This window comes from Carica papaya, chromosome 7 (genome assembly GCF_054855325.1).
Source record: "Carica papaya isolate Zhongbai chromosome 7, ASM5485532v1, whole genome shotgun sequence".
Classification (NCBI taxonomy): Eukaryota; Viridiplantae; Streptophyta; class Magnoliopsida; order Brassicales; family Caricaceae; genus Carica; species Carica papaya.
The window spans coordinates 9,571,974-9,644,062 of record NC_142315.1 but is presented as its reverse complement, the minus strand read 5'-3'; the positions used below and the strand labels follow the sequence as shown (position 1 = coordinate 9,644,062).

Sequence of the window (72,089 nt, the reverse complement as noted above, 5' to 3'; positions counted from 1 at the left end):
AAAATATATCACCATAGACTTCGTGATTGGATTACCAAGGACTCAGGCATGTCATAATGCTATCTGGGTGATTGTGGATAGGTTAACCAAGTCCTCCCACTTCATGGTAGTGAAAATGATAGACTCCTTAGACAAGTTAACTAGTACTTATATCCATGAGATTGTAAGACTAAATGGGATTCTGGTTTCAATGGTGTCTAATAGAGATCCTAGATTTACCTCTAGGTTTTGGACAAGCGTTTAGCAAGCCGTGGGCAACCAGGTAACCTTCAACACTGCTTTTTATCTTTAAACAGATGGACAATCAGAGAGAACCATTCGTACATTGGAGGATATGCTACAAGCATGTGGTTTAGACTTTGGCGGATCTTGGAATAATCATTTGCCACTAATAGAATTTGCTTATAACAATAGTTACCAGGCAAATAGAATTTGTTTTATCTGAATTAACAAATTGGTGCAGGATGCCGATAGGACCTTTGACTTTAATTTATAAATTCTTTTAATGTTTTGTTAAAATTATTCTTTATATTTTTTTATGTTTTATCATGCAATGTTCTTACAGTTTTTGTGTATTATTTTATCACTTCATTATATTTTAAATTAAATTAGGAATGAATATTAAAAGGAGATATGTTGAGAAGGAAATAAATTTATAATGTAATTAGAGTTATGAGTAAATATGATAACAAAAGTTAAGTTTGAATTAGGGGATTTAAACATGGTTAGTGAGTAGAGTTAGAAATATTTGAGTAACATAGTAGATTTGAATTAGATTAGAGATATCGAAAATAAAGAAGATCGAGTTAGGAAAGGCAAAAAAACAAGTTAGTAGTAAACCATAGGAGTAAATTGATCCTAGAGTAGCAACCTTAATAAGGAAGTAATAGAAGTGAGAAAGAATCCTAAAAGATTTAAAAATCTATTTAACCAGTATCAGGGAGGGGAGTGTGTGCATGTAGTTAATTTGGCAAGTGAAGTGTGGGGAACCCTACCCATGGATATCCTCATCCATATGTGGTTGGGAAGTCTCGTACATATCTGTCCCGTGTTCAGGTGTATGTGGAAAATGATAAGTGATGCTCAATGCATAACTATTTCGTGTTCAGGTACATTAGGAAAGTGAAAGTGATAAAGTGATGTGATATATCATCATGGTAGAGGAGATCCTTAGTGCCCTCATTGATGCTGGTAGAAATGACATCGCACAATGAAACTATTTGTTAATAAAATAAAAAATGAATAAAAATGAACCTAGAACTAAGTATCAGGAATATGGTATAGAACATAATTGAGATGTAATGTTGAATGAAGTGTTTAGGCCCTTAAAGGGCAAATGATAAGAAAAATTGCAATATGATATAGTGACATGTTGTGTCATAATATGTGAATAATATAAACAAAAAATCAGTGAGGAATTACAATGTGTTGAAACCGTAAGGATAGGGAAAAAATGAATTGGAATTATAATTGTTCGTTGATCGGAGCCGAATCACCAAAACACGAACCTCGCCGGAGAGCCACCGCACCCGAGAGCGCCGCCGCCGGTAAGCTCCGTTTTTCCGTGATTTTTTGGCCCCCCGAGGGCCCTAGGGTTGTTTTCTCGCAGGGACCGATGCGAGTGTGGCCGAATTCGGCCGAAAATGACCGAAAACAGCCAACCCGAGGCGAATTGCCGCCGCCAGCGGCGGCGCCGTCGCCGAAGCACGGCGGAGCCGCCGTGCCGGAGTTGCGATTAGGGCCAAAAGGGGCCCTGGGCCTAATTTGGGATTTTTTTGGAACACGTGCAGGTACCAGTAGTGCGTTTCAGTTCCCCGAAGAAAATTCAGGGAAAATTAGGGACAGCCTGCAAGCGCACTGTGAAGCCGTGTTCGGACCCCGAAACGAGTAAGGACCCCTCACCTTATTTTCTATCACGGTTTTTAAGTTCAATAAATGATAAAACGGTATTTCATGAATCAACGAATGTGTGAAATTGCTTAAGGTCGCTAATGGAGCCCGAGTCTAGTGTGTTTGTCGGTTAATTGTTATTTGGCCTGTTTTACAGTTTTAAACGTAGCATGAGGTTCGATGTTTTCATTTTATAGTTTCGTGTGCATGTTTTACTGTTTTATTGATTATGGATTAAATGACCGGGATATTGATGCTGTATGTTGTCTGCTTAGCATAAATTATCGTTTTGCTTGCTTAATGATGCTGACTGAGGAAAAAGAGAATGAACAATTATGTAAATGGATAATGGTATAATGTGGTCAGCCTGACTAGATATCCTGGGAGATGGTGGACGGACCGGGTCCGTAGGGAACCCTACCGGGATTGTGGTCTCCCATACCGGACGGGGTATGGAGATCTTATGTGTTTTGGCGCCCATACCGGACGGGGTATGGGGACGGCCCTGGAATTTGATTTCAAGTGTTAAGGATTAACGGGTAGCGGGACCCCTATGGATCCCCATGGATACTAGTGGGCTGGTGAATTAGGAAAATATGTTGTGTAACGATTGAATTACGAAAAGTGTGATAGGTATTATGTTATACAGTTCATATATATGTTTCCATGATGATGATGGTGTTATTGCTTTCATATATTGTTTTATGAATTTCACCGAGGTAAGTAAATGGTAAAGGTTTTATTTATCGATAAAGGATTTGTTGTAAATTATGCTCCATTGGTCGTTTTGTGTTTTCTACCCACCTTTACCTCCGTGACGGTGAGATATCGTGATGTCTTTACTGGGCTAGTGTAGCTCATTCCTTATTTAATCATTTCAGATCAAGAGGACATCGTTCCCGAGCCGATTCCGCAGGAGGACGACGAAGGGGACGCCTAAAGACTCCATAGTCACATTCGTAGTTTTTACTTTCAAGTTTCTCCTTTAGGTAGTTTAATCTTTTATATTTTGTGAGCACGTTTCGGTTTCAGTGTAAGGGATGTTATTCAAATTTTGACTTCGCTTCCGCATTTGATATTTATAATATAAATTCAATTACGAATTTTCGGGGCTGGTACATCTACATTTTCAACGACCTATATATAGTTTTCAATCGTATGTCATTTATCCTCCCATCATAATTCAATTATTCTTCAATTAAACTTAGTTTTCTTGACTGGTGCAACAAATAAGTATAGTGAAAAGTTTGTTTTCTCAAGCCTCTTTAACCACTCAAGTTATATATTAGAGATTAAAGTCAAAGATATGAACTAAACCTCCATTCATTCGAAAAAAAATAAGTTTCTTTCCATTCTTTTTAATCTTCAGGCACAAATATAAAATCTAGATATTTGATATTAATATTTTATACAATCTAAATCTCATATCATAAGGTTTAAATAAGGAAGCTTTGGAGAAGATCTGCACCAACAAAATCTTATGGGACCCAAGACCATGTTTCATTCGTTTCCATTCGGTAAGGCTTCTCTTGTGTCATCCATGCCAACATCTTTTTCCATTGTAGATGTGTTTTTCTTGGATGACTTTCTTTATTATAAATTATTAACTACATGGATAAAATTAAAATTATTTATGCAGTTGAATGGCTTCAATTTCCTTCACACATCTCACAAGGAGCTTCACTAGAAGAACGAACTTAGTATGTTTGTTCCTAATCTATACAAGATTAAGTTTAATAATATATCATGTTACAAGTTTGATGAGCATAAAATAGAGTTGGTGAAGTTATATATGAGGAAAACAATCAAATTTGGGATTTGGTTCTTGTAACTCCTAAGAAAAATGCTTTTAAAATTGATTGTAATGTTGTATATGGTTATTGCAAGCTTTTTTATTCCATGAGAGCATTGAGACAGGCTTGAATATTTGTTTATGAGCCTCCAAAAATATTGATCATCTGTTGATTTAAATTTGACAAATAATTATTCATTCATTATTTTTTTAACAAACTATGACAAGTAAATCAATATGCTTAGTTTAAGCATATTAGATTGAATTACTAATGAGATACATTACTTCAATATTAGTCTTCCAATCAAAAGAAATATTTTTTTTAAAAAGTGATAAGATGTTATATAATAGAGATAGTTTTTAGTGATAGATAATATTTTATAGTCACTTCAATAGAATTTTGAGAAAATTTCTTCTTCTTGTTTTACCATTTATATAAGATACACTAAATTTTTAGGCTGAGACGATCTTTGACCACGCACCATTCTTTTGTAGTAGCTTACTACCAATCTATTTAACAATTTTATCTTTTATTAATCCTATTTTTCTAGAACCCAAGAATTTTTGAGTATTAGGAAAAATATCCAATTCTTTCCTATTTTTCAGGAAATAATATCTGCATATATTTAAAAGAAAACCAATAATATATCACTATTTTCTACTAAATCAGATTCTTTATTTTATTTAGAGATTTTAGTAAAATTTTCTTAAATAATAGGATTATGAAAATTTCATCTTATATATATTTATATTTATATACATCCGTTTATACATAATGTGAGGAAAATTTTGATGCTAAAAATAAGCTTTAGGGCTAAAAATTCAGGTAAAAATGAAGAGACAACATAATTTGAGGGAAAAAAATGTTGACTGTGAGCTAAGAGGAAGAGAGAACAAATTAATTACTTGAATAGAAAAGCATTCAAGGAAAATGAATTTTTCATTTTTAACCTTTAATAGACGATATGGTGGAATAATTTTTTTATGTACAATTATCTTTTAAAATTTTGTACGAAGTCAGTAATAAGTTAAAGCTAACTCAAAAAACATACAAATGTATCATATTAATTAAACTTACAAGATTAGTAATAAGTTAAGTTAATATTACCAAATAAAGTTTGTACGAGTATTCAATCATTTTAAAGGCTCACAAGGTGTTAAATGTTGTGACCATGTAAACCTTTAGTTTACAGTTTAAATATTATCATTATCGACTTATATTTTCTATATTACACTGTGTAGGATGTTAAAAGGTATTTTATAATTTTCATTAACAATTAAATTATGTTTATGATATTAAACTTTAATCTTTTTTTATATATTGGTATCTAAATATATGATTTAAACTAAGATATTGCATTAAAATAATGACATTATTGTAAAGTATTGTAAATTTTTTTAAAAAAAACAAACAAATATATCACATTAATTAATAAAAATAACGCAATCAATGAAAAGAAATAAAGAGAATTTACAGATGAAATAAAAATTTAGCATGTTGATCAGCATTCATACTTAACAAAAAAAAAAAGAGTTAATGATCACATTTTTCATGAAGCCAAGACTTTTTTGTATTATAAAAAATATTTAAATGTTTAATAAACTATTGATTCTCAGAAAATAACAAATGCATTTGAAGACAAAAAAAAATAAAGTTGCTTATCACAAATTTCTATCTAATCATAATTTTAATATCTTGTAAGGATTTTGATGAAGTTCTCGTATATAATAGTATTATATCAAAATAAAAAAAATAAATTTTACTTTATCACACATTTTTATACCATATGTGTACATAAAAAATATGATGTATTTGTACCTTTAAATTTAAAAAATTAGATAATTTTTGTTATATATTTTTTATCCTTAAATCACTAATTTTAAATAAAAAAATTATTAAGTGATTGTGATCCTCTAAGTTTTATTTTTATATTTTTTAACAAAAATTTATGTTGTCATACTTGTATGATCGACAAATTTATTTATATTCTAAAGTACTTAACACTTAATTGTCTAATTTTACTAAGGTAATAACTAAACATACATATTTATATACAATATGGTAAAGAAATATGAAGATGATAGACTTGGTTAACTGTTATCATTAAAATAGTGTTCTAAAGATAAAAATTACAAAATTAAAAAATAGTTAGTAGAAAATATTCAAAGCTATTTCCATCTATCTCATTTTCCTTCCTTCACTTTTCCTTTTGAGCTTCATTGTATAGAACTCACCATCTTCACCTAGAATTCTGAATTCTCATAAAACTAATCTTCTAAAAATTGGAAAAAAAATATTGTAAAACTATCTAAATTTTTAACATTATCTCAACAAAATTGTTTCTTACTTTTCAAAGTAAATGGTTAATAAGTTATTCTGCACAAAGATTAAATTCAAAAGTAATTTTATTTGAAATGACTCATTTTGTACTATAATGGCAGGTATAGAACTAATAAAATCAATGTTCGCAAGAATTTGATATAAATTAAGTAAAATATCTAATAAGTATAATAATACCAAGTCCTAAATAGTCAAGGATTCTTTATTTAAGAAATAACGTTTTAAATTACCACAATTCTTTATTTACTTTAAATAGTTTATGATTCTTTATTTAAGTTCAAAGATTTTGTATGTCATAGTATAAAATAAGAATTACGTTTTTCACAGCCTGCACAAAATAATCAACCCTACACATTTATCCCTTCATTGATGCAAAGAATAAATATCGTGAAATGTAACGCCCAAACATGGGTATTTTCGTAATTTTCATATTAATTATTTTTATTAAATTAAAAAAAAAAAGAGAGCGCCACGTCAGCAGCCACGTCAGCAGGCCCAGTCAGCAGTCCTGGCCAACCAGGACCTCCACGTGGCAAGACCACGTCGATCCGGGGACGGGCCACGTTGGCGATCCGCGTACGCACGATCGGACGGCCCAAATCAAGCGTGCGCACGGACGGCCCAGATGCAATCGCACGGACGACCCAGATTCAATAAAAAACGGACGGCCCAGATTAAATCAAAATGGACGGCTAAGATCAAAAGCCAAAAGGGTATAAATAGAACCCCCACACCTGACCACAAAAACCCTAGCCGCTTGCCCTCGCCGGAGAAGACGAACCAGATGCCGGAGAAGCCGACCGCCGCCATCTGCCGCCGCATCGGGGAGATTTTCGACCGTCGATCGAGGTAAATTTCATACCCCTGACTCGTTTTTCTACGTTGATTTCTCCTGTGGCCAAATCGGGGCCAAAATCCCGGCCAAACGGTCGAAAAATACGGCCGAAACCCAGCGACGCCGCCGCGCCCCTCCTCGGTTTTTGCCTCCGATGAGGCCCTTCCCGGCGTCCGTTTGATGCAATTTTTATATCACCATGATCACCATTATTTTCTCTACAGGTTGATCGGAGCCGAATCACCAAAACACGAACCTCACCGGAGAGCCGCTGCACCCGAGAGCACCGCCGCCGGTAAGCTTCGGTTTTTTGTATTTTTTTGGCCCCCCGAGGGCCCTAGGGTTGTTTTATCGCGAGGACCGATGCAAGTGTGGCCAAATTTGACCAGAAACGATCGAAAACGGCCAACCCGAGGCGAATCGCCGCTGCAAGCGGCGGCGCCGTCGCCGGAGCACGGCGGAGCCGCCGTGCCGGAATTGCGATATTGGCCAAAAAGGGGCCCTGGGCCTAATTTGGGATTTTTTTTAGAACACGTGCAGGTACCGGTAGTGCGTTTCAGTTCCCTGGGAAAAATTCAGGGAAAATTAGGGACAGCCTGTAGGCGCACTGTGAAGCCGTGTTCGGACCCCGAAACGAGTAAGGATCCCTCACCCTTTTTCTTATCACTGTTTTAAAGTTCAATAATGATAAAACGGACATTCTTGAATCAACGAATGTGTGAAATTGCTTAAGGTCGCCAATGGAGCCCGAGTCTAGTGTGTTGGTCGGTTAACTGTTATTCGGCATATTTTACAGTTTTAAATGCAGTATGAGGTCTGATGTCTTCATTTCATTGTTTCATGTGCATATTTTACTGTTTTATTGATTATGGGTTGAATGACTGAGAAACCGATGTTGTATGTTGTCTTGTTCGGCATAAATTACTGTTTTGCTTGTTTGTGTGTGAATTGATGATGCTGACTGAGGAAAAGGGGAATGAAAGGTCATGTAAATTGTTAATTGTATAATGCGATCAGCCTGACTAGATATCCTGGGAGATGGTGGACGGACCGGGTCCGTAGGGAACCCTACCGGGATTGTGGTCTCTCATACCGGACGGGGTATGGAGACCCTATGTGTTTTGGCACCCATACCGGACAGGGTATGGGGATGGTCCTGGAATCTGATTACAAGTGTTAAGGGTCCACGGGTAGCGGGACCCCTATGGATCCCCATGGATACTAGTAGGCTGGTAAAAGAGGAAAAATATGTTGTGTAATGATTGAATTACAAAAGGCGTGATAGGTATTATGTTATACAGTTTATATGATTTCATGATGATGATAATGTTACTGCTTTCATATACGGTTTTATGATTTTCACCGAGGTAAGTGGATGGTAAAGGTTTTATTATTGATAAAAGGATTTGTTGTAAATTATGCTCCATTGGTCTTTTTGTGTTTTCTACCCACCTTTACCTCCATGACGGTGAGATATCGTGATGTCTTTACTGGGCTAGTGTAGCTCATTCCTTATTTAATCATTTCAGATCAGGAAGACATTGTTCCCGAGCCCGTTCCGCAGAAAGACGACGAAGGGGACGCCTAAAGACTCCATAGTCATATTCACAGCTTTTACTTTCGAGTTTCTCCTTTAGTTAGTTTAATCTTTTATATTTTGAGCACGTTTTTGGTTTTAGTGTAAGGGATGTTAATCGAAATTTTGACTTCGCTTCCGCATTTGACATTTTTAATACACATATTTCATTTTAAATTTTTGGGGCGTCACATGAAAAGTTGGTTATCTTCGCTATGTATTTTACATTGTTATTGTTACCGACTTATGATTTTACATTATAGTATACTTTGAGTAGGATGTTAAAGGGTATTTCAAAATTTTCATTAACAATTAGATTAAGTTTTTAAGGTTAATTATTAATCAATCTTTACATATTGGTATATAAATACATGATTTAAACTAGAAATATTACATTAAAATAACTAATCACATTATTGTAAAGTACAATCGACCTTTTTGTGTAACATCTCAATAAAATTGCCTTTTTTAACTTTAAAAAAATAAATAACGAAATAAGTTCTTTAGTGCATGGATTAAAATTCAAAAGTTAATTTTAATACAGTTTATGACCATAAAATTAATTAAATCAATCTTTTTAATTATTTTATATATATTAAGTAAGATATCACATAAATATAATAAAATCACATCTCAAATAACGATAAATTATTCATATAAGTTAAAGACTTCAAAAAATGAAACCACTTTCCAAATATACATAGATTTTTTATTCAAATTCAAAGATTTTATAAGTTATAGTATAATAAAATCAATATTTTTTACGGCCTATATAAAATACTCAATCGTATGTCATTTATCCTCCCATCACAATTCAATTATTCTTCAATTAAACTTATTCTTCTTGACTTGTACAACAAAGAAGTATAGCGAAAAGTTGGTTTTCCAAAGCCTATATAACCTCTCAAGTTATTTATTATAGATTAAACTCAAGAGTAAGCACTTAACCTTCATTCATTTGAAGAAAGAAAAAATAAGTTTCTTTCCATTCTTCTTAATCTTTAGGCACAAATATAAAATCTAAATATTCGATGTTAATATTTTCTACAGTCTAAATCTGAGGCCATAATGTTTGAAGGAGGAAGCTTTTGAGAAGATTTGTGCCAGCAAAATCTTACGAGATCCAAGACCATGTTGCACTCGTTCCCACTCGGTAAGGCTTCACGTTTGCCATCCATACAAAAATCATTTTCCATTAATTTTATTGTAAATGTATTTTTCTTGGATGATTTTCTTTATGATAAATATCTAACTATATGGATAAAATTAAAATTATTACTACAATTAAATGGCTTCAATTTCATTCACACATCTCATTGGGAGCTTCACTAGAAGAACGAACTTGATAGGTTTATTCCTTATCCATACAAGATTAAGTTTAACAAGATATCAGGTTACAAGTTTAAGGAGCATGAAATAGAGCTAGTGAAGTTTTTTCTAAGGAAAACAATCAACTTGGAAATTTGGTTCTTGTAACTTCCAAGAAAAATGCTCTTAAAATTGATTGTAATATTGCATATTATTATTGCAAGCTTTTCTATTCCTCGAGAGCATCGAAACAAGCTCGAATATCTATTTATGAGCCTTCTAACAATACTGATCATCTATTGATTTAAATTTTATATATAATTGTCCATTTACTATTTTTTTAACAAAGTATAAGTAATGAATCCAATACTCTTAGTTTAAGCATAGTAGATTGAATTACAAACGAGTAATATTATTCTTCCCATGAAAAGAAAGATTGTGTTTTAAAGAGTGATAAGATTTTATATAACAAAGATAGATTTTAGTGATAGCTAAGACTTTATAGTCACTTCAATAAAACTTTGAGAAAATTTATTCTGCTTGTTTTACCATTTATATAGGATATACTAATTTTTGAGGCTGAGATGATCTATAACGATGTACCATTCTTTGGTGGTGGCTTACTACCAATTTATTTAATAATTTTATCTTTTATCTCTCAAAAAAATTTAATGATCTCATTTTTCTAGAACACAAGAATTTTGATTATTAGGAAAAACATCTAATTCTTTAATAAACCATTATTTTTCATGAAATAATATCTGCATATTTTTTTAAAAAATTCAATAGTATATTACTAATTTCTATTAAATCAGAATCTTTATTTCATTTAGGGATTTTAGTAAAATTCGTTTAAATAATAGGATTATGTTGAATCAAGAAATAAATTCAAGGATACCTCACACCTCTTTTAAATATGTTTTATATGTACATATTTTACAAATGTAAATATGCCTACTTAAATAATATGTAGCATTATTATTAGAGAATTTTTTAGATAGAAAAAGAATATACATATATACACATATATTTATATATATATATATCATCTATTGTCCTTTAGTTCTTCTCTCATTAATTCAAAAGAGTTTTCTTTCTTTTCTTCAAAACCCAAATTCCAAATGCAATTTTCAAGTCTAATAATCACCCATCATGTAACAACAAACACTTTTAATAAAAGCATCCAATGCATTACCACCATAGAACCTAAACAAATGACAACTAGTTAGAGAGCGTTGTCACTTTCCACCTCCAAGCCCAGAGCCTTTGCAGATGCTACCACCAGCAGTCTAAGAATACTATATGGTGGAAGATGGCACGTGTATCCAGATTCTAATTGAAAGTGGTGATAAAGCTCGGGTTGTTAATCAAAAAATATGATCATGTAATTTGGATTTTACATAATGTCGACATAATGTCTGAAAGATGAAACTTTCAATATACGCAATCATGAAGCCAGAGTTATGATTAGGGGAGATTAGAGTTATGCATTCTATATATAATTAATGCAGGTGTGGGACTGACAGTCCTTAAAGCTATACTTTGTAGCAACTAAAGAAGACACAAGCGGTGTATTATAGATTTTGAATGTCTTGTACTCCCTCTACAAATTTTTCAACTTGCCCTTTCTTCATCAAAATCATAGTTTATCTTTTAGAAACACATATATACATTACTCATAATAACATGTAGTGGATTTGCACGTTAATATATATATATATATATATATATATGCAACCAAAATAAGGATAAAGATTTACATCTCATAAGGCTAATCGGAGCACCTTCACCTTTTATTAGTCAAAGCATCATGATAGAGCCAGTAATCCCTAGTAGTGCAGAGGCGAAAAAGTCATTCGTTTTTATAGCTTGTGCAGGTAATGAATTTGCTCTGATAGAACTGTTGTTTTCAGCCCATAAGCCTTGATATTTTTTTAACTTTACAGCAAGTTTACAGTATTTGATTTTGTACTTCTATACAAATAAGAGATCTTATAGGTATTCCTTTTGCCCATAAAAGTAATGGGACAAATGAAAAATTGAATGATTTTTTACTTATATAGAAATAGGAGATCTTGTACATATTCCTTCTGCCAATAAAAGTCATGTGACAAATGATAGATTCTCAAATAAGTAAACTATGTCATAAATTTGTATAAGTAATCAGTATCTTAATACCAATTTATTTTATCACAAGACCTAAAATTTTGGAATAGTACACATTATTGCTAATTACATCTCTACGTACTTAATATTAATTGATAATTCTATCTTTTATTCATTTATATACATTCATTTATACATATCGTGAGGAAATATTGAGGTTAAAAATTAGTTTCAAGGCTAAAAATTAAGGTGAAAATGAAGAGACAACATAATGTGAGGAAAAAAAAAAATTGACTGTGAGCTAAGAGAAAGAGAGAACAAATTGATTACCTGAATAGAAAAGCTTCCAAGGAGGATGAATTTTTCATTTTTAAGCTCTAATAGACCATGTGGGGGAATTCCCATAAAACTCATCTTCTAAAAATTTAAAAAAATAGTGGTAAAACTATATAAATGTGATAGTACCTAAAAACGACATCATTATCACCCACTTTTAGGTTATTGAACTTGATGTGCATTATCTAATTCGAGTTATTTTTTATATTTGGTTGTAGTACAAGATATAAGGATGAATCGAGGAAAAAGATCATGAAAAAGGAAGAGTGCGTGAAAAGAGTCATCAGGCCCTTCTAGCTCTCAAGATCATTAACAAGTTAAATCGTGTGGATGTTCCCAAGACTGCTTAGTAGCGAAGAACCAACTAACGAACATTTCTTAATTGGTTTGGGAACACGAAAGGATTGGTTGTCTGAACGTTTTCGACAACTGTAACTGATTTGCCATATTTTGTGAAACATGTGTACCTTTAAATTTAAAGAATTAGATAATTTTTGTTACGTATTTTTTATTCTTAAACTACAAATTTGAAACAAAAAATTATTAAGTGGCTGTGATCTTCTAAGTTTTGTTTCTATAATTTTTTAACAAAAACTTATTGTGTCATACTTATATGATCAACAAATTTATTTATATTCTAAAGCACTTAACACTTTATCTAATTTTAATAAGGTAATAACTATAAATACATATTTATGTACAGTATGATAAAGAATTATGAAGAGGGTTGTGACATCCCAGGTACCAATTAAGGCAAATGGGTGTCAGATAGAGATTCACAATAATGACTGCATGATAATATTTATGTAGTAGAATCAAACCTTAACAAATTCCTTACAGATACATATATATTGTCCCAAATACATACATCACTAAGGCCAAAAATGGCTATAAAATACAAAACATAACGACCACTTCTTTCACTATGCTACTAGAATTCATCAGAGTGCGGGAAAAGATATCCAGACTTATAGATCCACGGGTGACCCCTACAGATAGTGCGATCTATGATTATGGCTGTACCAACCATAGTGGTCCAAACAAATAGTCTATAGTCACGACATTAGTTAGCCACGGATGACCCTTACAAATAGTGCGATACCACTCTCGTAAGAGGGCACACTGTCATCCACTAAGAGCAGTCCTCTTACGTCTTTCCAGACCAGATAGGATAAGGAAAAATGGATACCCCGAAGGGAAAGGGGAACAGATACCCCTCAGAGATAAAAAGTCTAACTAGACACTTGATGCAATATGCATGTCAATACAGATACATTTCGAACCATACAGGCTTCATTTCACTTTTCTCTATTTCTTTTTCTTTCATTTTACTTTTATTATCATGGACTACATATTACATTTAGTACATGAAAATTCATCAAGTGTTAGTAAATCACACAGCATGCTTGAAAATTAGAACAATTCGACTCATTTGAATACAAAGGCATGCAAAATAGACAAAATAACTATCATATTAGATTTGCTTATCTAAAAATACTCCTTAAGATGTCAAAAGTAATACTAAATTCCTTACTGAAACCTTGATGTTTCTCCTTCACTGTTTTTCCTTTCTTTCTCTTCTTCTCTCACTAATTTACTATCTCTCTCTCTTTCCAAATCCTTTGAAAAATGTAAGAAATGGAAGTATGGAGAGGAAGGGAAGGGGAAGGGGCAACTTATAGAATTTAAGAACTGTTGGATTCGCACCAAGTGGCGTAATCCAGTGAAAATAGAGGAGGAAAAAATTATTGGCACGAAAAATGAGGGAGGAAAATTTCCTCCACCGGCGGTGGCAGTGCATCGCCCAAGGTAGCAGTGGAGCTCTTCCCGAGGTGGCAGAGCCTGGTTGGCATGCTGTAGGATAGCCTGCAAGCACACAGGCCTGCTACTGTGCGCGCAGGCCCCAAGCGTTATAGGGCCTTACTGCGTAGGCCTACTACGCGGATGGTGCATGCACAGTGTGCGATGCCAGTCTGTGGGCAGAGTGACGTAAGGACAGTCTGCCTGCATGTGACAGCACTTGTGCAGGCAAACTATTTTTCTGCAGGATTTTTCTTGCGAGCTTGTTTTCTCCCTTTTTGCCGTTTTTTGATTTTTTTCTAAATTTATCTTTTGAAATAAAATAAAATAATAATAAAATTAATGAAATAAATAAAATATTAAAAATAAAAATGGATTAAAATCACGAATCTCGAGAACAAAGTAAATTAATTTAAACTTAAGGCGGCCAAAGGGCCGAATAAATTAGAGTTTTCAAATCATTTTAGTACAGTGATGGGTGGGGTGTTATATCCTTCCCACTTAAAAAATTTGGTCACCAAATTTGTCTCGTATAAGTCTGGATACGTCTTCTGCATATTGTCCTCTAACTCCCACGTTACTTCTTCTGGGGTGTGATGCTGTCAACATACCTTCACCATAGGAATCGTCTTATTACATAAGATCTTATCAGTCCACTTGAGAATTTCTACAAGAACCTCCTCATAGGTCATATCGGCCTGTATCTGTATCTCATCACAAGGAATAACATAAGAAGGATCAGGGTGGTACTTTTTGAGCATCGAGATATGAAAAAAATTGTGTAAACCCGCAAACTCATGAGATAGAGTGAGGCGGTAAGCCACAGGTCCAATGTGCTTGACAATCGAAAAAGGTCCCACATCTCAAATTGCAATGGATGCTTCATTTAAGATAATTTTAAAAAACTAAACCACTTTCCAAATATCCATAGATTATTTATTTAAGTTCAAAAATTTTATAAGTTATAGTATAAAAAGATCTATTTTTTCCACAACTTATATAAAATACTCAACTATATGTCATTTATCCTCCCATCACAATTCAATTGTTCTTTAATTAAATTTAGTCTTCTTGACTGGTGCTACAAAGAAGTATAGCAAAAAGTTGGATTTCCAAATCCTACAGAGCCTCTCAAGTTATATATTATAGATTATAGTCATGGGTACTCACTTAACCTCCATTCATTTGAAGAAAGAAAAAAAATAAGTTTCTTTCCATTCTTCTTAATCTTCAAGCCCAAATATAAAATTTAGATGTTTGATGTTAATATTTTCTGCAGTCTAATTCTCATGTTAGAAGGTTTAAAGGAGGAAGCTTTGGAGAAGACCTGTACCAATAAAATCTTACGAGACCCAAGACCATGTTGCACTCATTCCCACTCTATAAGGCTTCACTTGTGCCATCCATACCAAAATCCTTTTCCATTAATTTTATTGTAGATATGTTTTCTTAGATGGTTTTCTTTATGATAAATAACTAACTATATAGATAAAATTAAAATTATTATTGCAGCTGAATGGCTTCATTTTCTGTCATATATCTCACTCAGAGCTTCACTAAAAGAACGAACTTGATATGTTTGTTCCCAATCCACAAAAGATTAAGTTTAACAATATATCAGGTTACAAGTTTGAGTAGAATGAAATAGAGTTGGTGAAGTTTTTTCGGAGGAAAACAATGTACTTGAAAATTTTGTTCTTATAACTCCTAAGAAAAGTGTCCTTAAAATTGGTCGTAATGTTGCATATTGTTATTACAAGGTTTTCTATTCCTCGAGAGCATCAATACAAGCTCAAATATCTATTTATGAGCCTTCCAACAATACTGATAATCTATTGATTTAAATTTTACATATAATTGTCCATTTATTATTTTTTTAACGAACTATAATAAATGAATCCAATACGCTTATTTTAAGTATATTAGATTGAATTATTAATGAGATATGTTACTTTAATATTAGTCGTCCCATCAAAAGAAAGATTTTTTTAAAGAATAATAAGATGTTATATAACAGAGACAAGCTTTAGTGATGGTTATGACTTTATAGTCACCTCAATAGAAATTTGGGAAAAAAATTTCTGCTTGTTTTATAATTTTTATAAGATATACTAATTTTTTAGACTGAGACGATCTTTGACCATGCACCATTCATTGGTGGTGGCTTACTACCAATCTAATTAATAATTTTATATTTTATCTCTTAGAAAGAATTTAAGTATATCATTTTTCTAGAACCCAAGAATTTTGAGTATTAGGAAAAACATTCAATTCTTTAATAAAGTATTATTTTTGAGGATATAATATCTGCATATATTTTAAAAAACCTATTATCATATCAATAGTTCCTACTAAATCAAATTATTTATTTCATTTCAGAATTTTAGTAAAATTAACTTAAATAATAAGATTATGATAAATCAGAAAATAAATTCAAGGATACTTCACACTTCTTTTAAGTATACTTTATATGTACATATTTTAAAAATATAAATATGTCTACTTAAACAATATATAGTATTATTGTTAGAGAATTTTTTAGATAAAAAAAAATACATATATACATATATATGTATAATCTATTGTCCTTTAGTTCTTCTCTCATTAATTCCAAAGAGATTTCTTTTTCTTCTCAAAAACTCAAATTCTAAACAAAATTTTCAAGTCTAATCATCACCCATCATACAGCAACAAGCACTTTTGATAAGAGCTTCCAATGTATGGCCACCACAGAACATAAACAAATGACGACTAGATATAGAGCCTTGTTGTCCACCACCTCCATGCCCAGAGCCTTTGTAGATGCTACTGCTAGCACCATAGAGATTTGTGTACTATGCAGTGCAAATGGCACATACATCCAGATACCAATTAAAAGTGGTGATCAAGCTCTTGTCATAAATAAAAAAACATGATCATGCAGTCTAGATTTTACATATAGTCGACATAAAGTTTGAAAGATGAAACTTTCAATCTGTGTAATCTTTAAGTAAGTGGGATGACGAGGAGATTAGGATTGTGCATTTTGTATATAATAAATGCAGGTGTGGTACTAACAGTCTCTAAAGAGACACTTGTAGCAACCAAAGGAGACATAAGAGGCGCATTATGCATTTTGGATCTCTTCTACACCATCTGCAAGTTTTGCAACCTGCCTTTTCTTAATCCGGATCACATTTTATCTTTTAGAAAGAAATATATCTACATTACTCTGCATAACATGTAGTGGATTTGCACATAAATATGCGTATAAACAACCAACAAAATGATAAAGGTTTACCTCTCATGAGGCCAGTCAAGGTACCTCCACCATTTATTAGCCAAAGCATCACGGTAGAGGTTATAATCCTTAGTTGTGTGGATGCAAAAGCATCGGTCATTTTTACACCTTGTGCAGGTAATGAACTTGCCCCTTGATATGTTGTTTAGGTCTATAACAAGTTGTATTATTTTATTTTTTACTTGCATACAAATATGAGATCTTGTACATATTCCTTCAGCCCATACAAGTCATGGGACAAATGAAAAATTAAATGATTTTTTACTTCTATACAAATAGGAGATCTTGTAGGTATTCGTTCTACCTATAAAAGTTGTCTCACAAATGGTAGATACTCAAACAAGTAAACTAAGTCATAAAGTTAAAAAAGTAATCAGTATCATAATGGCAATTTATTTTATCATAAGACTTGACATTTTAGAATAGTTCATATTGAATTGCTAATTGCATCTTTATGCCATCAATCCCATCTACTTAATTGTAATTGATAATTTCATCTTATATATATATATATATTTACATGCATCAATTTATACATAATGTGAGGAAAAACTTGAGGCTAAAAATTGAGGTGAAAATGAAGAGACAACATAATGTGAGGAAAAAAAAGTTGACTTGAGCTAAGAGGAAGAGAGAACAAATTTACTACTTGAATAAAAAAACTTCCAAGGATGATGAATTTTTTATTTTTAAGCTCTAATAGACCATTTGATAGAATAATGTTTTTTGTATAATTATATTTTAAAATTTCGTACAAGATCAATAATAAGTTAAAGCTAACTGGAAAAACTTATAAATGTATCACATTAATTAAACTTATAAGTTTCTTCCACACAAAGATTAAATTCAAATGTAAATGTTATTTGAAGTGACTCATTTTGTACTATAATGGCTGCCATAGAATTAATAAAATCAATGTTTATAAGTATAATAAAATATCTACTAAGTATAAAAATATTAAGTCCCAAAATAACCATGGATTCTTTATTTAAGAAATAATATTTTAAATAGCCACAATTCCTTATTTACTTTAAATAGTTTATGATTCTTTATTTGAGTTCAAAGATTTCATAACTTGTAGTATAAAATAAGGCTTACATTTTTTACTGCCTGCACAAAATAATCAACTGCATATTATTCTCTTCTTACATTGTAATTGTTCTTCAATAATTAGTTAATTCCCTAGATTGATACAAAGAAGAAGTACCATGAAAAGTTGGTTACCTTCTCTATGTATTTTACATTGTTATCGTAATCAACTTATGATTTTATATTACACTATACTTTGAGTAGGATGTTAAAGGGTATTTCAAAATTTTCACTAACAATTAGATCGAATTTTCAAGGTTAATTACTAACCAATCTTTATATTGGTATATAAATATATGATTTAAAGTAGAGATATTGTATTAAACTAATTAATCACATTATTGTAAAGTACAGTCGACGTTTTTATGTAACGTGGCTTTTTACCTTATGCGTGGTGATAAACTTCTGTCATTATCTCAATAAAATTTTCTTTTTTGGAGATCTAAATGAGCCAATTAACAACACATCTATGAGTAGGTTGGAATCTGAGGACTAATTACCATATAAAATTGAGGTTAATCCAAGGAAAAATATAAGTGCTATCATATTGAGAAGTGGTAAGGAACTGCTAGAAAATTCCAATCTTGGGCAAGACTTACGAAAAGACACAGAATCAGAAGCTGCAGTTGATGGCAAAATAGATGGAACAAAGCCAGACTCTAACCAGGCAACATTGTTCAAAATCCCTCAACCATTTCCGTAAAGATTTGCACAATTAAGGAAAGAAAGAAAAAACAAGGAGATCCTATAAACTTTTCACAAAGTCGAGGTAAATATTCCTTTACTCAATATAATTAAACAGATACCTCAATGTACCAAGTTTTTAAAAGAGTTGTGCACCAACAAGAAAAAGCTAAGCTACAATGAAAGAGTAAGCATAGGGGAAAATGATTTAGCTATAATTCAGAGAAAACTACCCCCTAAATGCAAGGACCAAGGTATGTTTGCTATTTCTTGCAAGATAGACACTTTAGAAATAAAGAAAGCCATGTGTGATTTAGGAGCGTCAATAAATGTCATACCTTTGTCTATTTATTCAAGGTTAAATGCTGGTCCATTAAAAGAAACGTGTGTTATACTTCAGCTAGCTGATAGATGAATAGTTTATCCTGAAAGAGTTCTAGAGGATGTTGGTGTCAAAGACAATAGTCTCATTTTTCTTACGATTTTTATGTGTTAGACATGGAAGATGATAAATTATCTAATCCTTTTGATATTTTGCTACGAAGACCTTTCTTTAGTACGGTGAAAATGAAGATAGATGTGCAGGATGGTACACTCATTATGAAACTTGATGGAGAAATTGTAAAATTTAATGTTTATGATTATATGAAGTATCCCAGTGATGTGTCTTGTGTGTATGGTGTTGATACTGCAAATCCTCAAAGTTAAAAATATTTTGATTCAAGCCATAATGAGAAATTGAACATTGTCTTTTCTAATAATTTTGATGTGGATAACTTAAAAGTTTTAGAAGAGGATTTTGTTGCTGAGAAGAATTCACAAGATATTGTGTTTAAATTGGAGTCACTTAAACCTCAAAGTAACAATGTATCGTGTGTTGACCTTTCTATTTTTGACACATAACATCTACCTTCTATTTTACAGGCACCAAAATTGGAGCTCAAACCGCTGCCTAAACATTTAAAATATATTTTCTTAGGAGGATTGGAGACCTTTCTGGTGATAAGTTTTAACCAGCTAAATAGGTTATAAGAAGACAAACTAATTTAAGTGCTTAAAAATTGACAATTTCTAGCCTACGACATTAAACAAGGGCGCTCGATGGGAGGCAATCCATATATTTTTCTTCATTTTTTTTCAATTTTCATTATTTGCATTAGTGTTTTTAATTTATTTACAATATTTTTCTTTGAGTTAACATGAGTTCTATGGCAATTAGAATATAGGGATAAGAAACTAGGTGCTGAAGTAAAAAAAAAAAAGCCAAACTCTGGAACAGCCAAACAAGCCTTGTCCAAGGCTTGTGTCAGGCCCATAAGACAAGGCCATGTGCTCGGGAGATACAATCATGTGTTACCACCAAAGTGTTTCTGTGAGGGAAACACAGTCGTGTGCTTGCCCAACACGGCCATGTGTCAATCTACACATAAGCCTTACCTAAGGCTTGTGCCATACTCTTAAGGCGCGACCGTGTGTTACCACAAAAATGTTTTTGTCAGGGAAACACGGTCATGTGCTTGCTAAACACGGTCGTGACGTGTCTACAACAAGGAAATCAATTGAATCTCAAGAAAAATACGGTTGTGTGCATGCCTAACAGAACCATGTGTCATTCTCCACATAAGCTTTGCCCTAAGACTTATATCATCTAACAACACATTTGTTGGTTCTTAGAATGTGATGTTTCCCAATGTATCCCACCTCCAAGTCAAGAAACCCAGGGAGTTAATCTGTCACTTCATTTTTATTTTTCATTAGTTGCATCACATTGGGGACAATGTGTAGTTTAAGGCTGGGGGAGAGACATTCTGTATTCTGTATCTTAGGTAGCTAGTTTTTCTTTTTCTTTTTAGTTAGTTTGTCACACCACAAAGACACCTCCAATAATTTTTTTTTGGCTCCAATCTTCACAACTATCTCCATTATTTTTAAACAACTCTAATAGGGCATTTCAAAAGTTGATTTGCACTTATAAACATCTCCAAGGAGCTATAGCTTATTTTTTATCTTTTCACACTATAGATGGTTATCTTTGATTACATATTGACAATGACTTGTTTGAGAGTTGCCTATTCAAAAAAAAGATTAATTAATTTTCTTTTATTTTTGGGTGAATATCAATACTCGAAAGAACTCCTCTAAAACTTGTCCAGAATTGTGTGTTTTAAATTAATAAATCAAATTATCTATTATGCCATGAGTAGGATGGAGCATAAAATACACTTAATTTTAAAAATTGTTATAGTAAAAGTGTGAGATGAAGCGTAAAATGCACTCACAATGAAAGGAAAAAAAAAGAGAGCACGAATAATAATTTACTCCTCTAGTCAAATGATTACAAGTAGCGCTAGTAGCCACTAGAAACTAGTGACCAACTAAGTAACCGGGTGTATTCATCACAAATATTTTCCCTTGCATTAAAAGGTTGGTGACGTTTCAAGCAAGCAAAGGTTGCTTGGCAGCGAAGAACCAACTAAAAAATGTTTCTTGGTTGGTTTAGAAATAAGGAAGGATTGGTTCTCGGAACATTCCTGACAACTATAACTGATTTGCCTTATTTTGGGTAAAATGAACCCTTGCTTCTATAATCAATTACGTTACTGGAACTAGTTATTTCTTTGACTAGAAATTCTTCTTACAATTGTTTTAGTTTCTAATTTGCAGCCAAAAGTTTGTTTAATATTATTATGCTCATTGTTTGTTTTATATTTTGCCTATTAGATTCTACAAAACACTTCCCCTTTGTTTACTTATTACTCATTGGTCAAAAGAGAAATTGGTTTCTATTTCCCTATGAATTCGACCCCTCTTACCACTACTACAATATTATATTATTAGTTAATTAGGACTTTAATTTTGGTGGATTCAGCACTTATCAAAATTTTTAACATTATCTCAACAAAATTGTTTCTTACTTTTAAAAGTAAATGACTAATAAGTTCTTCCACACAAAGATTAAATTCAAGGGTAAATTTTACTTGAAGTGACTCATTTTGCATTATGGTGGAAGTCATAGAACTAATAAAATTAATGTTCATAAGAATTTTTTATAAATTAAGTAAAATATCTAATAAGTATAACAAAATTAAGTCCCAAATAGGCATGGATTCTTTATTTAAGAAATCACATTTTAAATAGCCACAATATTTTATTTATTTTAAATAGTTTATGATTCTTTATTTGAGTTCAAAGATTTCATAAGTTATAGTATAAAATAAGACTTATGTTTTTCACAGCCTACACAAAATAATGAACCCTACACAATTATCCTCTTCTCACATTGTAATTGTTATTTAATAATTAGTTAGTTCTCTTAATTGATGTAAAGAAAAAGTATTGTGGAAAGTTGGTTACCTTCTCTATATATTTTATATTATTATCACTATCAACTTATATTTTTATATTACACTATACTTTGAGTAGGATGTAAAATGGTATTTTAAAATTTTTATTAACGATTAGATCATGTTTCTGAGGTTAATTACTCACAAATCTTTATATACTGGTATATAAATATATTATTTAAAGTAGGGATGTTGCATAAAATAACTAATCACATTATTGTAAAGTACAATCGATGTTTTTGTGTAACGTGGCTTTTTACCTTATGCGTGGTTATAAACTTGTATCCTTATTTCAATAGAATTGTATTTTTTACTTTAAAAAAAAATAAATGATGAATAAGTTCTTTAACGCATGGATTAAAATTTAAAAGTTGATTTTAAAATAGTTGGCAACCATAGAATTAATCAAATCAATATTTTTAATTATTTTATATATATTAAGTAAGGTATCACATAAATATAATAAAATCGCATCCTTAAAAAATGATGGATTCTTCATTTAAGTTTTTAAATTTCAAAAAGAAAAACTACTTTCTAAATATCCATATATTCTTTATTTAAGTTCAAAGATTTTATAAGTTATAGTATGAGAGATAAATCTTTATCATTATTTTAGTTGTACATGTATATATTTATGTGCAAATCAACTATATGTTATGCTAAGTAATGTGTATATATATTTTTCTAAAAGATAAATTGTGATGCTGATGAAGAAAGGGCAAGTTGCAAAACTTGCAGAGGGTGTACACGAGATCAATAATGTAGAATGAACCTTTTGTGTCTGCTTTGGTTGCTAGAAGTGTTGTTTTAGGGACTCTCAATGTCACACCTACATTTATTATATGCAGAATGCACAGCTCTAATCTCCCCTAATCATCACTCTGGCTTAATTATTACGTATATTTTAAGTTTTTTCTTTCAAACTTTGTATCGACTATACGTAAACTCCAAAATGCATTATCATATTTTTTAATTAACGACCCGAGCGTAATCACCACTTATAATTGGAATTTTGATGCACTTGCCATCGTCCAATGCAACTACACAAATCCCTACAGTGTTGGCAGTAGCATCTGCAAAGGCTCTGGGTGTGGAGGTGGTGGACGACAAGGCTCTCTAACTAGTTGTCGTTTGTTCAGGTTCTGTGGTGACCATGCATTGGATGCTCTTATCAAAAGAGCTTGTTGTTATATGATGGGTGATGATTAGACTTGAAAATTTACATTTGGAATTTGGGTTTTGGAGAAGAGAAAGAAAACTCTTTGGAATTAATGAGAGAACTAAAGGACAATAATATATATATAGATGCATATATGTATATTCTTTTTTTGAAATTCTCATTGTTTTTTTCCATTGATTGTGTGGTTTTTATTAATTAATGTGATATTTTTGTTCGTTTCTTTTAAAAAATTTACCATACTTAACAATAACGTGATTAGTTATTTAATGTAATATTTTAATTTAAATCATATATTTATATAACAATTTGTAAAAATTGGTTAAAATTTAATATCGAAAATATGATCTAATTATTATTAAAAATTCTAAAATACCTTTTATAACAGTCAACTTTATGTTACCGTATACTTGGTTTAATAAAATATTTCAATCATGTAATTTATTTACTAATGTAAAAAGAAATATATATATATATTCTTTAATTTAACTAAAGAGAAATAAAAATGGACTAATAATTTAAATATAACTTTTCTAAAATAGGAGAATAAACCTATATAAAAAAAAGAATACTCTCAATTAAGGTATTTTGAATGAAATTATAACTTCCTAAAATTGTTATTACTTTAATAAATTAAATAATAATAAGAACTAGAAAAAAATATGCATTTATATAGGTGACAAAAATTAGATTATAAATATGAATAATTAAAGTTAGATATAAATTTATTTAGTTTATATAGCATGCATAAGTAAACATTAAGTATAAATAAATGAACAGAAGTGTGTGTATAAATAATCACGCAAAAATATTATATGTTTAAAAAGATATGAAAGTATAATAAAAATATATAGGAATATATAAATAGGTACATATAGATATGTATATGTAATAAGAAAATAAACACATATATATGTAATTTGTGTGTGTATATATATCGCTAAGAAATATAATGATGTCTAGATAATATATATATATAAACATTTATATTCAACTACTGTATGCATATATATATATATAGGTATATTATATATATGTGTGTAAATAAAATAAATTTTTAAAAAATAAAATTCAAATAAAAAGAATTAATTTGAATAGTTTGGCGTTGGAAATGATCAGCACTCAAGGGCAGATTGGTTGCCCTTGATTTGACACAACTCACGGTTCCAACTTGTGGTCAGGACCAAACCCCGTGGTTAGCTGCTATGATGACCTGCTAGGTGTCATTAAAACTGGCGATCTTTGCCAGTTGTGGTCCGCCATACAATATATCAATGGTTGTGATGCCGTGCATGTGTTTGGACAGTCGGATGATGAGTTAAATTCAGTTAAAAGCTTCCTTCTCTTCACAACTTCGTCTTCATCATCTTCAAACCCAAAATTCCAGTTACACAAATGAGTGAGTGGGGAAGTTCATAGCAAAAAAAAGTATAAAGAGAGGGAGAGAGTGATGCACCAGAATAGAATGCGTGTTTTGTGTGCCTATAAGAGGAGAAATTACTTCTTCTTGATAAGAGGTGAGTCATTTCTTCCTCTTTTAATTTGTTCTTTTTAATTTTTTGGTATCCTAAAACTATTTTTATTTAAAAAATTAGCTCTTAAATTATTGCTGCAAGTCCCACAACTAAGTATAGTAGCTGCTGCACCTAAAAAACAACTCTATTCAAGTAGGTGTCTATTTTCTATTCCAATTTTTTTTTTGTTTCATTTTTATTTTACAAATTCTTAATCAATCATTAGGACAGCATGTTATGAATGGTAAAATTTATTTTCCAGCAGTAAAATAAATCACAAATCCGAATCTAATCTAAAAACATCACTCAACTATGCATGCACAGTCACATTGAGTTAAAGAGAAAAATCTTCAAATTTTCAACAATTCCTTCATGCAATTTAACTTTTGTCTCGTGTAACTTTTATCTCGTGCATTTATTAAGTAAAATGAGTGATATTTTAACAAATCTAAGCACGCTTTTACTAATACTATTTCCATAAAGGATACAAGTTACCAACTAGTTAAAAGTAGAAGCACAATCAATTAATAATAATAAAGACATGAATAAATATATACAATTCACTTAGTACTCTTTAGTCATCATCAATAAGTTATCCCTCTAGTTGTCATCATCTATGTCCTTGAGAGCAATCAATTTAGAGTCTTCACACCACTAAACCTGGTTCCAAACTAGAATTCACTATCACAACCAAAGCCTATTGGCTCCCTTATTAAATTCAATATCCATCCAAGGAAATCAGTGTACCAAATTTAACTGTATATTATTTTATTTATGTTTTAGACCCTTTAATAATTTATTAAATTTAATATATATTTTTTATTTCAATTTATTTTATAAATATGTAAAATTATTATAATTTAATTACTTCATTTGTTATTTAAATTATTTATTTTACTTAGACTTTTATTATAGTTAATTACGTTATTTTATTTACTTAGATTTTTAATTCTATTCTTTTTTATTACTTTAAATATTTTTTTAACTTAATTTAAATTTTAATTAAGTTTTATTTTTATTTTAATACCACCATCACAATTACCTTACCCAATTTCCATCTCATATTACACTTAACCATTTTCCAATTTAACTTTTACAAATTTCCATTTTTCTCCATTTTTATTAATTTTTCTTTCTTGGTTCTTCCCAAAGACACCAACCTTTCCAACTCTCTCGCCTATGGGAAAGTCCCATTGCTGGGTTCGTCACCCAGTGGGATTCTGTGAAGGCGCCTCGGCATGTTTTCATGAATATCGGGCCAGCACGACCCGCTGGTCTGTTGCACAAGCAACTGGCCCAAAGGAAACAAACTTTGTGCAGTTGCACAGTACCAGCTTTCCATCTTTGGCATTCACAAATGCACGGATCATATCTGCATGCTCCGGCTTTGCATATGCATTTCTACACCATGTCAGAGACGTCTCAAACCATTATAGGTGCCCAGAAAAAAGTCTCTTCCGCTAACCAATATTGTAGAGTAATGTTGCATAATCTTAAGGAACTTTGGTCCTCGATTTTCTGAACAAAAATAGATGAGCTTATGTTTTTCGTCCCTTTCTTCCTAGTTTTGCTAATAATTATTCATCATTTAATTGCTACTAAATCAATATAATAATTAAATGTTAAAATTCATAAATTAATAAATAAAAATTACCACAAAAATGCAAATGACACTCATTCACTCTATCCATTTAAAATGTCACTTAATTTTAATTTTTGAAAGAGTTTACCATATGTAAATTAATTCATGAAGGCCATTTTTTTGTATAACTGGAAATATCACCCATATTATCTGATAAATGCAGGAGATAAAAGCTAAATTGCATGAAAGAATTGTTGAAATCTCGAGTGTTCTTCTCTGCAACTAAGTGTGACCGTGGTTGATTGATGTTTTCAGGTTAGATTCGGGTTTATCATTTGTTTTATTGTTTAAAATAAATTCTAATATTCATAATATGTTGTATGAATTTGTAAAAAACAAAGAAACATAAAAAAAATTGGAATAGAAAACAGATGTTTATCTAAACAAAGGTGTCTTTCAATGAACTAACTATTATTTTTCGTTCTGAGATTTGCAGCAATAATTTAAAAATTAATCTTTTAAATAAAAATAGTCTTAGGGCACTAAAAAACGACTCACTTCATCAAGAGAAAGCGATTTCTACTCTAATACACACACAAAACATGCCCTCTCACTCACTTGTTTAACTGGAATTTTGGGTTTGAAGAAGATGAAGACGATCTTGTGAGGAGAAGGAAGCGTTTATCTAAATTTACCCAACATCTCAACCGTCTAAACACATGCACGGCGTCCTAGCCATTGATATGTTGGATGGCCGACCACAACTGGCAAAGGTGGCAAGTTTTCTTGACACCTAGCTGGTCATCATAGGAGCTCACCATATGGCTCGGTCCTGGTCATAGCTTTAAACGGTGAATGGTGTCAAATCAGGGGCAACCAATCTGCCCCTGAGTGCTAATCATTTGCAGCGGGAAGCTACCAAATTAATTTCTTTTATTTGTATTTTATTTCTTGAAGTTTATTTTATTTACGCACACATATATAATATACTTACATATATATATATATATGCATACAATAGTTGAATATAAATTTATGTATATATATTTTATCCAGGCATCACTATATTTATTAGAGATATATATACACACACAAATACACATATATATATATGTTTATTTTTTTATTACATATACATATCTATATGGATAAGAATTTTATATATTTTTACGTATTTATTTATACACAGATATTTGTTCATTTATTTATACTTAATGTTTACTTACATATGCTATATAAACTAAATAAATTTATATGTAGGTTTAATTATTCATACACATATCTATAATTTAATTTTAGTTGTGTATTTTACTCTAGTTCTTATTATTATTTAATTTATTTAATTTTAGAAAGTTATAATTTTTATTAAAATACCTTAATTGAGAATATCTCTTTCTTTGAAATTGTATAGATTTATTTTCCTATTTTAGAACATTTGTATTTAAATTGTTAATCCATTTTTATTTCTCTTTATTTAAATTAAAGAATATATATATATATGTTTATTTATTTTATATTAATAAATAAATCAGATAATTAAAAAATTTTATTAAACCAAATATATAGTAAAATATATAGCAGACTGTTATAAAAGGTTTATATTGTAGCACCCGGAAAGGAGGAGGAAAAAAAAAAAAAAAAAAAAAAAAAAAAAGGGGGGGGCCACGTCAGCAGCCACATCAGCAGCCGCGTCAGCAGCCACGTCAGCAGTCCCGGCCAACCAGGGCCTGCCACGTGGCAAGATCGCGTCACTCCGAAAGGAGCCACATTGGCGATCCGCGTGGGTGCGATCCGACGGCCCAGATCAATCACGCGATCGGACGGCCCAGATTCAAACGCACGGACGGCCCAGATTCAATCAAAAACGAACGGCCCAGATTAAAACGAAATGAACGGCTGTGATCAAAAGGCAAGGGGTTATAAATAGAACCTCCACACCAGACCAAAAACCCTAGCCGCCAGCCGCTCGCCGGAGAAGACGAACCAGAGGCCGACCGCCGCCACCCGCCGCCACTCGCCGCCGCACCGGGGAAATTTCCGACCGCCGATTGAGGTAAATTTCATACCCCCGACTCGTTTTTCCCCGCTGATTCCTCCTATGGCCAAATCGAGGCCGAAATCCCGGCCAAACGGCCGGAATACGCGGCCGAAGCCCAGCGGCGCCGCCGCGCCCCCTCTCGGTTTTTGCCTCCGACGAGGCCCTTCCCGGCCTCCGTTCGATGCAATTTTTATATCACCGTGATCACCATTCTTTTCTCTACAGGTTGACCGGAGCCGAATCACCAAAACACGAACCTCGCCGGAGAGCCGCTGCACCCGAGAGCGCCGCCGCCGGTAAGCTCCGTTTTTCCCGTGATTTTTTGGCCCCCCGAGGGCCCTAGGGTTGTTTTCTGACAAGGACCAATGCGAGTGTGGCCGAATTCGGCCGAAAACGGCCGAAAACAATCAACCCGAGGCGACTCGCCGCCGCCAGCGGCGGCGCCGTCGCCGGAGCACGGCGGAGCCGCCGTGCCGGAGTTGCGATTTGGTCCGAAAGGGGCCCTGGGCCTAATTTGGATTTTTTTTGGAACACGTGCAGGTACTGTTAGTGTGTTTCAGTTCCCCGGGAAAAATTCAGGGAAAATTAGGGACGGCCTGCAGGCGCACTGTGAATCGTATTCGGATCTCGAAAACAAGTAAGGACCCCTCACCCTATTTCCTATCACGGTATTAAAGTTCAAAATGATAAAATGGTATTTCTTGAATTAACGCATGTGTGAAATTGCTTAAGGTTGCTAATGGAGCCCGAGTCTAGTGTGATTGATGATTTACTGTTATTTGGCCTGTTTTACAGCTTTAAATGCATTATGGGGTTTGATGTGTTCATTTTATAGTTTCGAATGCATATATTACTGTTTTATTAATTATGGGTTGAATGACTGAAGAACTGATACGTTATGTTGTCTGTTCGGCATGAATTACGATTTGCTTGTTTAAATGTGAATTGATGATGCTTATTGAGGAAAAAGGGAAATGAAACATTGTATAGATTGATAATTGTATGATGGGGTCAGCCTGACTAGATATCCTGGGAGATGGTGGACGGACCGGGTCCGTAGGGAACCCTACCGGGATTGTGGTCTCACATGCCGGACGGGGTATGGAGATCTTATGGTTTTGGCGCCCATACCGGACGGGGTATGGGGACGGCCCGTTTCACCCTCATACCGGACGGGGTATTGAGGTTTATGGTTTTGGCGCCCATACCGGACGGGGTATGGGGACGGCCCGTTTCACCCTCATACCGGACGGGGTATTGAGGTTTATGGTTTTGGCGCCCATACCGGACGGGGTATGGGGACGGTCCTGGAAACTGATTATGAATGTTAAAGGTTAACGGGTAGCGGAACCCCTATGGACCCCCACGGATACTAGTAGGCTGGTAAATGAGAAAAAGATATGTTGTACAATGATTGAATTACAAGAGGCGTGATAAGTGTTATGTTTTACAGCTTAGATTATTCAATGATTATGATGATGTTATTGTTTTTCTCATATTGTTTTCATAAATTCCACCAAGGTAAGTGGATGGTAAAGGTTTTCATGTTAATAAACGAGTTTATTGTAAATTATGCTCCATTGGTCTTTTTGTGTTTTTCTACCCACCTTTACCTCCGTGACGGTGAGATATCGTGATGTTCTTACTGGGCTAGTGTAGCTCACTCCTTATTTAACCATTTCAGATCAGGAAGACATGGTTCCCGAGCCCGTTCCGCAGGAGGACGACGAAGGGGATACCTAGAGACTCTGTAGTCATACTCATAGTTTTATTTTCGAGTTTCTCTCTTAGTTAGTTTAATCTTTTATATTTTAAGTACGTTTCTGGTTTTTCGTGTAAGGGATGTTAACTGAAATTTTGATCTCGCTTCCGCATTTGATATATTTAAATACTCATTTCATTTTAATATTTCCGGGGCCGTTACATATATGGTCACATCATTTAGCATTTTGTGAGCCTTCCAAATGATTATACACTCGTACAAATTTTACTTAGTAATATTAACTTAACTTATTACTTGTAAGTTTAATTAATTTAATACATTTGTAAGATTTTTAAGTTAGTTTTAACTTATTATTGACCTTGTACAAAATTTTAAAAAATAATTATACATATAAAAAAATTATTCCACCACACGTCTATTAGAGATAAAAATGAAAAATCTATCCTCCTTGGAAGCTTTTCTATTCAAATAATCAATTTGTTCTCTCTTCCTCTTAGCTCACAATCATCTTTTTTTTCTTCACATTATGTTGTCTCTTTATTTTTACCTCAATTTTTATCCTTTAAATTAATTTTTAGCCTCAATTTTGTCCTTATATTATGTATAAATGGATGTAAATATATATATATAAAAGATGGAATTAAGTAGGTGGGACCGGTGGCATAGAGATGCAATTAGCAATTCAATGTGTTTTATTCAAAAATATTAAGTTTTGTGATAAAATAAACTGCTATTAAAATATTAATTATTTATATAACTTTATGACTTAATTTACTTGTTTAAGTATTTATCATTTGTCACATGACTTTTATAGGTAGAAGGAATGCGTACAAGATCTTCTATTTGTATAGAAGTAAAAAATCATTCAAATTTTCATTTATCTCACGATTTTTATAGGCCGAAGGAATACCTATAACATCTCCTATTTGTATTGAAGTACAAAATCAAATAATACAAGCTTGCTGTAATCCTAAACAATAGATCAAGGCTCATTGGTGCAAAATAATAATTCCATCGGGGCAAGTTCATTACCTACACAAGAGCTCCACAAAAAAGGGCAAGTCATGAAATTTGCAGAGGGTGTACGAGAGATCCAAAATGCAGAATACACCTCTTGTGTCTGCTTTAGTTGCTACAAGTGTCGCTTTAGGCACTATCAGTACCGCACAAGCATCAATCATATACAAAATGCACAACCCTAATTTTCCGTAACCATCACTCAGGCTTAATAATTATGCAGATTGGAAGTTTTATCTTTCAGACTTTATGTCGACTATATGTAAAATTCAGAGTGCATGATCATGTTTTTTAATTAAAAACCCTCGTGATCACCATTTTCAATTGGAATCTGGATGCATGTGCCATCTTTCACCGTGTAATACATAAATCCCTACAGTGCTGGCATCAGCATCTATAGTGGCTCTCGGCGTGGAGGTGGTGGATGACAAGGCTCTCTAACTAGTTTTCGTTTGTTCAGGTTATGATTAGACTTAAAAACTCATGTTTGAAATTTAAGTTTTCAAGAAGAGAAAGAAAACTCTTTGTAATTAATAAGAGACTAACTAAAGGACAATAGAGGATATATATATATTCTTTTTCTATCTCAAAAATTCTCTAACAATAATGATATGTATTGTTTAAGTTGGCAATTTATATTTGTAAAATATGTATATATAAAATATATTTATAAGAAGTATGAGGTAATCTTGAATTTATTTTTTGATTTATTATAATCTTATTATTTAAGAGAATTTTACTAAGATTCTTAAATGAAATAAAGAATCTAATTTAGTAAAAACTAGTTATATATTATTGGTTTTTTTAAAAAAATATATAAACATTATTTCTTGAAAAATAATTGTTTATTAAGAATTGGATGTTTTTTTTACTAATCAAAATTCCAGGGTTCTAGAAAAATGTGATCATTAAATTTTTTTGAGAGATAAAAGATAAAATTATTAAATATATTGGTAGTAAGTAATAACTGGTAATAAGCAATAAATTATAAGCCAGAGTGATAATTGATTGATTACGATTGGAGTATACTGAGTAAATTGTATGTATTTATTCACATCTTTATTGTTACTAATTGATTGTGCTTACCTTTAGCTTGTTGGTAACCTTCTCCCTCTAAGGAAATAGTGTTAGTGGCTACATGTATAAGTTTGTAATTAGTGAAACTAAAATTAAGATAACAATTTAGTATTAAAATTGAGTCAGAAAATGTATCCAGTCCTAGGTGCATGTGCGTGAGTTGTGTAAACGCATTGAATACGTTATTGAATGTTATTGATAATTAAATGGTTATTGAACAAATTGAATAGCATGGAAATGACTATTTATTGTTAATTAATTTATCATTGGTTTACTTAACTCTACATTAAGAAACTGTTCTCAAAGCATGTTTGTATGCCTTTCATACTGCCTATCTTATTGAGTATTAGAACTCACCAAAATCCAACTCCCCTCAGATGTAGAGTTGGAAGCGAATATTGAAGAACCCTATTTAGATTCTTTTAGGAGGAATAATTTGGAGCAAACTTGTATTTTATTTTAACTTTAGGCTAGTATTTTGTAATTAAGTTATCTTTTATTTTGTATTTTATAATATAAATAGCCTATTTGGCCTCAGGATACAATCTTTTGTAAATTTTGTATGGAATGTATAGTTCTGCTGCAGTGTAAATATTTATATTATGTCCACTCATTTAGACATTGGTGCCCAGTTTGGCATCGGGATGTAATAGGTGTTATCAGAGAAAATTCTAGGGACATCCCATATAATTGAGACCTAGGGTTAGGTTTCCTTAGAATAAGATAATATCTTATTAGATAATCTAGAACCCTTTATTTGTAAGGAATGTTTTAATTATTTCAGTTCCTAAGTTTTTCTTTCCTTGTGTGCAACATGACATGAGGAAGTAATTCTGTGTAACATTCTGAAGGTGCCCCTACTTGGAATAAAAATTATGTGGCTCCTTCAAGTGGTCCAAAATCTACTTTCCTTTATGGGTCATGATGAAACTCTCAATGGTGACCACCCTCGTCTGGTGGAGAATTACTTTGATCTTGTTTTGCCTTAGCACTTCGAGTAGAGTAAGTTACTACCCAACTTAGGGAAGTTGGTTACTGCCTAAGTGTGTTAGGATTTGGAACCAGCTGAGGAGAGGGCAACATGGCCAAGGTCTTGTTGCTAGGAGGTCTAGAGTGATCCCCACTATAGTTTTCACTCCTTATCAAATGAGGTACTCGTTTTACGAAGCCACCAATGCATGTTTGAACTACAGGGTGCCAGGTATTGTCCCCATCCCCACTGTCATTAGGTTATTAGGGGACTTATGTTCCAAAGTACTAAACTTACTACTAGGGTTACTCCTGTAATTATAAGAGGTACACTATTTCTTTTTAGCTTTTTTGAATGTGTTATCATTGATTTAGGTGTTATGTATTTCTTTGTTTTAATTAAGTTTGTTAAGAAGTTAATCATTAAACCTGTACTCTAATCTAGATAAAACAATGGTGATAGGAACACTAGTTGGGAATTTCCTTACGAATAGATAGTGTTTAAAATTTATAGGAATAAGACAATAGAAAAGGACCCACCAAATGATCTTTTACTCTTATGTTTTCTAGGATTTGGGGTAAACATGTTTAGTTTGATAAGCTGCCTATAGAATTACCTTTGGATGTTCCCATAAAACAATATATTTATAATGCATCCTACTCACCGTAAACTATAAAAGAACCAATGTAAACAATAACCCATAAAAATATCCTATTTCCATATATAATAACTTAATAAATTAAAAATCCTCCTAACTGTAATTTAAACTATTAAATAAAATTTTATTTAACAAAAAGAGAAGTGAATTTCAAACTAGATATCCATGCCAGTTTTAGATAAGTGTGTTTTAAACACACTTGTCTAGTCACTGGCAAATCACCCAAAACATTTGGCATATGCTTGAAAACTGTATACCAAAATAATCACACCCTAAAAAGGAGTTCTGATTTCCTTACAAACAATAAAGGCTCCTGAATTTTTGTTACTCATACTACCTAATACTTGTCCCTAAACATCGCTATGAGAGATTTGTACTAGGAATAGAATTTCAAAATTTGGGGAAAAATTTTGTTTAAGGAGGGAAGAAATGTAATAGTCAGATATATGCAACTATATACTTAGTTTAATAAAATTTTTGGATCATTTGATTTATTTACTAATGTAAAATAAATATATATATAGTCTCTAATTTAAAAAAAAGAGATAAAAATGGATTAACAATTTAAATATAATTATTTTAAAATAGAAAAATAAATGTATACAATTTTAAAGAAAAAAGTATTCTCAGTTAAGATATTTTGAAGAACATTATAACTTTCTAAAATTGCTATTATTTTAAATAAATTAAATAATAATAAGAACTAGAATAAAATATACATTTATATAGGTGAACTGAAATTAGATTATAGATATGCATATGAATAATTAAACCAGGATATAAAGTTATTTAATGTTTATATAGCATGTATAAGTAAACATTAAGTATAAAAAAATGAACAAATATGTGTCTATAAATAAACACGCAAAAATAAATATAGATATATGTATAAAAATATATAAAAGTGTTATACAAATATATGGGAATATATATTTAGCTACATATTATGTAATAAGAAAATAAACATATGTATGTGTATTTGTGTGTGTATATATATATCTATGAGAAATATAGTGATGCTTAGATAAAATATATATATATAAACATTTATATTTAACTGTTGTATGTATATATATATATATGTAGGTATATTATATATGTGTGTGTGTAAATAAAATAAATTAAAAAGATAAAATACAAATAAAAGAAATTAATTTGAGTTGTTTGCCGCAGGAAACGATTAGCATTTAGGGGAAGATTGATTGCCTTGATTTGCACCACTCACCATTCCAAGTTGTGGCCAGGACCAAGCCACATGGTGAGTTGCTGTGATGATCAGCTAGGTGTCAAGAAAACTGGCCATCTTTGCCAGTTGTGGTCGGCCATCCAACATATCAATGTTTGGGACGTCGTGCATGTGTTTGGACCATTGAGAGGTTGGGTAAATTTAGATAAAGGCTACCTTCTCTTCAAAACTTCATCTTCATCTTCTTCAAACCCAAAATTCCAGCTAAACAAGTGAATGAGAGGGAAGATTGAGAGCAAAAAATAGTGTTGAGAGAGAGAGTGACGCACCAGAATAGAACACGTGTTTTATGTGAGTGTCAGAGGAGAAATTGTTTCTTCTTGATGAGGTGAGTCATTTCTTCCTCTTCTGATTTATTTCTTTTAGTTCTTTGGTGTCGTAAGGTCATTTCTATTTAGAAAATTAGCTATTAAATTATTGCGGCAAGTCCCAGAACTTAGAACAATAGCTGCTACACTTGAACGACGCATCTGTTTAAGTAGGCGTCTGTTTTCTATTCCAACTCCTTTTCTATTTCATTTTTTTTTTACAAATTAATAATCAATCATTAGAACAACGTGTTAGAAATGTTAGAATTTATTTTTCGGTAGTAAAACAAATCACAAACACGAATCTATCCTGAAAACATCACTTAACTTAGCATGCATAGTCATACTAAACTGTAGAGAAGAATCTTCAAATTTTCAACAATTCCTTCATGCGATTTAGCTTATGTCTTGTGCAGTTATAAGTAAGATGGGTAATATTTTAGATTATAAAAAAAATAGCCTTTATATATTAATTTTCATATGATAAACTCTTTCAAAAATTAAAACTAAGCAGTATTTTAAATGGATAGAGTGAGTGATTGTCATTTGCATTTTTTTGGAGATTTTTATTTACTAATTTTATGATTTTTAACATTTAATTATTATATTAATTTAGTATAAATTAAATGACGAATAATTATTAGCGAAACTGGAAAAAAAAGGACAAAAAATAGAAGTTCATTTGTTTCTTTTAAGAATTTCGAACACTAAAGTGTCTTGTGGTTATGCAGCGCTATTCTGTAGTACTAGTTCACATAAGAGACATTTTTCTGGGCACCCAGAATTGCTTAAAACTTCTCTAGCATGGTGTAGAAAAGCATATGCCAAGCCGGAGGGTGTAAAGCTGATCTGGGCATCTGTGAATGCCAAAGATGGAAAGCTGGCAGTGTGCCACTACACAGTCTATTTCCCTTGAGCCAGTTGCTAGTGCAATAAGCTAGGAGGCCATGCTGGCTCGACTGGCATGAAATCATGCTAAGGAGCCTTCACGGAAGCCCACTGAGCCAGAGACCCAGCATGGGGACTTTTCCATTGGTAAACAGTTGGAGAGGTTGGGATCTTTGGGAAGAACCAAGAATGAAAAATTAATAAAAATGGGGAAAAAATAGAAATTTCTAGAAGTTAAATTGGAAAATCATTAAGTGTATTATGAGATGAAAATTGGGTAAGATAATTGTGATGGTGGCATTAAAATAAAAATAAAATAAAATAAATAAAATAAAAAAATAAAAATAAAACTTAAGTAAAATTTAAATTTAGATAAAATAAATATTTAAATTAATAAAAAAAGAATAGCATTAAAAATCTAAGTAAACAAAATAACATAATTTACTATAATAAAAGTTTAAGAAAAACAAATAATCTAAATAATAATTAAATTAATTAAATTAAAATAATTTTACATACTAGTAAAATAAATAAGAATAAAAAAACATATATTATAAATTTAAGAAATTATTAAAGGGTCTAAAACATAAGTAACATAATGTCTAGTTAAATACGGTTCATTTATTTCTTTGAAGAGATATTGATATTAATAAGGGAGTCACTAGGCTTTAGGTGTGATATTGGGTTCTAGTTTGGAATGGGATTAAGTGGTTTGAGGACTCTGAACTGATTGTTATTCATGGTCCTTGGGCTCAAGGACATGGACTATGGCGACCGGAGTGATAATTGATTGATGACGACCAGAGAGTATTGAGTGAATTGTATATATTTATACACATCTTTATTGTTAATTGATCAATAAAAACGTATATAAATACATACAATTTACTCAATACTCTTAGGTCGTCCTCAATCAGTTATCACTATAATTACTATAGTCCATGTCCTTGACCTCGAGGACCATGAATAACAATGAATTCAAAGTCCTCAGACCACTGAACCCAGTTTCAAATTGGAACCCGATATTACACCCAAAACCTAGTGGCTCCCTAATTAATCTCAATATCCCTCCAATTAAATCAGTGAACCAGATTTAACTAGATACTATGTTACTTGAGTTTTAAACCCTTTAATAATTTCTTAAATTTAATATGTTTTTTTTTTCCTTATTTATTTTACTAATATGTAAAATTATTATAATTTAATTACTTCAATGATTATTTTTTTAACTTAGACTTTTATTATAATCAATTATGTTATTTTGTTTACTTAGATTTTTAATTCTATTCCTTTTTTATTAATTTAAATATTTATTTTATCTAAATTTAAATTTTACTTTATTTTTATTTTTATTTTTATTTTTATTTTTATTTTTATTTTAGTGCCACTATCACAATTACCTTACTCAATTTCCATCTCGTATTATACTTAACCATTTTCTAATTTAACTTTTACAAATTTCCATTTCTTTTCTAATTTTTATTAATTTTTCTTTCTTGGTTCTTCCCAAAGACCCCAACCTCTCCAGTTGTCCAGCCCATGGGAAAGTTCCCATACTGGGCTCGTGGCCTAGTGAGCTTCCATGAAGGCCCCTCTGCATGATTTCATACCTATTGGGCCAGCATGGCCCTTCGGCCTGTTGCATAGGCAACTGGCCCAAGAAAAGCAAACTGTGCAGTGGCACACTTCGAGCTTTCCATCTTTGGCATGCATGGATGCTTCGGTCATCTCTACACCCTCCAGTTGGGCATATGCATTTCTTCACAATGCCAGAGACGTCCCAAGCCATTATGGATGCTCGAAAAAACATCTCTTCTCCGAACTAGTACTATAGAACAGTGCTGCATAATTACAGGGCACTTTGGTGCCCGACATTCTTAACAAAAACATATGAGCTTCTATGTTTTGTCCCTTTCTTCCTAATTTTGCTAATAATTATTCGTTATTTAATTTGTAGTAAATTAATATTATAATTAAATGTTAAAACATAAAAAATCAGTAAATAAAAATTAGCACAACAATGCAAATGACACTTACTCACTCTAAAAATTTAAAACAAATTTTTAAAAGAGCTTATCACACGTAAATTAATCTATGAAGTCATTTTTGTATAATCTGAAATATCAACCGTCTTACTTGATAAATGCATAAGATAGAAGTTAAATCGCATGAAAGAATTGTTGAAATATCGAAGATTCTTCTCTGCAACTCAGTCTCACTAAGCATATATAGTTGGGTGATGGTTTGGGTTAGATTTACATTTGTGATTTATTTTACTACCTGAAAATAAATTCTAACTTTCCTAACACGTTGTTATAATGATTGATTATGAATTTATAAAAGAAAAAACGAAACAGAAAAAGAATTGGAATAGAAAACAGACCCCTACCTGAACAGAGTGATCGTTTAGGAGCAGTAACTACTGTTATAAGTTCTGGGACTTGCAACAGTAATTTAAGAATTAATCTTCCAAATAGAAATGGTCTTAGAACACTAAAGAATTAAAATAAATAAATTAAAAGAGGAAAAAATGGCTCACCTCATCAAGAAGAAGTGATTTCTCCTTTGATACGCATACAGAGCACGCGTTCTATTCTGGTGCATCACTCTCTCTCTCTTTTTCTACTATTTTATGCTGCCAACCTTCCTTCTCACTCACTTGTTTAACTAGAATTTTTTGTTTAAAGAAGATGAAGACGAAGTTGTGAAGAGAATGAAGCTTTTAACTAAATTTAACTTATTATCTGATAGTCCAAATGCATGCACGACATGATAGCCGTTGATATGTTGGATGACCGACCACAACTGGGAAAGATGGTTGGTTTTCATGACACCTAGCAGGTCATCATAGCAGCTCACCATGTGGCTCGGTCCTAGCCATAACTTGGGACAGGGAGTGGTGTCAAATCAGGGACAACCAATCTTCCCCTTAGTGTTGATCATTTCCAGCGGCAAACTATTTAAATTAATTTCTTTTATTTGTATTTTATTTTTTAAAAATTTATTTTGTTTACATACACATATATATAATATACCTATATATATGCATACAATAGTTGAATATAGATGTTTATATATATATATTATATCTAGACATTACTATACTTCTTAGAGATATATATATACACACAAATATAACTATATATGTGTTTATTTTCTTATTACATATACATATCTATATATATCTAAATATATATATGTATACACACACAAATACATATATATATGTTTATTTTCTTATTACATATACATATCTATATGTCTCTAAATATATATTCCTATATATTTATATAACACTTTTATATATTAAGTCCCAAAATACCCATGGATTCTTTATTTAAGAAATAATATTTTAAATAAACATAATTATTTATTTACTTTAAATAGTTTATGATTCTTTATTTGAGTTCAAAAATTTCATAAGTTATAATATAAAATAAGACTTACGTTTTTTACAGCCAGCACAAAATAATCAACTCTACACAATTATTATCTTCTAACATTGTAATTGTTCTTCAATAGTTAGTTAGTCCTCTTGATTGATGCAAAGAAGTATAGTGAAAGCTTGTTACTTTCTCTATATATTTTATATTATTATTATTGACTTATTATATATTACACTCTACTTTGAGTAGGATGTTAAAGGGTATATCAAAATTTTAATTAACAACTAGACCATGTTTCTAACGTTAATTACTAACAAATCTTTTTATACTAGCATATAAATACATAATTTAAAGTAGAGATGTTGCATTAAAATAACTAATCACATTATTGTAAAGTTCAGTCGATGTTTTTGTGTAAAGTGGCTTTTTACCTTATCCGTGGTTATAAAACTTCTATCATTACCTTAATAAAATTGGCTTTTTTAACTTTTAAAAAAAAAATGACGAATAAGTTCTTTAATGCATGTATTAAAATTAAAAAGTTAATTTTAATATAGTTGGCGATCATAAAATTAATCAAATCAATGTTTTTAATTATTTTATATATATTAAGTTAGATATCACATAAATATAATAAAATCACGTCTCAAATAACGATGGATTCTTCATTTAAGTTCAAGATTTCAAAAAATGAAACTAAATTCTAAATAGCCATAGATTCTTCACTTAAATTCAAAGATATTCTAAGTTATAGTATAATAAAATCTACATTTTTCATGACCTATATAAAATACTCAACCGTATGTCATTTATCCTCCCATCACAATTCAATTTTTCTTCAATTAAACTTACTTTTCTTGACTGGTGCAACAAAGAAATATAGCAAAAAGTTAGTTTTTCAAAGCCTGCATAAGCTCTCAAGTTATTTATTATAGATTAAATTCAAGGGGACACACTTAACCTCCATTCATTCGAATAAAGAAAAAAAAGAATTTATTTCCATTCTTCTTAATCTTCAGGCGCAAAGATAAAATTTAGATGTTTGATGTTAATATTTTCTGCAATTTAAATCTCAGGTCATAAGGTTTAAAGGAGGAAGTTTTGGAGAAGATCTGTACCAGCAAAATCTTATGGGACCCAAGACCATGTTGAACTTGTTTCCACTTTGTGAGGCTTCTCTTGTGCCATCCATACCAACACCCTTTTTCATTTTAGATGCATTTTTCTTGGATTATTTTCTTTATGATAAATAACTAACTATATGGATATAATTAAAATTATTACTGCAGCTAAATAGCTTCAATTTCCTTCACACATCTCAGTAGGAGCTTCACTAGAAGAATGAACATGATAAATTTGGTCCTGATCCATACGTGATCAAGTTTAACAAGATAATAGGTATTTGATGAGCATGAAATATAGCTGGTGAAGTTTTTTCTTGAGAAAAAAATTAACTTGGAAATTTGGTTCTTGTAACTTCTAAGAAAATGCTCTTAAAATTTATCATACTATTTTATATTATTATTGCAAGCTTTTATATTCCCCAAGACCATCAAAATAAGGTCAAATATCTATTTATTAATCTCCCAACAATGCTGATCATCTGTTGATTTAAATTATATACATAATTGTCTGTCTATTATTTTTTAACGAACTATGATAAATAAATCTCACGTGTTTAATTTACACATATTAGATTGAATTACTAATGAGATATATTACTTTAATATTATTCGTCCCATCAAAAGAAAGATATTTTAAAAAGAGTGATAAGATATTATATATAGAGATAGTTTTTAGTGATAGTTAAGACTTTATAGTCACTTCAATAGAACTTTGAGAAAATTTCTTCTGCTTGTTTTACCGTTTATATAGGATATACTAATTTTTTAGGCTGAGATGATTTTTAACCATGCGCCATTCTTTGGTAGTGGCTTACTACCAATCTATTAAATAATTATCTCTAAAAGAATTTAATTATCTCATTTTTTCTGGAACCAAAGAATTTTGAGTATTAGGAAAAAATTCAATTCTTTAATAAACCATTATTTTTTAGGAAATAATATCTGTATATGTTTAAAAGAAAGCTTGCTACTAGATATGATTCTTAATTTTATTTAGGGATTTTGGAGAAATTTTCTTAAATAATAGGATTATAATAAATCAAAAAATAAATCAATTTAAGGATACCTCATGCTTGTTTTAAATATACTTTATATGCACATATTTTATAAATATAAATATGCCTACTTAAATACTTGTATGATAATTTTTTAGATAAAAAAAAAATATACATATATACAAAAATATAGTTATATGTATATATTGTATATTGTCTTTTAGTTATTCTCTCATTAATTCCAAAGGGTTTGTTTCTCTTCTCCAAAACCCAAATTCCAATCACAAATTTTCAAGTCTAATCATCACCCATCATACAACAACAAGCACTTGTGATAAGAACATCCAATGTATGGCCACCACAGAAGCTGAATAAATGACAACGAGTTAGAGAGCCTTGTCATCCACCACCACCATGCTTAGAGCCTCTGCAGATGTTGTCGTCAGCACTATAAGAATTTGTGTACTATGAGGTGAAAGATGGCACGTGCATCTAGATTCTAATTGAAAGTAGTGATCAAGCTTGGGCCGTTACTAAAAAAGATGATCATGCAGTCTGGATTTTACGTATAGTCGACATAAAGTATGAAAGATAAAACTTCCAATCTGTATAATCATTAAGTCATAGTGATGAGTAGGAGATATTAGAGTTATGCATTCTGTATATAACTAATGCAGGTGCGAGACTGACAGTCTCTAAAATGACACTTGTAGCAACTAAAGCAAACACAAGAGATGCATTATTCATCTTGGACTCTTGTAGACCCTATGCAAATTTTGTGACTTATCCTTTCTTCATCAGCATCATAGTTTAGCTTTTAGAGACACATATATATACATTACTCAGCATTAAATATAGTGAATTTGCACATGAATATATACATATACAACCAAAAAAATGGTAAAGATTTACCTTTCAAACGGCCAATCGGGGCACCTCCACCTTCTATTAGCCAAAGCATCATGGTAGGGCCCGTAATCCCTAATAGTGTACAGGCGAAAGAGTCGGTCCTTTTTATACATTGTGCAAGTAATGAACTTGCTCTAATGGAACTGCTGCTTTCCACCAATGAGTCTTGATCTGTTGTTTAGGTTTACAGTAAGTTTTTAGTATTTGATTTTGTACTTCTATACAACTAAAAGATCTTATAGGTATTCCTTTTGCCCATAAAAGTTGTGGGACAAATGAAATATTGAATACTTTTTACTTCTATGCAAATAGAAGATTTTGTACGTATTCTTTTTACCCATAAAAGTTGTGTGATAAATGACAGATACTCAAACAAACAAATTATGTCACAAAGTCACAAAAGTAATCCATATATGAATAGTAGTTTATTTTATCAGAAGACTTAAATTTTGGACTAGTGCACATTGAATTTCTGATTGCATCTCTATGCCACCAATCCCAGCTACATAATATTAATTAATAATTCCATCTTTTATATGTATGTATACATCCATTTATACATAATTTGAGGAAACAAATGAGGCTAAAAATTAGTTTTAAGGCTAAAAATTGAGGTGAAAATGAAGAAACAATATAATATGAGGAAAAAAAAGTTAACTATGAGCTAAGAGGAAGAGAGAACAAATTGATTACTTGAATAGAAAAGCTTCCAAGGAGGTTGAACTTTTCATTTTTAAGCTCTAATAGACCCTGTGGTGGAACAATTTTTTTATGTATAATTATCTTTTAAAATTTCGTACGAGGTTAGTAATAAGTTAAAGCTAACTTAAAGTTTGTACAAGTATACAAACATTTAAAAGGTTCACAAGGTGCCAAATGTTGTGACCATATAAACCTTTAGTTTACAATTTAAAATCTTATCATTATCATCTTATATTTTTTATATTACAGTATGTGAGATGTTAAAAGATATTTTGGAATTTTCATTAACAATTAGATCATGTTTCCAATATTAAATTTAATATATTTTTTTTAAAGTATAGTAAATTTTTCAAAAGAAACAAACAAATGTATCACATTAATTAGAAATAAATCACACAATTAATAAAATGAAACAAAGAGAATTCAGGGAAAAAATAAAAAATTTAACATGTTGATCAAGCATTAATACTTAACAAGAAAAAAAAAGAATTAATGATCATATTTTTTTGAAGCCAAGATTTTTTAGTATTAAGAAAAATATCCCATTGTTTAATAAACTATTGTTTCTCAGAAAATAAAAAATGTATTTGAAGACAAAAACAATCCAGTTGCATATCACAAATTTCTACCAAATCAAAATCTTGATATCTTGTAAGGATTTTGATGAAGTTCTCTTATATAATAGTATTATGAAAAAAATTCAACTTTACTACACATTTTTCTTATACAATATGTGTACATAAAAGTGTGAAACACTTATACCTTTAAATTTAAAAAATTAGCTAATTTTTGTTATATATTTTTTACTTTTAAATCACTAATTTGAAATAAAAAATTATTAAGTGATTGTGATCCTCTATGTTTTGTTTTTATAATTTTTTAACAAAAATTTATGGTGTCATTCTTCTATGATTGAAAATTTTATTTATATTATGAAGCACTTAACACTTAATTATCTAATTTTAATAAAATAATAACTACACATGCATATTTCTGTACAATATGGTAAAGAAATATGAAGAGGGCAGACAAGGTTAGCTATTATCATTAAATTGGTCTTGTAAAGATAAAAGTTATAAAATTAAAAAATGGTTAGCACAAAATATTCAAAGCTATTTCCATTTATTTCATTTTTCTTCCTTCACTTTTTCTTTGACCTTTATTGTTCCAGTAGCACTCACCATCTTCATCCAGAATTCTGAATTCCTATAAAACAAATCTTCTAAAAATGAAAAAAAATGTTGTAAAACTATATAAATTTTCAACTTATCTCAACAAAATTTTTCCTACTTTTCAAAGTAAAAGGCTAATAAGTTCTTCTGCATAAAGATTAAATTTAAAAGTAAATTTTATTTGAAGAAACTCATTTGTACTATAATTGTAGCCATAGAACTAAAAAAATCTATGTTCATAAGAATTTTATATAAATTAAGTAAAATATCTAGTAAGTATAATAATATTAAGTCCTAAAAAGCCATGGATTCTTTATTTAAGAAATAACATTTTAAATAGCCACAATTCTTTATTTACTTTAAATAGTTTATGATTTTTCATTTGAGTTCAAAGATTTTGTAAGTTATAGTATAAAAAACGATTTATGTTTTTCATAACCTGAACAAAATAATCAACCGTACACATTTATTCTCTTCTCACGTTGTAATTGTTCTTTAATAATTAGTTAATCCCCTTGATTAATACAAAGAAGAAGTATAACGGCCCGTGAACTCCAAAGGTGATAAATTATAAATTTAGTGTAGAAGTGAAATAATAAATTTGGGTTTACATTCCTTACACAATAACTGAAAGTACCAAATAGGGTTTACGATAATAACTCTTCTAAAAGAACAACTAATAACCAAAGAAATAAATTAAAAATAAACAAACGGAATGTCCTACTCGTAACCTTCTTGTGGATCGGGCTTTGGATCCTGATCCTCTTGATCTGAAATGGTTAATGAAAGAGTGAGTTACACTAGCCCAGTAAGAATATCACACTACTCACTGACACATAAATGAAGGTTGGTAGAAATCATAAAAAAACTAATGGAGCTCTTAATTTAAGTAAATAAATAAAATAATTTACCGCATATTTATTGTAGTGAATTTTCTAAAAACAATCTGTAGAGTCAATAACATAATACATATCATAATTTCATATGCAATCAATCGGAAAACTAACTTTCTTTTTTTCAGCCTACTGGTATCCAGAGGGCCTCATAGGGATATCCCCACTATGTATGAACTCTTTTTTTAACATTTTCAATTAACGGGTCATCCCCATACTTCATCCAGTATGAGCACCAAAAGATACCATCCCTAAATACCTCGTCTGGTATGAGGGTGAAATGGGTCACCCCCATACCCCGTCCAGTATGAGCGCTAAATTAAATAGGGAGTGAATTTGGGCTGTCCATCGCTATATGATCTGGTCCGTCTGATCTCGTTTAAATAGGAAGTGGATCTGAACCGTTCATCACGTTTAAATCTAACCGTTCGATCACGTTTGGGAGGAGAACAGATCCAGACCGTCCGTGTGTGTAGGAACGAATCTGGACCATCCGATCACGGGCATGAAGATCGTAATCGTGGCCTCCCGCGTGGCACCACGTCAGCATCCCTTGCCATGCGGTGCGCTCCAGTTCGTCAGGGCTGCTGACTGGGCTTCCTAGATGGCACAATTTTCTTTAATTATATTTTGACCCCCCATTTTTTATTTTTCTTTCAATAATACCCCCATAACCCAAATTTTCACCCATTTTTTTCAAAATTGTTTTCAATTTCATTCTCTATTTAATTTCCTTCATTTTTACATTAAATAAGAATTAAAAAACTAAAAAATTATATTTATTCATTAATTTTAATTACAATTAAAATTAATTAGGGCATTATAACTCTCCCCCCCTTAAAAGAAATTTGGTCCCTCAAATTTGTCTATCTCTCACTCAATTAAATAGTCGAAGATATTGGGCTCTGAAGTCTGATTCTAGCTCCTATATGGCCTCTCTCGGTGTGCAATTCTACCATAGAACCTTAACAAAGAAATTTTTTTGCTTGCGGAGTACTCTGCTCTTTTGGTCCACAATATCGACTAGTGCTTACTCGTAAGACAAATCCTCCTGTAGTGAAAGAGGCTCGTAGGCCAAGATATGAGAGAGGTCCAGGTTGTACTTGCTTAGCATGGACACATGAAACACATATGGGCCTTGAAAAGTTCTGGAGGCCAGTCTGTAGGCAACAGTGCTAATTTTATCTAAGATTTCAAATGGCCCAATAAATCAGGGGTTTAGTTTTTCCCTCTTGTCAAACCTATTGATTCCCTTGAAAGGATTGACCTTAAGGAACACTCGATCACCTTTCTCATAGTCCAACTATCTCCTCCGGGTGTCTGCATAACTCTTCTCCCTGCTCTGAGTCGTCTGAATGTTCTTCTGATCTTAACTATTTTGGCTGTAGTCTCCTCTACGAGATCTGGGCCGAACAGTTTTCTATCACGCACTTCTTCCCAACATATCGGTGATTTGTGTGGGCGGCCATACAATGCTTCATACGGAGCCATGCCAATACTTGCTTGGTAGCTATTGTTGTAGGCAAACTCTATTAGGGGTAGATGATCATCCTAATGGCCCCCGAAGTCAAGAACACAAGCTCGGAGCATATCCTCAAGTGTGCAGATCGTGCTTTCTGATTGTCCATCGGTCTGAGGGTGGAATGCAGTACCAAGGCACAGTTTCGTTCCCATGGCTTGCTGTAAAGTGAACCTGGGGTCCCTGTTGGACACTACTGTCATTGGCACTACATGTAATTTGACTATCTCCCAGATATACATTCTTGCTAACTTGTCCAAGAAGTCGGTCATCTTGATGGCTAAGAAGAGGGAAGACTTGGTAAGCCGGTTAACAATTACTCAGTTAGCATCATGTCCTGAGCGTGCCCTAAGCAATCCTATCACGAAATCTATTGTGATATGTGTAACACCCAACATTTATTTTTTTATTTTTATTATATTTTTTTATAAATATAATTATTTATTAATTAAATTAAATTTATTTTATTTTATTTTAATTTGATTTAATGAAAACAATAATAATAATAATAATAATAATAATAAAAAGGATGAAAAATTAGTTAAGAATTTAATTGAAAATAATTTTGGGAAAAAGGGGTGAAAATGTGGGTTCTGGGGGTATTTTTGAAAGAAAAATCAGAAACTGGGGGTCAAAATACAATTTAGAAAAATTGCACCACGTCACATGCCCGATCAACAGCCCTAACAACCCAGGACGCGTTAGGTGGCAGTGGCGTTGACGCGGGGGGAACCGCATAGGCGATCTGTGTGTGCGCGATCGAACGGCTGAGATCCGTTCTCGCGCGAATGGATGACCTAGATTCAAAACGCGCATGGATGGCCCAGATTGCATCACGCACAGATGGCCCAGATTGGATCGCGCACGGACAACCCAGATTGAATTGTAATGAACGGTCTAGATTCACTCCTATTTAATCGCGATTGGACGGCCCAGATTAAAAGGGGAGTGGTATAAATAACCCCATCTGCACCCAAAACCTAACCCTAGTCGCAAGAGCCCCTCGTCGGAGAAGACAACCCAACCGTCGGGGAGCTGACCGCCGCCACCCGCCGCAGGACCGGAGCAATTTTCGATTGCTAAACGAGGTAAAAATTTTCCCTCTTACACAAAATCTAATTTTAAACCCACCCATGGCCAAATCAGAGTGAAAGAACCGACCAATTGGTCGAAAAACGCCGCCGAAGCTCGACAGCGCCGCCGCGGGGTGTTTCGAAAAATGTCTCTGATGAGGCCCTTTCCAATTCTCGTTCGATGTAATTTTTCCACCGTTGTGATCACTGTTTCCTTCTCTACAGGTTGACCGAAGCAAAACACCAAACCGTAACGTGACCCGGAGGAGCTGTCGCACCGGAGAGCCTCACCGCTGGTGAGTCTCGATTTTCTACATTTTTTTTGGCCCACCGAGGGCCCTAAGTGTGTTTTCTCACAGGAACTGATGCAAATTTGGCTGAATTCAGCTGAAAATAGCCAACCCGAGGTGGGTCGCTGCGGCGGGCAGCGGTGCCGTCGCCAGAGCATGGCGGAGCCGCCATGCTGGATTTCTGAAATTGGCTGAATGGGCCCTGGGACTGATTTTTTTGTTAATTTGGGACATTTATAGGTACAGTAAGCGCGTTCCAGTTCCCAAAAGAAAATTCAGGGAATGCTCGTAGGCGTAGTAACCATTTAGTTTTCGGCGTCAAATCAGGTAAGGACCCCTCACCCTATTTCCTATCATAGATGTGAAGTTTGAATAAATAATAATACAGTCTTTTGTAAAAGTTAGATAAATATGCATAATTAATTACGGATTGCTAATGGAGCCCGAAATCGGACATTGTTTTCTGTTGATTCCTGTTGATTTATTTTACAGTTTAAAGGTGTAGCAGCCCCGAAAATTTGTAATTGAATTTATATTATAAATATCAAATGCGGAAGCGAAGTCAAAATTTGAATAACATCCCTTACACTGAAACCGAAACGTGCTCACAAAATATAAAAGATTAAACTACCTAAAGGAGAAACTTGAAAGTAAAAACTACGAATGTGACTATGGAGTCTTTAGGCGTCCCCTTCGTCCTCCTCCTGCGGAATCGGCTCGGGAACGATGTCCTCTTGATCTGAAATGATTAAATAAGGAATGAGCTACACTAGCCCAGTAAAGACATCACGATATCTCACCGTCACGGAGGTAAAGGTGGGTAGAAAACACAAAACGACCAATGGAGCATAATTTACAACAAATCCTTGTATCGATAAATAAAACCTTTACCATTTACTTACCTCGGTGAAATTCATAAAACAATATACGAAAGCAATAACATCATCATCATCATGGAAACATATATATGAACTGTATAACATAATACCTATCACACTTTTCGTAATTCAATCGTTACACAACATATTTTCCTAATTCACCAGCCCACTAGTATCCATGGGGATCCATAGGGGTCCCGCTACCCGTTAATCCTTAACACTTGAAATCAAATTCCAGGGCCGTCCCCATACCCCGTCCGGTATGGGCGCCAAACCATAGACCTCATTACCCCGTCCGGTATGAGGGTGAAACGGGCCGTCCCCATACCCCGTCCGGTATGGGCGCCAAAACACATAAGATCTCCATACCCCGTTCGGTATGGGAGATCACAATCCCGGTAGGGTTCCCTACGGACCCGGTCCGTCCACCATCTCCCAGGATATCTAGTCAGGCTGACCACATTATACCATTATCCATTTACATAATTGTTCATTCTCTTTTTCCTCAGTCAGCATCATTAAGCAAGCAAAACGATAATTTATGCTAAGCAGACAACATACAGCATCAATATCCCGGTCATTTAATCCATAATCAATAAAACAGTAAAACATGCATACGAAACTATAAAATGAAAACATCGAACCTCATGCTACGTTTAAAACTGTAAAACAGGCCAAATAACAATTAACCGACAAACACACTAGACTCGGGCTCCATTAGCGACCTTAAGCAATTTCACACATTCGTTGATTCATGAAATACCGTTTTATCATTTATTGAACTTTAAAACCGTGATAGGAAATAAGGTGAGGGGTCCTTACTCGTTTTGGGGTCTGAACACGGCTTCACAGTGCGCTTGCAGGCTGTCCCTAATTTTCCCTGAATTTTCCTTGGGGAACTGAAACGCACTACTGGTACCTGCACGTGTTCCAAAAAAATCCCAAATTAGGCCCAGGGCCCCTTTCGGCCCTAATCGCAACTCCAGCACGGCGGCTCCGGCGTGCTCCGGCGACGGCGCCGCCGCTGGCGGCGGCAATTCGCCTCGGATTGGTTGTTTTTGGCCGAATTCGGCCACACTCGCATCGGTCCCTGCGAGAAAACAACCCTAGGGCCCTCGGGGGGCCAAAAAATCACGGAAAAACGGAGCTTATCGGCGGCGGCGCTCTCGGGTGCGGCGGCTCTCCGGCGAGGTTCGTGTTTTGGTGATTCGGCTCCGGTCAACCTGTAGAGAAAAGAGTGGTGATCACGGTGATATAAAAATTGCATCAAACGGAGGCCGGGAAGGGCCTCATCGGAGGCAAAAATTGAGAAGGGCGCGGCGGCGCCGCTGGGCTTCGGCCGTGCATTCCAGCCGTTTGGCCGGGATTTTGGCTCTGATTTGGCCACAGGAGGAATCAGCGTGGAAAAATGAGTCGGGGGTACGAAATTTACCTTGATCAGCGGTCAGAAGTTCCTCCGGTGCGGCGGCGGGTGGCGGCGGCCGGCTTCTGGTTCGTCTTCTCCGGCGAGCGGCAGGCGGCTAGGGTTTGTGGTCTGGTGTGGGGGTTCTATTTATAACCCCTTGCCTTTTGATCTCAGCCGTCCATTTTGTTTTAATCTGGGCCGTCCGTTTTTGATTAAATCTGGGCCGTCCGATCGCACGTTTGATCTGGGCCGTCCGATTCGCGCCCACGCAGATCGCCAACGTGGCCCTTTTTGGAACGACGTGGTTTTGCCACGTGGCAGGTCCCTGTTGACCGGGACTGCTGACCGGGCCTGCTGACGTGGCTGCCGACGTGGCTTTTTTTTTTTTTTTTTTTTTTTTTTCTTCTCGGTCCAGGCGCTACAAAAGGCATGATGGTATCTGGTTTTAGAGTTTTAAATGCATGTATTACTGTATTACTTGACCATTGTGTGATTTTGGAATTTAAGATATGATTGTATTACCGGGTGCATGTTCATTGTTTATGTGATTGTGTTTAATTTAGTAACGGAGATTAAGGATAAATAGGAAAGGGATGCGATCTAATAAACAGATATGGTGATAGCTTCATTAGATATCCTGAGAGATGGTGGATGGATCGGGTTCATAGGGAACCCTACCGTGAACGTTGTCTCATACTGGACGGAGTATGGAGACTTGGTCATTTGGCGCTAATACCGGACAGGGTATGAGGACGGCCCGCTTCACTCTCATATCGGACGAGGTATTGAGATTTAATGTCTTTGCACTTATACTGGACGGGGTATGGGGACAGCCCTGAAATTAAGATTGTTGAGAGAAAGGGTTCACGTGCAATGGAAACACCCCTATGGATCCCCATGTATACTAGTAGGCTGGTGAAACAAGAAACGGTGATGATTAGTTATTGTCAATGAATATGAATTTATGATATGTTCTATGTTACTGATTGTGCATGAAGTTATGATCTGTATGATGTTATTGTCTTTATAGGTTGTTTTCACAAATTCCCCAATGGTAAGTAAAAGGGTAAATGATTTTACTTTTAATGAATGTATTAGTTTAAATTTAGTGCTCCATTGGTTGTTTTTGGTTTTCTACAAACCTTTCCTTCTATGTTGGTGATATAGTATGATGTCCTTACAAGGCTAGTGTAGCTCACCCCTTATTTAACCATTTCAGATCAGGAGGACCTGGTTCCTGAGCCCGATCCGCAAGAAGGCTGCAAGTAGAAGCTAGATACTTTATAGTTTCCTTTATTTTTTTCTATTTCTCGTATTTCTTTTAAAGAATTTATTCCGTGATGTTTGTTTAGTACTTTTAAGTTATCGTGTAAGGGATGTTAACTTTAACCTTTATTTCGCTTCCGCACTCAAATTATTATATACATTTCCTTTTAAATTTCTGGGGCTGTTATAATATGTTCCCACTTCCACTCCAGAATTGGTAATGGCTGAAGTAGCCTGCCTGGGCATTGATGCTCTACCTTGACCTGCTAACATACCAAACACTTAAAAACAAAGTCGACCACATCTCTTTTCATCCCGTTCCACAAAAATCGGGGTAGCATACTTTGAGACATCTTAGTGCTTCAAGGATGCATGACAAAATTTGAGCTATGAGCCTCTATCATGATGTCTCTTTTCAACTCGCTGTTACCTGAAACACACACCCTATCCTGAAATTTAAGCAACCCATTGGTAGAGACTCAAAATTCTATATTAACTCCCTATTTTGCATCTTTCTTGAGGGCTGCTAGGCTAGAATCGACAGACTGAGCTTCTTTTATTCTCTGGATTAACTCAGGTTGAACGGTCAGGTGGGCCAAACATGTGACTCTCTTAAGGTCCTGAAGTCGTACCTGTTGTGCGGCCCCTATTACCTTACATTCTAAAACCATCAAGTGAGCTAATATACCTGCACTTTTTCTGCTGAGTGCGTCAGCTACCATGTTGCCCTTACTCGGGTGATATAAAATATTACAATCATAGTCCTTGAGGAGTTCTATCTATCTTCTTTGATGCATTTTGAGATCCTTTTGAGTGAATATGTGTTTCAAACTCTTATGGTCAGTATAGATCTAAAAGGTTTCCCCATAAAAGTAATGGTGCCAAGTCTTCAAGGCATGGATAATTGCGGCAAGTTCTAAATCATGGGTGGGGTAGTTTTTCTTATGACTCTTCAACTGCCTGGACCCATAGGATATGACTTTCCTATGCTGCATCAAAACACAATCCAACCCTAGGTAGGAGGCATCACTATAAATTATATATCTACCCGATCTGCTCGGCAAGGGCAACACAGATGCAGAAGTCAACCATTTTTTTAGTTCTGAAAAACTTCTTTCATAGTCCTTGTTCCATTTAAACTTGACGTTCTTCTTTGTGAGTCGAGTCAGAGGAGTAGCTAGGCTAGAAAATCCTTCCATAAACTTGCGGTAATAACCTACCATCCCCAGAAAGCTACAGATTTTCTTGACTGAGGTCAATTTTTCCCAACCGAGCATTGCTTTAACTTTTTCAGGGTTCACTGACACTCCATCCTTTGATATGATGTGTCCTAGAAGGTAGTCTACTCAAGCTAGAACCCACACTTACTCAACTTTGCATACAACTTCTTTTCTCTAAGAACTTGCAAAACCTGAGTCAAATGGTGAACGTGCTCTTCTCTACTTTTTGAATAAACCAAGATATCATTGATGAATACAATGATAAACTGATTTAAGAATTGTTTAAAAATCATGTTCATCAAATCCATGAAGATGGCTGGTGCGTTGGTTAGTCCAAATGGCATGACCAGGAACTCATAGTGTCTGCACCTGGTTCGAAAGGTTGTTTTGGGAATGTCTTCTGCCCTGATCTTTACCTGATGGTAACCTGAACGCAGGTTTATCTTGGAAAAGACCTGGGCACCCTACAACTGATCAAAAAGGTCATCGATCTTGGGGAGGGGGTACTTGTTCTTTATCGTGACCCTGTTCAGACCTCTGTAGTCTATACATAACCTCAATATCCCATCTCCCTTTCTTGTAAATGTGACTTCAGCACCCCAAAGGGACAATGTCAAATAAATCCATTGTCCTATAATTTATTGATTTATTTCCTCAGCTCCTCTATCTCAACACGACTCATGCAGTAAGGAGCAACCTAAATAGGCTGGGTGCCTAGCTGAAGGTCTTTGGTGAATTCGACTTCTCTGTCCACTGGCAATCTAGGTAGTTCATCCGAGAACACATCCAAAAAGTCTCGAACTACCAGGATCTTTTGAATATAAATTTCTTTCTTTGGATTGCCTTGTTAGAGAAACAGTCGGGATAAAGCACTTGATAATAGAAAAATTTGCTATGAGAGAACAAATGTTAAAGAATTTTATTAATTTGTAAATGACTCCTTATTAGGAGGGTTGAAAACAACCTTCTTATGGAAACAATCTACGGTGGCGTGATACGCCGTTAACCAGTTCATTCCTAAAATTACATCAAAGTCCCTCTTGTCAATTTCTATTAAGTTCACACTCAATTTTTTATCTGTTATATCTATGACATAGGCTCTGTATATAACCTCCCTCAGTAGTGTCCTACTCTCAAGAGGAGATACAAACAACACAGAATTAAGTATTTTCGGTAATACATTTAATTTTGATGCAAAAACATGTGCAAGATGATTACAGATAGTGTACGTACCCTCTCATGAATAGGAGATTTAGCCTGGTTCTGGTTCCTCGGGCCCTCCCTTGCATAATGCTGGGCACTACCACATATGCGCTAGGTGTTGTTGAGGCGATATCAGGGTTGGTCTCTATGATCCTTGCCATAGTGCTGACAAGTCCTACCACGTCCTGTTGTTAGAATATGAAGGGGAGCCTGAGTCATCGGCCTGGGTCTCTTGTTCTGTTGAACAGGTGCAGTAGGTGCTGGTTTGTAGTGTGGAGCCAAGGCTTGAGGTTCCCCACTACTGGAGGGAAAACGCAAAGGTTCCTCTCTACTAACTGTGTCTTGGCTGGAACAGCCGAGCAAGTAGTGAGATCAAACACATACAACTGCTGTCTGATTTCAGGACGGAGACCCACTTGAACTTTCTTGCCTTCCTACCTTCATCCATCATGCTCTTAGGGGAATACCGGCCCAACTCTAGGAACTTTTGAGCATATTCTGATACAATCATGTCTTCCTGGATCAGGTGTGCAAACTCCATTTTCTTTAAATGTCGGAGATGTTCTGGAAGGTACTCTGCATGAAAGGCCATCAAGAATTGTTCATGAGTGACTAGAATGAGCAGGGTGGCCTACTTGAATTGCCACGAGCATGTAGGTAGCAAGGATGACCCTCTGTTCGGGAATCACCCCAAGAGTCATGAAGGTCTTCTCTGTCTCAACTAACCAGTACTCGGCCTCTTCAAAGGAGGATCCCCCTACAAAAGTAGATGGGTTTAGTCTTTTATACATCTCAATGTAGCATGGGTCCATCATGGGAGGAACTAAGTCTCGTGAAAGAGGGACTTGACTGTGCTGAGGATTGACTGGATGGCCCTGTGGTGGTACTAGATGATACGGTGGAAGCACCAGATTGTAATGTGGTGGTGCCAGGTGATGCGGCTGGGGCACCAGATCATATTGTGGTGGTGTGGGGTGATACTGTGGAGGAGCAGGGTTGTATTGGGGTTGCTTGGGATCCTCTCGCTGTAGGGGTGGCTCAACTTGTGGCAGTAGGGGAGGATTAGGTAGCTCACTCCTTTCCTCTCGGGCCTGTTGGGCAGCGATGAGTTTCTCCAGCATCTCAAATAACTGATCAATATCCTCTCGAAGCGAACCCTCCTGGGCTGCTCGATTTAGTAGGGGTCTTTCTCTCCTCATCTATCTGTACCTACATTTCACAAGGAACGGTTGAGTGATAATTCATTGTTTTTGGTGTTTTCTAAAGATTTTGTGTAAGGAATGGTTTTGAGGAATGCGACTTTGATACCAACTGTAACGGCCTGTGAACTCCAAATGTGATAAATTATAAATTTAATGCAGAAGCGAAATAATAAATTTGGATTTACATTCCTTGCACAATAACTGAAAGTACCAAATAGGGCTTACGAGAATAACCCTTCTAAAAGAATAACTAATAACCAAAGAAATAAATTAAAAGTAAACAAGCAAAATGTCCTACTCGCAACCCTATTATGGATCAGGCTTTGGATCCTGGTCCTCTTTATCTAAAGTGGTTAATGAAAGAGTGAGCTACACTAGCCCAGTAAGAATATAACGTTACTCACCGACACATAAATGAAGGTTGGTAGAAATCATAAAAACAACTAATGGAGCTCTTAATTTAAGTAAATTCGTTTATCATAAATAAAATAATTTACCGCATACTTACTGTAGTGAGTTTTCCAAAAACAATCTATAGAGTCAATAATATAACACATATCATAATTTCATATGCAATCTGTTGGAACAACAACTTTCCCTTCTTTCAGCCTACGGTATCCATGGACCCCATAGGGATGTCCCCACTACACATGAACCCTTTTTTTAATTTTTCAATTAACGGGCCATCTCCATACCCCCTCTAGTATGAGACAACATTCATGGTAGGGTTCCCTATGTATCCGATCTGTCCACCATCTCTCAGGATATCCAGTAAGGCTGTCGTTCATCCATCCACTTAATTAAATAATTTTCTGTTTACCTTTAATTTCTAGTTTTCCAATTCAACCGTAATCACATAAAATAGGCAAAACATACATCAAAAGAATATAATCGCATCATCATACCAATTCCAGTGTATTATCATGCATTCAAAAATTGTAAAGTAAGGCAATCGGTTAAACACCGCAAACAATAGTAAATAACTGATTTCAGCTCTATTAGTAACCTGTAATTAATTATGAATATTTTCTAAGTTTCACAAAATACCACATTATTTAAAATTAAACTTCAATTCCATAACAGGGAATGAGGTGAGGGATTCTTACTCAAACTGATGTCCAAAATGCCAACTTTTGATTGCACCTATTGGCGGTCTTCGGGTTCTCTGAATTTTTCTTTGAGGATTAAAACATGCTTTAAGTACTTAGAAATATCCCAAAAAACTCAAAATCAGTGTTAGGAACCCTTTTTGAGCAGTTTCAAAATTCTGGCACAGCAGCTCCGCCATGCTCCAGCGACGGCATCGCCGCCTGCGACGACAATTTACCTCGGGTCGGCTATTTTCAACCATTTTCGGTCGAATTTGACTAGTTGTACCAATCCCTATGAGAAAACATGTTAAGGGGCCTCGGTTGGCCAAAAAAGTTAGAAAAACCAAAACTTACCAGTGGCAGAGTTCTCCGGTGCGGCGGCTCCACTAGCTTACCTTCGCGGTTAGGTGTTTTGCTTTGGTCAACCTATAGAGAAGAAAATGGTGATTACAATGGTGGAAGAATTATGCAGAACAGGAATCAGAAAGGGCCTCATCGGAGGTAGTTTTGTCATTTTCCTGCGGCGGCGGCGCTTGGCTTTGCCCGTAGTTTTCAGCCAATCCACCGATCCTTTTGCTCCGATTTGGCCATAGGGGTGTTTAAAATCAAATTTCGAGCAAAGGAGAAAATTTTTATCTCTTTTGGCGGTCAGAAGTGGCTCTGGCGTGGTGGCGGCGGTAGTCGGCTTTTTTCCCGGTGACTAGGTCTTCTTCTTCGGTGGGGGGTCTGGCGGCTAGGGTTAGGGTTTGGTGTGAAGAGGGTTATTTATATCTGTCACCTTTTAATTTGGGTCGTTCATTACATTTGATATGGACCGTCCGATTGCGATTAAATAGGGAGTGAATCTGGATTATTCATCGCGATCTGATTTGGGCCGTCCAATCGCGTTTAAATAGGAAGTCGATCTAGACCGTTCATCGTGTTTAAATCTGACCGTTCGATTGCGTCTGGGGAGGGAATGGATCCGGACCGTTCGTGTGCGCAGGAACAAATCTGGACCATCCGAACGCGGGCACGTGGATCGCCAGCATGGCCTCCCACGTGGCACCGCGTCAGCGTCCCTTGCCATGTGGTCCGCTCCAGTTCGTCGGGACTGCTGACTGGGCATCCTACGTGGCATAATTTTCTTAAATTACGTTTTCACCATCAGTTTCTGATTTTTCTTTCAAAAATACTCCCATAACTAAAAATTTCAACACTTTTTCCAAAAATTGTTTTCAATTTCATCCTCCATTTAATTTCCTTCATTTTTACATTAAATAAGAATTAAAAAAATTAAAAAATTATATTTATTCATTAATTTTAATTACAATTAAAATTAATTAGGGCATTACAAGAAGTATCGTGAAAAGTTGGGTACCTTCTCTATGTATTTTACATTATTATCGTTATTGACTTATTATTTTATATTACACTATACTTTGAGTGGGATATTAAAGGGTATTTCAAAATTTTCGTTAACAATTAAATCAAGTTTTTAAGGTTAAATATATGATTTAAAGTAGAGGTATTGCATTAGAATAACTAATCACATTATTGTACAGTACAATTGATGTTTTTGTGTAACGTGACTTTTTATCTTATGCGTGGTGGAAAACGTCTATTATTATCTCAATAAAATTACCTTTTTAATTTTTTAAAAAAATAAATGATAAATAAGTTCTTTAGTACAAGGATTAAAATTTAAAAAATAATTTTAATACAGTTGACGACCATAAAATTAACTAAATCAATATTTTTAATTATTTTATATATATTAAGTAAGATATCATATAAATATAATAAAATCACATTTCAAATAGCATAATATTATTCATTTGAGTTAAAGATTTCAAAAAATGAAACCACTTTCAAAATAACCATAGATTCTTTATTTAAGTCCAAAAATTTTATAAGTTATAGTATAATAAAATTTACATTTTCTATGGCCTATATAAAATAATCAATCGTATTCATTTACCCACCAATCACAATTAAATTGTTCTTTAATTAAACTTAATCTTCTTAACTGGTGCAATAAAGAAGAAAGAAAAAAACTTAAGTTTCTTTCCATTCTTCTTAATCTTTAGGCACAAATATAAGGTAATAAGGTTTAAAGAAGGAATCTTTGGAGGAGATCTATACCAACAAAATCTTACTGGACCCAAGACCATGTTGCACTCATTCCCACTTGGTGAGGCTCACTTGTGTCATCCATACCAAAATCCTTTTCCATTAATTTTATTATAGATGTATTTTTTTTGGATGGTTCTCTTTATGATAAATAACAAACTCTATGGATAAAATTAAAATTATTACTGCAGCTAAATGACTTTAATTTCCTTCACATATCTCAATGGGAGCTTCACAAGAAGAACGGACTTGAAGATATATAATATGTTAGCAAATTACAAAAAATTACATAAAATAGATGAATATTAACAAACAAAAATAAACACAAATAATTAAATAAAATTTCTGAAGTAAAATTAAGAGGGCATCAGTTAGAAAAGGGAAGGGAAGAGTGATAAGTGAAACTTGAAATGTAAAATAAATAAAATAAAATACCAATCTTAACTAGAATAGGAAGAAAAGAGAATAATACGAACATTGAAAGAAGCAAATATTTAGAGATAACTAGTTTAACATTGATATGGCTGAAATTGGTGTGGTGAGCCCTATCATTAGGTGGATGGAAACACTTTCAGAGGTGGTTGGGATGTGTGTTTTGTTCTGGGTTACTTGGTAATGAACTACTATGACTAATGTGTATGTGTTGTTTGTGTGTGCATCACTTTGTGATAGTGGGAATCTTGATCCCATAATAGTACTAACTGGATAACGGATACATCGGTTCAATATCAAATAAAGCTCAAAAACTTTAATAACTTAAATATGGTGATTGTGTTGGGGCAAATCGAGAATCGAGGGTACCCACTGAGGGGTTATGGATGTCTCAATTTGACAGGAAACTTGTGAAAAATTCTAGTAGTGATTTTGAGGGATAAAAAATGACTTGAGAAAAAATAGTGGAATGAAATGGATTTAGAGGAATTTTGAGGAAAAATGAGTTTAAGAGAATTTGGTAGGATAATATCTGAACTTAGGGGGGTTTCGAGAGATAGAAGGAAGTTAGAGGGAATAATGAGAGATGAGATAGGAAATGGAATACCTTTGCATTTCATAGTTTTCAAATAAAAAGAGAAAGAAAGTTTTACTTCTTTGATTGATTATTTAACTGTATGTCGCATATCTAGTGTGTAGCCTATATTTTATATTTACTGGTTCGTCCACCATCTCCTAGGATATCCAGTAAGGCTGCCATTTCATCCATTCACTTAATGATGCAATTTTTCATTTTTATTTAATCTCTATTTTTTCCAATTCAACCGTAAACCTATAAAACAAACAATAAATGCATTCAAAGCTATAAAATCGATCAATCAGATACTATAATGCATTCAAACCGTAAAAACAATAAAAAAAATAATAGTAGATAATTTTTTATTTTAACTCCATTACTAACCTGTAATTAATTATGGATATTTTCTAAATTTTACAAAATACCGTATTATTGTTAATTTGAGTTCAATTCTATAATAGAGAATAGGGTGAGGGATTCTTACACAATTCGATGCCCAAAAAGTGAAACTTGTTGACTGGCCTACCGGCGGTCCCCGGATTTCCTGAATTTTTCTTTGGAGATTAAAATGCACTATAAGTACCTACAAATATCCCAGAAAAAACCCAAAAACAGTATCAGGACCCCTTTTCCGCAAATTTTAGAATTCTGGCACAACAGCTACGTTGTGCTCCAGCAACGTCGCCGCAGCCGCCTGCGGCAGCGGTCCACCTTGAATTGGCTATTTTCAGCCAGTTTTGCATCAATCCCAACAGAAAACACATTAAGGGGCCTCGGTTAGCCTAAAAAAATGAAAAACTGAAACTCACCAGCGGCAAGGCTCTCCGGTGCGGTGGCTCCGCCGGTTCACTTTTGCGGTTGGGTGTTTTGCTTCGGTCAACCTGTAGAGAAGGAAACGGTGATTACAACGGTGGAAAAATTTCACAGAACAGGAATTGAGAAGGGTCTTATCAAAGGCAGTTCTTGTAATTTCCCATGGAAGCGCCACCAGGCTTTGCCCAAGATTTTCGGCCAATCCACCAGTCCTTTTACTCTGAATTGGCCATGGGGGTCTTTAAAATTGAATTCTGAGTAAGGAAAGAAATTTTTACCTCTTTTGGCTGTTGAAAGTGGCTCCGGCGCTACGGAAGGTAGCGGCGGCTCTCTTTCTCGGCGACTTAGTCTTCTTCTCCGGTGAGGGTGTCTGGTGACCAAGGTTAGGGTTTGGTGTTAATAGGGTTATTTATATCCGTTCTCTTTTAATCTGGGTCATCCATCACATTTGATTTCCACCGTCCGATTGCGATTAAATAGAGAGTGAATTTGGACCATTCATCGCGATCTGATCTAGACCGTTGATCACGTTTAAATCTAACCATTCGATCGCATTTGGGGAGGGAACGCATTCGGGCCGTCCATACACGCAGGAGTGAATCTGTGCCGTTTGATCGTAGGCACGCGGATCACCCGCGTGGCCTCCTGCGTGGCACCGCATAAACTTTCATTGCCACGCAGCGCGTTCTGGTTCATCGGGGTTGCTGACTGGGCATCCTACGTGGCACAATTTTTTTAAATTGTGTTTTGACTCCTAATTTTTGAATTTTCTTTAAAAAATACCCTCATAACCCAAATTTTAACCCATTTTCCCCAAAATTATTTTCAATTTCATCCTCCATCAAATTTCCTTCACTTTTACACTAAATTAAAAAATTATATTTATAAATTAATTTAAATTACATTAAAATTAATTTGGGTATTATAATTCTCCCCTCTTAAAAGGAATTTGGTCCCTTAAATTTGTCTCTCTCACTCTTAATCAAACAGTTGGGGATATTGGCCTCTAAAGTCTAATTCTAGCTCTCATGTGGCCTCTCTCAGTGTGTGATTCTACCATATGACCTTAACAAAGGGAATTTCCCGGTTGTGGAGTAATATGCTCTTTCAGTCCACAATACCGACCAGTACTTCCTCGTAGGATAGATCCTCTTAGAGTGAAAGAGACTGGTGGGCCAAGACGTGAGAGGGGTCCGGGTTGTACTTGCGTAGCATGGACACATGAAACACATTATGGACCTTGAAAAGTTCTGGAGGAAGTACCAGTCTATAGGTGGTTGTACCAATTCTGTTTAAGATTTCAAATGGCCTAATAAACTAGGTATTTAGTTTCCCCATCTTGCCAAACCTACTGATTCCCTTGAAAGAAGTGACCTTAAGGAACACCCGATCACCTTTTCCAAATTTCAAATCTCTCCTCTGAGTGTCCGCATAACTCTTCTGCCTGCTCTAAATCATCTGAATGTTCTTTTTAACCTTAACTATTTTGGCTGTAGTCTCCTTGACAAGGTCTGGGCCAAATAGTTTTCTATCACCCACTTCTTCCCAGCATAACAACGATTCGCATGGGTAGCCATACAATGCCTCATACGGAGTCATACCAATACTTGCTTGGTAGCTGTTGTTATAGGCGAACTCTATCAGGGGTAGATGATCATCCTAATGGCCACCGAAGTCGAAAACACAAGCTCGGAGCATGTCTATTTATGAGCATTCCATCAATACTAGTCATCTGTTGATTTAAATTTGATATATAAACTATCTATTTACTATTTTTTAATGAGCTATGATAAATGAATCCAATATGTTTAGTTTAATCATATTAGATTGAATTACTAATGAGATATATTATTTCAATATTAGTCATCCCATTAAAAGATGGGTTTTGTTTTAAGAAGTGATAAGATGTTATATAACAGAGATAGTTTTTAGTGATAGCTAAGACTTTATATTCATTTCAATAAAAATGTCAAAAAATTTCTTATGCTTGTCTTACCGTTTATATAGGATATACTAATTTTTTAGGCTGAGATAATCTTTGACCATGTACCATTCTATGATAATGGCTTACTACCAATTTATTTAATCATTTTATCTTTATCTCTAAAAAAAAATTAATGATCCCATTTTTGTAGAACCCAAGAATTTGGAGTATTAGGAAAAACAAATGCTTTAATAAACCATTATTTTTCAAGAAATAGCATCTACATATATTTAAAAGAAAGATAATAGCATATCACTAGTTTTTACTGAATAATATTCTTTTTTTTTATATAAGGACGTTAGTAAAATACTCTTAAATAATAAGATTATGATAAATCAAAAAATAAATTAAGTATACTGCACAGTTCTTTTAAATATACTTTATATGTACATATTTTACAAATATATATATGCCTACTTAAACAATATATGGCATTATTGTTAGAGAATTTTTGAAATAGAAAAAGAATATACATATATACATATATATATCCTCTATTGTCTTTTTATTCTTCTCTCATTAATTTCAAAGAGTTTTCTTTCTCTTCTCTAAAATCCAAACTCCATATACAAATTTTCAATTTTAATCATCACCCATCATACAACAATAAGCACTTTTGATAAGAGTATACAATGCATGGCCGCTAGAGAACCTTAACAAACGACGACTAGTTAAAGAGTCTTGTTGTTGACCACCTCCATACCCAGATCTTCCACAAATACTGCCACCAGCACTATAGGGATTTATGTACTATGCGGTCGAAGATGGCTCATGCATCCAAATTCTAATTAAAAGTGGTGATCAAGCTCGAGCCGTTTATTAAAAAACTTGATCATGCAGTCTAGATTTTACATATAGTCAACATAAAGTCTGAAAGATGAAACTTGTAATATGCGTAATCATTAAGCCAAAGTGATGATTAGGGAGATTAGGGTTGTGCATTCTGTATACAATAAATGCAGGTGCGACACTACAGTCCCTAAAGTCACATTTGTAGCAACCATAACAGACACAAGAGATGCATTCTGCATTTTGGATCTCTTGACACTCTTTGCAAGTTTTGTGACTTGCCCTTTCTTCATCAGCAACATAGTTTATCTTTTAGAAACACATATGTACACATTACTCAGTATAACATGTAGTGGATTTGCAAATAAATATATACATATACAACAAAAATAATGATAAAGGTCTACCTCTCATAAGGCTAGTCGAGGAACCTCCACCTTTTATTAGCCTAAGCATCATAGTAGAGACTGTAATCCCCAGTTCTGCAGAGGCAAAAACATCGGTCCTTTTTACACCTTATGTAGGTAATGAACTTGCCTCGAAGGAACTGCTACCTTTGGCTAATGAGCCTTAATATGTTGTTTAGGTCTATAGCAAGTTGTATTATTATTTTTTACTTGTATGCAAATAAAAGATCTTGTACATATTTCTTCTGCCCATACAAGTCATGGGACAAATGAAAAATTGACTGATTTTTTACTTCTATACAAATAGGAGATCTTGTAGGTATTCATTCTACCTATAAAAGTCGTCTCACAAATGGTAGATAATCAAACAAGTAAACTAAGTCATAAAGTTAAAAAGTAATCACTATCTTAATGACAATTTATTTTATCACTAGACTTGACGTTTTGCAATAGTAGACATTGAATTGCTAATTGCATCTTTATGCCACCACTCCTATCTACTTAATATTAATTATAATTCCATCTTATATATATATATATTTTTATATTTATATGCATCAATTTATACATAATATGATGAAAAAACTGAGGCTAAAAATTAGTTTTAAGGCTAAAAATTGAGGTGAAAATGAAGAGACAACATAGTGTGAGCAAAAAGAAAGTTGACTGTGAGCTAAGAGGAAGAGAGAACAAATTGACGACTTGATTAAAAAAGCTTCCAAGGAGGATGAATTTTTCATTTTAAGGTCTATTTATGTGTTGGAATAATTTTCTTGTATAATTATATTTTAAATTTTATACGAGATCAGTAATAAGTTAAAGGTAACTCAAAAAACTTACAAATATATCAAATTAATTAAACTTACAAGATCAGTAATAAGTTAAGTTAATATTACAAAGTAAAGTTTGTACGAGTATATATTTATTTAAAAGGTCACATGGTGCTAAATATTATGACCATAAAAATCTTTAGTTTATAGTTTGAAATGTTATCATTATCGACTAATATTTTTTATATTACACTATGTGGTATGTTAAAAGTTATTTTAGAATTTTAATTAACAATTATATTATGTTTTTTATGTTAAATTTTAACCAATTTTTATAGATTGGTGTATAAATATATGATTTAAACTAAAATATTGTATTAAAATAACTAATCACATTATTATAAAGTATAGTAAATTTTTCAAAAGAAACAAACAAATATATCACATTAATTAATAAAAACGATGCAATCAATGAAAAAAAAGAATTTAGGAATTTTGATGAAGTTCTCTTATATAATAGTGTTATATCAAAATAAAAAAAATAAATTTAACTTTACCAAACAATTTTTTATACCATATGTGTACATAAAAAATATGAAATATTTGTACTTTAAATTTAAAAAATTAGCTAATTTTTGTTATGTATTTTTTACTCTTAAATTACTAATTTTATATAAAAAATTATAGAGTGATTGTGATCCTCTAAGTTTTGTTTCTATAATCTTTTAACCATAATTTATAGTATCATACTTGTGTGATCGATAAATTTATTAATATTCTGATGCACTTAACATACATATTTATATACAGTATGGTAAAGAAATATGAAGATGGTAGACTTGATTAACCGTTATTATTAAATTGGTCTTCTCAAGATAAAAATTTCAAAATTAAAAAATAGTTAGTAGAAAATATTTAAAGCTATTTCCATCTATCTCATTTTTCTTCCTTCACTATTTTTTTTTAGCTTCATTGTTTCAATAGCACTCACCATCTTCATCCAGAATTCTAGATTCCTATAAGACTCATCTTCTAAAAATAAAAAAAAAATTGTAAAACCATATAAAATTTTAACATTTTCTCAACAAAGTGCTTTCCTACTTTTCAAAGTAAATGACTAATAAGTTTCTTCTGCACAAAGATTAAATTAAAAAGTAAATTTTTTTAAGTGACTCATTCTGTGCTATAATGACTACCATAGAACTAATAAAATCAATGTTCATAAATATAATAAAATATCTAATAAGTATAATAATTTTAACTCCCAAATAGCTATGAATTCTTTATTTAAGAAATAACATTTTATATAGCCACAATTCTTTATTTACTTTAAATAGTTTTTGATTCTTTATTTGAGTTTAAATATTTCATAAGTTGTAGTATAAAATAAAACTTATATTTTTCACAGCTTGCACAAAATAATCAACCCTACATAGTTATTCCCTTCTCACATTGTAATTGTTCTTCAATAATTAGTTAATCCCCTTGATTGATGCAAAGAATAAGTATCGTAAAAAGTTGGTTACCTTCTCTATATATTTTATATTGTTATCATAATCGACTTATGATTTTATATTACACTATACTTTGAGTAGGATGTTAAAGGGTATTTCAAAATTTTCATTAACAATTAGATCAAGTTTTCAAGGTTAATTACTAACTAATCTTTATATATTGATATATAAATACATGATTTAAAGCAGAGATATTGTATTAAAATAACTAATCACATTATTGTAAAGTACAGTCGACATTTTTATGTAATGTGACTTTTTATCGTATGCGTGGTGATAAACTTCTATTATTATCTCAATAAAATTGCCTTTTTTGGAGATTCAAATGAGCCTATTAACAGCATGTATGAGTAGGTTGGAATTTGAAGACTAATTACTATATCAAACCAAGGTTAATAAAAGGGAAAATATAAGTAATATCACATTCATAAGTGGTAATGAACTGCTGAAAAATTCCAGTCTTAGGCAAGGCAACAGAATCTGAAGCTGCAGTTGATAGCAAGACAGATGGAACAAAGCCAAACTCTAACCAGGCAGCATCGTTCATAATCCTTCCACCATTTCCACAAAGATTTACATAATTAAGGAAAGAAAAAGAAGACAAAGAGATCCTATAAACTTTTTACAAAGTTAAGGTAAACATTCCTTTACTTAATATAATTAAATAGGTACCTTGATATACCAAGTTTTACAAAGATCTATGCACCAACAAGAAAAAGCTGACCTGGAATGAAAGAGTAAGTGTGGAAAAAAATGTTTCAGCTATAATTCAAAGAAAACTACCTTCCAAATGCAAGGACCAAAGTGTGTTTGCTATTTCTTGCAAGATAGGCACTTTAGAAATAAAGAAAGGCATATACGATTTAGGAGCATCAATAAATGTCATGCCTTTGTCTCTTTATTCAAGGTTAAATGTTGGTCCATTAAAAGAAACATATGTCATAGTTCAGCTAGCTGATAGATCAGTAGTTTACCCTGAAAGAATTCTAGAGGATGTGCTTGTCAAAGTTGATAGTCTCATTTTTTCTACTGATTTTTATGTGTTAGACATGGATGATGATAAATTATCTAATCCCTCTAATATTTTACTAAGAAGACCTCTCTTTAGTACGGCTAAAACGAAGATAGATGTGTAGGATGGTACACTCATTATGGAATTAGATGGGGAAATTGTAAAATTTAATGTTTATAATGATATAAAGTATCCTAGTGATGCATCTTGTGTGTATGGTGTTGATACTATAGATATAATAAGTCAAAGATATTTTGATTCAAGCTGAACATTGTGTTTTCTAATGATTTTGATGTAGACAACTTAAAAATTTTAGAAGAGGATCTTGTTGTTGAGAAGAATTCACAAGATATGGTGTTCGAATTGGAGTCACTTAAACCTCAAAGGAGCAATGCATCATGTGTTGACCTTTCTATTTCTAACACAGAACGTCTAGCTTCTATTTTGCAAGCACCAAAATTCGAGCTCAAACCGCCGCCCTAACATTTGAAATATGTTTTCTTGGGAGGATAGGATACCCTTCTAATGATAAGTTTTAACGATCTATGAAGGCTATAAGAAGACAAACTAATTTAAGTGCTTAAAAATTGACAATGGTTAGCCTAAGACATTGATGGGAGGCAACCCATCTATTTTTCTTCATTTTGTTTCAATTTTGGTTATTTGCATTAGTAATTTCAATTTATTACAATATTTTTCTCTAAGTTAAGATACGTTTTATGGTGATTAGAATGTAGGGATAGAAAACTCAGGTGCTAGAGTCGAAAAAAAATAGACTCTAACAAGCCTTGCCTAAGGCTTATGTCAGGCCCATAAAACACGGTCGTGTGCTCGGGAGACAGGGCTGTGTGACATGCCTCATCCATATGACATGGCTGTGTGTTACCACCAAAGTATCTCTTAGGGAAACATAGCCATGTGTTTGCCCAACATGGCCGTGTGTCAATCTACACATAAGCCTTGCCCAAGGCTTGTGCTAGACTCTTAAGACACGACCGCGTGTTACCACAAAAGCATTTTTATAAGGGAAACACGGTTGTGTGCTTGCCAAACACAGTCGTATCGTGTCTACAACAAGGAAATCAATGGAATCCCAAGAAAAATATAGTTGTATGCATGCCCGACACGACCATGTGTCATTCCCCACATAAACCTTGCCCCAAGACTTATATCACCTTGCAACATATTTGTTAGTTCTCAAAAAGTGATGTTTCCCAATGTATCCCACCTCCAAGTTAAGTAACCTAGGGAGATAATATGTCACTTCATTTTTATTTTTTATTATTCGCATCACATTAGGGACAATGTGTAGTTTAAGTGTGGGGGAGAGGCATTCCACATTCTGCATTATGTATCCTAGGTAGCTATTTTTCTTTTTAGCATCTCATTTTAGGTATTTAGACCTTGCCTAATTTTTTTTGCTCAAACCTTTACAACTATCTCTATTATTTTTAAACAACTCTAATGGGGCATTTCAAAAGTCGATTTGCACCATCTCCTAGGAACTGTAGCTTGTTCTTCATCTTTTCACAATATAGATTATTATCTTTGATTACATATTGAACATGACTTGTTTGAGAGTTGCCTATTCAAACAAAAATTAATTAATTTTCTTTTATTTTTTGGTGAATATCAATACTTGAAAGAACTTCTCTTAAACTTGTACAGAATTGTGTGCTTTAAATGAATAAATCAAATTATCTATCATGTGATAAGTAGGATAGAGTGTAAAATGCACTTACTTTCAAAAATAGTTGGAGTAAAAGTGTGAGATAAAGCATAAAATGCACTCACAATGGAAGGAAAAAAAAAAGAAGAGAGCATGAATAATAATCTACTCCTCTAGTCAAATGACCATGAGTAGCGCTAGTAGTCACTTAAAATTAGTGAACAACTAAGTAACTAGGTGCATTCATCATAAATGTTTGCCCTTATTTCAAAAGGTTGGTGACATTTCAAGCAAGCAAAGGTGCTCAAACTTTTCTATTTTTAGCATGAACCAATTGCATGAATCCTTATATCTGGAAAGGTTTGGTGGTTGTTCTATTTTGTATTGGCTATTCCCCTCAATGAAATTTTTGTGTGTTAAATTTGTAAAACTCTCTCATGTCGTGTTTAGATGTTGTCAAAATGGTTATTTATTTGTTTGGTTCTATGAAACTCAATCCTAAAAATTACTAGTTGATGGTTATTCTTGCAACTTGAGGGTTGAGGTATAACATGCAGGTTGTGATGAAATGATTGGGAGTAAGTTAGTTGAAGGTGAAGAAATAGGGATTGATGGAGTGTATTATGTAGTGTTTGAGGGCAAGAGCAAGATAAGTATGGGGGAGTTTGATAGTGCCTAAAAACAACATCATTATCACCCACTTTTGGTTATTAAACTTGATTGTGCTTTATCTAATCCGAGTAATTTTCTATGTTTTGTTGTAGTATGGGATATAAGAACACTAGAAAAAACAACATGAAAAGAGGAAGAGTTTGTGAAAAGAGTTATCAGCCCAAAAACAAGCCTTGGGCAAAGCTTGGGTCCTGCCCGAAACAACTTAGCCTTGGGAATGATAAGAGTCGTGCATAGCAGTAGATTTAAATTAAAACATGTGCTTTTGAAATCTATAAAAAAGATATTATTCAAGCCAAGATATGGGGCCGAAAATCAAGGGCAAAATATTCTGGAAGGCTTGGGATAAGCCAAAAATAAAAAAAAATTATCCTAATCAACAAAAGAAGAAAATCCTAGTTCTTTTTCTATAATGAGGGTGGTTGTCAAAGCAGAATCATCATCTCTTTTCTTCCTGACACCTCACACAGTAGCTTCTGCAATTTTTTCTTCATCTTTCTTCTTTGTTCTACTCTCCAAGAACTCATTTGTGTTAAAAACACACCATGAGTGGTTAATTTATTTTCCTTTTCCTAGTTTATAGATTTATCAAACTCCAGTAATGTATTTATGAGATCTAATCGAACTAATTTAAGTTTTGTTTCTAAGATAGTATTTATTTACTTCATGTACCTAAATATATTTATTGTTTTGAATCCATTTGAGTAAGGCTCATCATATAAGAAGAGAAACTGCAAGCAGCTAGCCGAAGTCCTCAAATCCATAATTGTTTGAGTGACTCTGGCAACAAGTAGAGATCAGTGCCCCATTGAGGAGGTAAGTAGTCTAATTGACTGATTCATGCGAATGAATTCGGCAACTTGAACTAGGTCCTTCTAGCTTTCAAGGCCATTGACAAGTTAAATCCTGTGAATGTTTCCAAGATTGCTTGACAACAAAGAACCAACTAACAAATGTTTCTTAGTTGGTTTAGGAATAAGGAAGGATTGGTTCTCGGAATGTTTCCGACAACTATAACTGATTTGCCATATTTTGGGTAAAACGAACCCTTGCATCTATGATCAATTACGTTACTGGAGCTAGCTATTTCGTCAATTAAAAATTCTTCTTACAATTGTTTTGGTTTCTAATTTGCAGCCAAAAGTTTGTTTAATATTATTATACTTATTATATATTTTATATTTTGCATATTGGATTCTATAAAACCCTTCCTCCTTGTTTGCTTTTTACTCGTTGGTTGAAAAGAAAATTAATTTCTAATTTCCTGTGGATTCAACCCTTCTCACCACTACTACAATATTGTTTTATTAGTTAATTGGGATTTTATTTTTTGTGGATTTGACACTTATAAAATTTTTTAACATGATCTCAACAAAATTATTTTTTACTTTTCAAAGTAAATGACTAATAAGTTCTTGTGCACAAAGATTAGTAAAAAAAAATTTATTTAAAATGGCTCATTTTGTACTATGGTAGAAGTCATATAACTAATAAAATCAATGTTCATAAGAATTTTTTATAAATTAAGTAAAATATCTAATAAGTATAATAAAATCAAGTCCCAAATAGGCATAGATTTTTTATTTAAGAAATCATATTTTAAATAGCCACAATTCTTTATTTACTTTAAATAGTTTATGATTCTTTATTTTGAGTTCAAAGATTTTATAAGTTATAACATAAAATAAAACTTACGATTTTCACAACCTGCACAAAATAATCAACCCTACACAATTATTCTCTTATCACATTGTAATTGTTCTTTAATAATTAGTTAGTCCTCTTGATTGGTGCAAACAAAAAGTATCGTAGAAAGTAGGTTACCTTCTCCATGTATTTTATATTATTATCGTTATTAACTTATGTTTTAAATTACACTATACTTTGAGTAGGATGTAAAAAAGTATTTCAAAATTTTCATTAACAATTAGATCATGTTTCTAAGGTCAATTACTCATAAATCTTTATATATTTGTATGTAAATACATTATTTAAAGTAGAGATATTAAATTAAAATAACTAATAACATTAATGTAAAGTAAGTCGATGTTTTTGTGTAACGTAGCTTTTTACCTTATGCGTGGTTATAAACTTATATCTTTATCTCAATAGAATTGTATTTTTTAACTTTAAAATAAATAAATGACGAATAAGTTCTTTAGCACATGGATAAAAATTTAAAAGTTAATTTTAAAATAGTTGGCGACAATAGAATTAATCAAATCAATGTTTTTAATTATTATATATATATATTAAGTAAGATATCAAATAAATATAATAAAATCGCATCTTAAATAGCAGTGGATTCTTCATTTAAGTTAAAGATTTTAAAAACTTAAACCACTTCCCAAATATCCATAGATTATTTATTTAAGTTCAAATAAGTTATAGTATTAAAATCTACATTTTCCATAGCCAATATAAAATACTC

The 72,089-nt window shown here is 33.1% G+C and overlaps 4 long non-coding RNA genes across 4 annotated transcripts; 3 read left to right on the top strand and 1 right to left on the bottom strand.

Moving 5' to 3' along the window:
- Positions 1-24,829: 24,829 nt before the first annotated feature.
- LOC148252940 (uncharacterized) lies at positions 24,830-27,651 on the top strand. The gene is made up of 3 exons (XR_015813606.1): positions 24,830-25,075; positions 26,878-26,969; positions 27,301-27,651. It is a non-coding gene; the product is annotated as an uncharacterized LOC148252940 (long non-coding RNA).
- Positions 27,652-28,319: 668 nt separating this feature from the next.
- LOC148252939 (uncharacterized) lies at positions 28,320-30,598 on the top strand. The gene is made up of 2 exons (XR_015813607.1): positions 28,320-28,988; positions 29,233-30,598. It is a non-coding gene; the product is annotated as an uncharacterized LOC148252939 (long non-coding RNA).
- Positions 30,599-35,157: 4,559 nt separating this feature from the next.
- LOC148252938 (uncharacterized) lies at positions 35,158-36,429 on the bottom strand. The gene is made up of 2 exons (XR_015813511.1): positions 35,653-36,429; positions 35,158-35,567 (listed from the first exon to the last, which is right to left on the bottom strand). It is a non-coding gene; the product is annotated as an uncharacterized LOC148252938 (long non-coding RNA).
- On the top strand, positions 35,561-36,829 carry LOC148252937 (uncharacterized). The gene is made up of 2 exons (XR_015813510.1): positions 35,561-35,711; positions 36,423-36,829. It is a non-coding gene; the product is annotated as an uncharacterized LOC148252937 (long non-coding RNA).
- The last annotated feature ends 35,260 nt before the right edge of the window (positions 36,830-72,089 follow it).